Source organism: Pinus tabuliformis, chromosome 2_2 (assembly GCF_031772625.1).
Source record: "Pinus tabuliformis cultivar Carrire ecotype Pingquan chromosome 2_2, CPIR1, whole genome shotgun sequence".
Classification (NCBI taxonomy): Eukaryota; Viridiplantae; Streptophyta; class Pinopsida; order Pinales; family Pinaceae; genus Pinus; species Pinus tabuliformis.
The window spans coordinates 1,147,107,859-1,147,179,947 of record NC_142300.1 but is presented as its reverse complement, the minus strand read 5'-3'; the positions used below and the strand labels follow the sequence as shown (position 1 = coordinate 1,147,179,947).

The window sequence follows — 72,089 nt, the reverse complement described above, 5'->3', positions numbered from 1 at the left end:
TATGAGGGAGGATTTATGAATATTTATGATCATACCTGTAGCCTTCTGAAAGAGGTCGAATACATACTGCAAGGACGAGGAGTCGGCCAAGCTGCCATTTAAGAAAATGAGCACATCATCTACAAACAGTAGGTGAGTGAGAGAGCAATTTTCCGTGATTTTTATACCAGTAATCCTGCCTCTCCTGTGTTCTGTCCCTATCAATCGGCTTAGTCCTTCCATAATGAGCAGGAAAAGTAAAGGAGATAGGGGGCACCCCTGCCTGAGACCTCTTTCTGCTGTAAAGAAAGGAGTGGGGGATCCATTAAGGAGGATGTTATACGGCACATCAGTTATACAACTCATTATCCTTTTGATGAACAAGTAGGGGAAGCCCAGATGTGTAAGAAGCATTCGAATGTAGAGCAGGCTTGCCCTGTCGAAAGCTTTGGAGAGGTCCACTTTTAAGATAATGCCCTTCAGACTCTTGATGTGCATCGAATGAAGGAGCTCTTGTGCAGTGCCAATAGCTTCGTGGATCTGGCGGTGCTGAAGGAAAGCGAACTGTTCAGGGGAAATATGTGCCGAGAGGATGGGCTTAAGCCTGTTTGCAAGGATTTTGGCCATGATATTACCAAGAGAGCATCATCACCAAAGGTATAAAGTATGGAAGGTTTCGTAGAACAACGAAGACCGACCTGACTCCTTACGACCGAGCACTTTATGATATGGATTGATACCTGTTGGATAAAATTATAGAACCCCACCAAAAGATTAAGTATATGAAAATCTCAAATTCCGAGGGCTTTCGAGGAGTGGAAGATAAGAGATGTCTCCTGTACTTTAACACACTTACAATCCCAAACACAGAATAAACCATGACTTGAAACATGCAAATAAAAGGGAATACCCAAGATCTATAACATTGTAGGAAAGAACAAGGAAAATTAACACCTTAAAAACGAGATGGAAAAAGCACCTGGCTACCAGACCTCACAAACCATACTTGGAAAATTAAAGGAGATGCCTACAGAATCAGAACCCAAGAGCGATGAGGTGGGAAGAATTGCCACCAGCTCAAAGGCTGGACCATTCCTTGTGTTATGAAGAAATAATACAAAAAACATTGACCCCATCTTACAATCCCAAAACTGTAGGGACAAGACCACATGATTGGAATCTTGATAATGGAAAAAGAGCTACCCAAGAACTAATGAAGGTAATGAAAGAAGCCACCCCCAGATCCTGAGTATACTTGATATGGAAAACAAGAGAAACTTGACAAGGACAAACCATCTTCCCCACCCCACGTAATTTTGCAAAGTCACCACCCTGGTAAAATTTCCATCCATTTATAATGGAGGGACAACATCTTAGGACGCAGCGTTGGAGGGCATTTACCACGGTGTGCGAGGTCCAAGTATGGACATGTGTAAGTTCTAGCACATAGTTTAAAACCCACATTCCTCCCATAGTTCATGCGTGACTCGTCAATGAGCTCAAAAAACTGTATTTCAAGGTCTCCTAAGGCAATAGCCAATCTGCCCACCAGAAACTGATCCATATCAACAATTGAATGATAATTGAGGATGCCAAACAAAATGACGTACCTCTCCCCAAATGCTACTGCCTCTAGATGTTTAACATGATGGGACTGGGATAGGTGACCCCAATCCTGGGAACGAGGTTTATGCCACGTGATAACAAGGAGTTGACAGGTGTAGGATGTGGCACTCTTTCCAAAGGCCACCAACCCACACTCCACTTGCACCTGCCGCATGTTAATCAGTTATCATATGCCATTACAGGGCTCATTAATATCACCCCCATCGCGTATATTGTCTTCCCAATTGGATATATCGTACTCCACCCATTATGTTATAAATTCAACATCTTCCCTTGCGGATGAAACTGACCAATCTTCATCCAAGGAAAGGTTTTGATACTGGAACCCCTAATTAGCTAGTGCATCCGCCACCCTATTCCCTTCCCAACGAATGTGTTAAACGACAGTTTTTACTTAAACATGTTTTATTTCAAATTTATAAAAATATTTTGTATATTAATTGGCTCAAAACTATTATATATAGAGTTTTATAAAACCATAAAATAATGTAAAGTTATCTACTCTTATATTATATTGAAGTATTTACTTAAACATGCTTTTTATTATTTCAAAATGACTTGATATATATATTATTTTTTATTATTGATCATTTTCAAAAGATGGATGAAAAGTTTATATAAAATAGAAAATTTAAATATTATGTTTTAGAAAAGTAGATGTTAATTTTAATATAGTTTAAATTAGTAGTACTTCCAATGAAATTAGTTCTACAAAAATACTTTTATGATTTTTAAGTTTGAAATGTGACAAAAAAAGTTAAAAAGTGAAAACTGAATATTTTATGAGATTGTAAATATTTATTTCTATTAATAAAATAAAATTGTTTTACTTATTCTTATTTTTGGAAATCCAAGAGGAGCCACCACGTGAGTGGTTAGACTCATATCTGTTAGAAAACCATTTGAATCAGTTATGGTTCAAGAAAAGACATGAAACACAGAAAAAATAAAAATTCTCCATTTTGAAAAGGGAGATGACCATTTTTGGCTATTTTAACTACGAGAGTTATCATGATTGGAGATAAATGTCATGAGTGGAATATGTTTTAGAAAGATTATTGTAGGAGACAAAGGCCATTTGAATTTAAGAACAAGGTACCAGTGGGAGATAAAGACCGGACTTGTGTCCAAAATGGCGTACTCTAACTTATAGACAAAATAGGTTTTTCCACTAGAATCCGATGATACAATTTCAAGCAAGAATGTGATTTTTTTTGCCTAAAATACATTTTTGAATGCATAAATGGATTCAACGCTCTTAAAAACCCCTAGGGCACTCAAATTCTATAGATTAAAAAAATTAAACTCATGTTTTTAAAAATCTCTATCTAGAATTTGGTTAAAACTAACCAAAATAAATGTTGTCAAAAAGGTCATTTCATCTATAAGTTAGACCATGTAGTGAGTGGTTAGACTCATGATTATCAGAAAACCATTTGAATTGCTTATGGTTCAAGAAAAGGCATGAAACACAGAAAAAATAAAAATGCTCCATTTTGAAAAGGGAGATGACCATTTTTGGCTATTTTAACCACGAGAGTTATCATGATTGGAGATAAATGTCATGGGTGGAATATGTTTTAGAAAGAATATTGTAGGAGATAAAGGCCATTTGAATTTAAGAACAAGGTACTAGTGGGAGATAAAGACTGGACTTGTGTCCAAAATGGCATACTCTAACTTATAGACAAAATAGGTTTTTCCACTAAAATCTGACCATACAATTTCAAGCAAGAATGTGATTTTTTGTTGCCTAAAATACATTTTTCAATGCATAAATGGATTTAACACTCTGAAAAACCCCTAGGGAACTCAAATTCTATGGATTAAAAAAATTAAACTCAAGTTTTTAAAAATCTCTACTGGATTTTGGTTAAAACTAACCAAAATAAATGTTGTCAAAAAAGTCATTTCATCTATAAGTTAGACTACGCAATGTCCAGAACTAGTAGGATGTTGCTTGGGCTTGAGTAGGTGAAAAACTATGGAAAAATGTTAATTGGTTTCCTGGCAGGAAAGGAGCCTAGAGCTTGAGTGGGACTACTGAGACTATCATTCAATAGTTGGGAGGAATGTGGCAACTTCTATTGTATTTCCAGAAATCTTACAAAAATATTTGAGTTGTTTGGATGTTATGCTAAGTACATGAAGTTTTAGGATCAATATATGATTGAAGTAGGTATATGATATGAATTTAAATAGGAATGCAACAAATTACAGATATAACCATAAATACAAAGATGCAACAAAAATGACACTTCATTTCATTAATATCAAATACTGAAATATGCTTACAAACAGAATGGAAATAAGATTAGCTTGTGCGATGTTAGCTTATCTCTGAGAAGAGATGTGGTGGCTACATGCCTCTGAACTGTGTTACAATGAGGCTTGAGGGCATATTTATTATTGAGAAGCAGTGGAAAACCCCAAACATCCAAAAACCTAACCCTAGGAGATGAAATGCCAAACTATGGGCCCCGTTGGGGTAAATTGGTACATCAACTTCCCGAGGTTGTAACTTTGGCATATGATCTCTATTTGATGCGTATAATACCTCATTAGAAAGATCTATCTGAGGACTACAATTATTGATAGTCAATATTGAGTTGTAAACTCATACTCTCCACCGATTATTTTCCCAATAAATGTCGTTTAGGGCTTCAAAATAGCTCTGGAAGTTCACGACCCGAAAAATTGCCAAAAATAGTAAAATGTGATTAAATTAAGGAAACTGGAAGAAATAATGGTGGGGGTACACGTGTAATAGGTGGGTGGCCACCAATATCCACCTGGATCATTCCTCCCCCCTTAGGAAGCAATGGTCCCCATTGCATTGAGTTCCTCCATGAGATGAGGAAACTTTTGTTGAATTTGGTCCTTGGTGAGCCACTTGCCTTAGTGAAGGAGTTGACCTGCTTTGACAACTCGATATAGTTCGATTCTTTGTTGTCGGGTGTTCTTACTCTATGTGTCCATGATCTGATTAGTTGTGTCTTGTTCCATGCAGTCTAGATTTAACTTTGTAGGTGTGAGTTGTTCAACAATGTCTGATGTGTCCAACATTGGTGGGAAGTATGGTTGAAGGCGATCCACATTGAACACTGGGTGCAGGCCAAGGAATGGGGTAATATTTATCTCAAATGCATTGTCTCCCACAATCTTGGTAATGGTGTAAGGACCATATCAGAGTGGTCTGAGTTTCTGATAGGCCCCGGTAAGGCGTTCCTTTTACAAATGTAAACAGACATTATTGCTCACCTGAAACTTGTGTGGCACCCGATGTTGATCATGTCGTTGCTTGTACTTGGCATTTTATTTCTCCATAATGTCTTGGACCTATTGGCAGATGTGCTAAATGTGCTCAATGAATTTGTTTTCCTTGTTGACTTTGGACTGGACATGAGCCGAAGTAGCTGCAAATGGTATGACCACATCAATGGGACATAGTGGATGGAATCCCAAGCCCACCTGAAAAGGGTTGTGGACAGTGGAGTTGTGGAGAGCTCGGTTATAGTTGTGTTGGACATAGGGGAGGCTCTCATCCCATGTGCGTGGATGCTTTGAGTTGTACATGCATAGAATGTATATGATCATCCTGTTGACGACCTCTGTTTGACCATCAGTTTGGGGATGGAAAGCTGTGGACTTAGTGAGCTTGGTGTCCAGCATTGACTAGAGACTGGACCAAAATGTACTGAGGAACCTACTGTCCTGATCTGAGATGATAGATTGTGGGATCCCAAAGTGTACCCACACTCATTCAAAGAAGAGTTTAGCAGTGGCTTATGTTGTGACATTCTTCTTGCAGGACACCATAAATGGCCATCTTTGAGAATCTATTGATGACCACAAAAACACAATCGTTGCCATGCTTAGTAGAAGGAAGGCCTGACATGTAATCCATGGAGATGGATTCCCAAGGTCGACTAGGGGTAGGCAACGGAGTATAGAGGCCTTGTTTCTTGATGGTCGGTTTGGCAATGGTGCAAGCAGTGCAAGATCTGATGTACTTACTGACATCATGTTGAATATTTGGCCAATATAAATACTTTTGCAGTACTTCCACTATTTTCTCGACCCTGAAATGCCTAACGACCCAAATGTAGTGTGCTTCCCAAATCACCTTGGCACGCTCGTTTAAAGGAACAAAAAGGTGTCCCAGGTGGCATAACAATGCATCTTGGAGGTGAAAATATGGAACTTGCTGACCCTCCAAGAGTGTCTGGTATGTGTGGCTGAATTCTAGGTCCCTTTTGTATAGAAGTGTCCAATCAGAAGTCTCATGTCCATAAGACTTGAGTACGGTGGTTAACGCCATAATCGGTGGTTAGCTGAGGCAGTCTGCAACATTATTGGTGCTGCCCTTCTTGTACTTGATATTCAAATGGAATTGTTGCAGGTATGTGGACCACTTTTGATGTCGATCATTTTGCAACTTCCCTTGTGTCTGTATGAACTACAGGAGTCAGTGGTCTGTGTGGATGACTGTTTCCTTCCCCAAAATGTAATGCTTCCATTATCGGCGGGCTTGCACAATGGAATATATCTCTTTGTCATAAGTAGGATACTTCTGGACTGTGTCTGAAAGTGTCTCATTGTGATATGCCACTGGATGCCCCTGTTGAGTAAGGGCTGCCCTAATAGCATAGTCAAAGGCATCTGAATCGATCTCAAATGGTTGTTGCAAGTCTGGTAATGTGAGCATTGGTGTAGAGTAGAGGCGATGTTTCAACTTTGAGAATGCCTTCAATTGAGATTCATACCAAAATATTTTTTCTTTCGCTCCTCCCTTAGTGACTTGACTCAAGGGCCAAGTGATATGAGAGAACCCCAACATGAACCTGTGGTAGAAATTGGCAAAGACCCAGAAAGCTACAGAACTCTATCAAAGTGGTTAGGGCTGGCCAATCCCGAATGACTTGGATCTTGGATGGATCCACATGCACCCCCCGTTCATTAATAATGTATCGCAAATACTGAACCTGGGTCACGCTAAAAGTGCATTTCTCCAAATTGGCACATAACTTGTGTTGCTGTAGTGTTTGGAGAACCTGTCGGATGTGGTGGAGGTGCTCTACCTAACTTTGGCTGAAGATTAGGATGTCATCCAAGTATACCACTACAAATGAATTGGTGAATGGCTGCAAGGTGTCATCCATTAGCCTCATGAATGTTGCAGGAACATTTTTCAACTTGAAAGGCATAAACAACCATTCAAAAATTCCCTCCTTGGCTTTGAAGGCAGTCTTCCACACGTCGGAGGGTTCGATTGGTACTTGTTGATATCCAGAATTCAAGTCGATCTTGCTAAAATATTTGGCCCCCTTTAGTTGGTCCATAAGGTCACCAATCCGTGGGATCGAGTACATATTCCGGACAGTAATCTTGTTCAACACCTGATAGTCGATACTGAGTGTCCAAGTCCCATCCCTCTTTTGTACCAACATGATCAGGCTCCCACAGGGTGATGAATTCGGCCATATGTGACCTTTCTGTAGCAGCGCCTGAACCAACTTCTTGATCTTGTCATTCTCCAGAATAGAGCACCGATAGATTGGTCCATTGGGAAACAACACACCTGGGGTCAAATCGATGGAGTTCTTGACCTGATAGTGCAAAGGCACCCCTGCGAGGGAGGTGAAGATGTCATCGTACTCCTCCACGACCTTGTCCATCTGTTGTTGTCATGCGAAGGGGCCTTGTCTAGAGGTTGTGGCCACCGTCTTCTACTTTCCTTGAGGGTATATCATCAGGAAAACAAATTTCTTGGTTTTGCAAATGATCTTACTATATTGTTTTGCAGTAACCAAAGAGATGGCGGTAAATGGTGCTACCTCTGGTACCTATACAACTTATTTCCCAAGGTAACAATAACAACGCGAGACCTTGAATCATACACAACATGTCGCTTCCACAAGTATGGTTGGCCTAATAATACATCACAAACATCAAGAGGAACAATGTTACATAATACCTCATCTCTGAAGGGCTTGATGATGTATGGAAGATGGCACTGCTGGCTAACGTGAAGATCCCATCCTTGGTGAAGCCACGCGATGGTGTATGGTTGTGGGTGTGTTGTGGTCAGTAAGCCCAGCCGCTTCATGACCTCCGTTGAAATGAGGTTCTTTTGGCTCCCGCTATCGACAATGAACTGTAGCGGGGAACCCTTTACCCACATCTGGGAGTGGAAGAGGCATTCCTCCACCTTTGGATCTTCGAGTTCCTCCTTGTAAATCTTTGTGGTGGCAATAGTGCGTTGGGCTCTGCATCGATAATCTGCTTCCCTTTATCATTCCCCTTGTCAGGTTCTGACTAAGAGTCAGAACCTGCATCTGATTTATAAGCCTTCAACTTGGTCACCAGTCACTTCTTGGCCCGACACTCACTTGTGTTCTGAGTGGAGCTCTTATGGAATTCACACTACTTTCCAGTGTCCTTATTCAGCTTCACGGTGTTGTTCTTTGCTTGTGGATTTGGCGGGTTGTCCTAGGCCGTCCTGCCTTGGCTTTGTCCTTTGTTCAGAAATTTGGGGGCACCTTTCCCTTGCTTTGGATTCATAGATCAAAAGTCTCACTTTTTCTGTTTAAGCTTCTGCAAGATCTTGATAGCATATCAGTACTCTGTGCTGAGTGAGGAGATGTCTAGGAACTCCATCTCATCCTGGATGTACCTATGTAGGAAACTGCGGTACTTGAGTACCAAATGTTTCTTAGAATAGTTTATACCCAACTTCATGCGAAGGGTATAAAAAACATTGGTAAACTTAGGCACGTCTTGGTCCCTTCCCTGCCGCAACGTGGTCCACTTTATGTATTTATCCTCATAGCTCTTGACAGGGTAGTACTGCTCCTTGATGGTGTACTATAATGAATTCCAAGTGGGTGTGGTTGAAAACAATGAGGGCGTACTTTCATCCTTTTGCTCACAGTAGGTTTCCCACCAGTCCTTGACGTGGGGGGGAACTTTAAGAAGAGAAAAAGTAGTATTTTCCTGGATGGAAAAATCATATACAGAAAAATATCCTTCTAGCATATTTAACCATTTATCTACGTCGTCTGCATCTATTTGACCCTCAAATATGGGAATGCCAAAAATTACTTTTACCTTAAAAGGAGTGGTGCCTCTAGAGTGGTTGTTGGATGTGGATGTGCCACCGATGGGCAATCGTTGAAGGATCTAGGCAAAGTTATCCATCATCACATTCCTTTATTTCTTGAGGGCCTCCTCGAGAAATATTTTGATAGGATCTCGTGCTCCCTTGTCTTTCTTTTCTCCCCCCATGGGAGGCTGTTGGAATTTGCGAGGCTGGTCTTGCAAAGGTTCGACCAATTCAAGCCCTAACTCCTTATATCCCGACCTCATTAGGGACATGCAAAGAAAAACAGGGAAAGAGCAGATCGCTCTGATACCACTGATCTGAATTTAAAAAGGAATGCAACAAATTAGATATATAACCATAAATACAAAGATGCAGTAGAAATTTCACTTCATTTCATTATATCAAATACAAAAAATATGCTTACAAACAGATGAAAATAAGACTAGCTCGGGCGATGGTAGCTTATCTCTGAGAAGAGATGTGGCAGCGACATACCTCAGAACTGTGTTACAATGAGGCTTTAGGGCCTATTTATTATTGAGATGCAATGGAAAACCCCAAACACCCAAAAACCTAACCCTAGGAGATGAAACACCAAACTATGGGCCCCATTGGGTAAATTGGTACATCAACTTCCTAGGGTCGTAACTTTGGCATACGATCTCTGTTTGACATGTATGATAACTTGTTAGAAAGATCTATCCAAGGAATACAATTGCTGACAATGAATACTAATTTGTATAATTATATTTTCCACTAGTGGTTTTTCCAAAAAACATCGTTTAAGGCCTCAAAACGCTCCGAAAGTTCAAGACCTGAAAAAACTGCCAAAAATAGTAAATTGTGCTACAATTAAGGAAACTGAAAAACTGAAAGAAACAATGGTGGGGGTCCAAGTGGAATAGTGGCCACCAATATCCACCTGGATCAGTATAAGAAAGAGAATAATCATAGAAATAGTTTATTTATGCTAGAATAAGTATTATTAGAGTTGTAGCATATGGATGAGTTAGATATAGTTTGTTTATGATTAATAGTCTTAGTGGAAAAGATATAAATAATTGTGTGTGTATTGATCTAGCTTAAAATAATGGGGAAGATTTAAAAGAGAACTGTAAGGTTATTTTTTGAAGTTTTCATGCCCTAGATATCTCTCTGTTGAGGAAATACGAATGTGGGAACCCAAAACCAACAACCCAGAATTGATTTCTCTTTAAACAAAGAGAGAGAGTCAATACTTTAACATAAAAAAAGGGTTTAGTTGTATTGTATTTAAACCCATAATACACACACACACATATACATGCATACAAGAGGACACATGCTACTAGAATTCAGAGAACTATATACCAAACTTCATAATTGTTGCAGGAAATAAGTTGTAAATGGAGTAAGTAGCAGGGATTGAGACAAGATTAGCATGCATACAAGCCGATGACAAGAAAATAATTCCTTGTCAACCCCTGAGTGCATGAAATACATGCTCATCTTTAATAGTGGATCTTCGAGAATCATATGTGTTGTAGGGAAAAGTATCCAATACGGAATGACCCTATCCCACTCTAAGGGTGATAGTACCTCAGCAACAACTGAATACAAAGCTATTCAAGGTTACTTCTTTATGAGATGTAAGAGAGAGGAGAAAGGGATCCACTAACCGTTGTCTTCTGCTAATGGTTGATCCAAGCTTCCCTCTTTGCTGCTTGCTCCCAGCTCCTTGCTCTTTCACTGGCCCAGCTACACAAAGATCCTGCAAAAGCACAAGAAAGGGAAACTACAAGAAGCATACATCCATAATTGATTCAAGGATTAGAATAAATCAAATATACAAGCATCAATACACCATTAAGACACATGCATATAGAAGAACCTCAAATGCTTTGTTAATGGAAGAAGTAAAGTTCTGAGAGTGTTACAACCATAAGAGGCCCAATCTAGCAACACCTCCCAGCATAAAGAAATCTCCTCTTCACCTCCTTCAAAGCAATCACCCAATAGTTCTATGCACAAACCAACAACACTTCCTTACATTCACAAAATTCCCGCCCCCTTAGACCTCATGAGAGAGCTCTATATATAGGAGATTTGGAGAAAGGATGAGTCAGCTTGAGGCTGGCATGAAGTTGACTAGTGTCCTCTCCCACTTCAGTTATACTTCAATTCTTGAGTCCACTTGGAGTTTCTTGCTTCCACTTGGAGATCTAGATCCTCTTACTCATCACAAGGTGAATTCCCTGATCCAAGTGTCATTTTGGAAGCTTCCTGGGCATTTGACACCTTGCAGAATGACTGTGCCACTTGGCCAATCTCGCCCAGCGCAGGTAGCCTTCATTGCTTTTGACATTCAGCGCAGGTACAGAGTGGAGCAGTTGACATTCAGCGCAGATGCTCAGTGGAGCAGTTGACATGATCCAGAAATAGCTTGTTTTTGAGTGTTTTCAGGTGGAGAACTGATTTTCAGTGCTGTGGTTTGCTGACCTTGTTCCTCTAGGGGTAGGAACAACATGTTTAGGGACTTTGGATCCCTTAGATTATTGACATTTCATGCTTCATGCTGTAAGGCACAAAAATGTCTATAACAGTTGCCCCCTAAAGTATGAGGTCGTTTATCGGGTGAAATGCTTTATCAGGAGGATCCGAAGTTCATTCAATCGCTGAGAGGTGCCTTGTAATAAAATACAATACAATACATTATTTTTCATTCTGCTTTCATGATCTAGCTGAGGCGGGCATTCCCATGCTCAGCTTTATAAATTCATTTTGGTACATAGAACAGGCGATCGTCTGATGGTAGACTGATAATTCTCTGCTGAAATTATCATCCTTTGAGTAGGATGATCATCTGCTGCAATGATGTACATAACAAATGTCTTTATATCCTGAATATATATCGCAGCCCGGATGGATGAAACTAGATCCGGGGTGTTCAAACTCGTTCGATCTTCACTCTAAGTACAAGTCGATCCATGCGAGAATTGCGCTGAAGTCAAACATGGAAAGACATCGCTTGATTACCGGTCAATAATGTAAACCGTTAACAAGCGCGAGAGGAATCACCAATAATGACAATGACCCTCAAGGTACTGCAGTACAATTTACGTGGTGTGAATAAAGGACTTGGCGTCGAACACCACGCAAAATCTTCTGGTCGAAGGTCATTAATGTATACCTGTCGCCGGAAGTGAGAAACTTGCCATTGAGGCATGCAAGCTTCAAAGTACTGAGGGGTTTGTTCCTAGATCAACTTCTTGGATAATGAGTTGAAGTCGATAAGAAGCGATCCGTCAAAGGAGGGCCTTAATGAATCCCACATCAGTGACACGGAACGGAGCTAATGATTTTAGTGGAGGTGAAAACAATCTGTGAAATATGATTCAGGGTGGCGATCATGGCTGGATGAAGGATAATGTATGGCAGTGGATGGGACACAGTTGACTCTTTCTGAACAACATCTCTTGAACATATAACGACACTGATGTGATGGATCGGTAGCATTACCCCGAATGTGGATGGTTTGGCGAGGACCATGGTGATGAGACCGGTGAATGAAACAACCCAACCCGATGTGATACGGAGGACAAAGTGTCATGTTCAAGAGCGACTTGCTACCATTAAAGCTTTGAGGTTCTCCCAATTTTTCCCCAGTCATTTCTGACCAGTACCTCTTTATTTTTGTCAAGCTTGAGGAGGATAACATATGCTTGTTCTATAACCTGCCCTTCGAGCAATCCCATCGCTATGTTTTAACGAGCTTAGCGATAGGGAAACTCGTTCTTGTCTAAAGACAAGTTTGTCGCTATTTAATCATTTTAACGAGTCTAACGACAAGGAAAACTCGGTCCTTTTCAATTTTAGAGAGTCTGAAAAGGTACAGAAAGTTAACTCCAAAATTCCTTTTTCGTCATCTAATCCCTTAAGTCCGAAAAAGTATAAAACACTACAGAAGGGATGAATTTTCGATAACTTTAACGAGCCGAATAAAACAAGCGCTCGACCTTTTTGTGTAATAATCCCTCAGGTCCAAAAAGATTAAAATCTACGGGAGGGATAGCTCTTCCGGTCACTTTAACGAGCTGGAAGGCCAAAACTCGGCAAACTTTTCATTTTTTACGAGTCAGATGAAAAGAGCTCAAAGAAGACTCGTCTTTCGAGGAACGAGTGATAAACAGGGATAGCAGCAGATTCCAGGTACAGGTTGGAATTTTCCAATCACGGCAGTGTCACAAGGATGGCTAAGTGAAATCACTCTTCGCAGCTTTTCCTCAAAATGGGTAAACAATCATATGGAGGTGAACGATTGGCCAAATGAAATGGAGGTGGCGGGTGCAAACACGACCAAGGCTTTTATGGCTAGTAAATTTACGATCACAATGGTTATTTACCGGTACTGGGTTCATTTTTTAAAGAGCTTGAATGCGCCAAAACACTGCTCAACCTTATGTTTATTTTTTAACGAGCATGAACTATGCACTAAAACTGCTCGGATCTCGCTTTTCTATTTTTTAACGAGCATAAATTCCGCGGTAAAACTGCTCGATATAGCTTTGCATGCCCCCAGCATAATAACGCAAACGAGGCACATGCCCCCTAGTACTATCCTCTTGACTCTTTATTTCATTTTTTAACAAGGTTGACCTGAGATAGGGACTATCCTCGAAGCTTTAGATCCATTAGAAATAGAAGGTTTCATATTCCATTGTGGCCATTTCCGCCAGATCACTCGTGGGCGGTAGGGCCAAAGTGCCCATTAAAGTGGGGTCTTTTAGGAAAATTACTCCGATATTTTGGAGAGAATGATTTCTTTCGTGGATCAACGGAATGCTTCCTGTAATAAATTGTGGCACAACTTCTGCCGAAGTCGTCGTCGAACTGCTTGGTTGACCTTTTCCCTTGCCGTTCGACAACTGTGGATTGCCGTAATCCTTGTTCCTTGTCGACATCAAAGCATCATTCTGTTGCTTGGAGGTCGACAACATCAGCACCTGGCTTGGGGAAGCATTTCCACTATCAACCAGATTTTGACCTGGGTTGGGAAACGGATCAGTCAACACAGCTGGATTTTTCGGACTCTTAAAGAATCTTTTTATTTCAGCTTTGTATGGACAGTCTGCTGTCCAATGATCCTCGTCACATATAAAACATGGACTTTTTGGTTTTCCTTTCCTAGGAGAGTTTGAAGAAGATCTTTTAGGAGATGATTCTCCTTGTTCCTTCTTCTTCCCTTTGTTTTGCTTCTTCTTGCTTCCTGGTTGATTGGTTTCTTTGCCTTTATCTTCCGATACGGCATTTACTTCCGAAGCAAGAATTTCCTCTTTTGCATTTTGATCCGAATTCTTACGGGCTTTCTTTGACGAAGCCTTTATCGATTTCGCGTTTGCCATGCCAATCACACCGTCACCGGCATGAGAGTCACTATTTGATTTAGGAGGGGGAGGAATTGAAAATTCCGGTCTAGGGGCGTCAGGTATTTTGTCATAGAGTGTGCTGGACTGAGTATAAACTAAGTCCAAATACTGTGCACGAGCAATCACTTGCTCCTCTGTTACGACTCCCCCCTTGGCCACATCTTCCGTAATAGCCGGAAGTAATGACTTTATAAACCATTCAGCTAATAGCTGATCGGGAACATATGTTTTCACCATCCTACGACGACGACACCACTCATGTATATGATCAGATATATGGGTAGCAGTTGTCTGTTTGAAGTTGGTTAATATTTCTGTTCCCGTTTCATACCTTATCGGTAGTTGAAAATGGGTTAAGAAAGTCGTGGCCAGGGAACTAAAATTGTCGAAAGAGGCTCTTGGTAATTCAATATACCATTTAGCCGCTGGACCTGTCAATGTCCTCTGAAAAAGGCGAAGCCTTATCGAATCGTCGTTAAGGGTGTTCGACGAACACCACAGATGAAAAGTCATCACGTGATTCGATGGGTCTTCACCTGGATTTCCATTGAATTTAGGAATGTCAGATGGAAGTTTATGAGGAATCGCTGGCCACCAAGGGGCATAAGCAATCGGATCGTTGGTTAACCGGTGTAAATCGGGTAACTCTAAAGTTGCCACGAATGGTAATTGTTCATTCAGGTTAGGCGAAGCGTAACCAGGGTACGATGGAATCGCTTAAGCAGTGGGCCTTTGCATACCAGCATAATGTAATTGATGTTGGTATGACTGATACGGTTGGTGGACTTGACCACTGTAAAGTGGTTGGTTTTGACCGTTTTGGATATACGGTTGTCCACTGTTCGCAAAGATCTGCTGCTCAGAACCTTGGTACACTTGCTGGAACTGCGGTTGTTGGTATTGCACAAGCCATGGTTGTGACGCCATGTTTTGTTGTGCTATGCTAACCGTTGGACCGAGGTGTGGGGTAATGGTACCCGTTTGTACTTATGTCGTCCCTCCAGTGGGCGATTGTGGTTGTGACCCATGGTCAAGCGACTGTTGCATTACAACCTGAGAAATCTGAGGTTGACATGTAACAGGTACCGCTTGAACTTGCGACACGGTTACAATAGCCGGTGTGGTTGGGATGTTCGTCACAGGTACACACTGTTGCATAGAATATACAATCCTCGGTTGTTGAGGTAGCATTGGTACCCAACTACTTGATGCAATTCCAGTATAACCTGAATACTGTTGAGAACTGCCATATGGATATCCTCTCGGAGGAGGTAATGAAAGGGCATACTGCCCCCCATATGGTAGCGATCCGGAACTCAGAGGGATTGTTAGTCCTTGAGGACTAGATGGCCCAAATTGACCTCCATGAGGATCAATCTGTCGAGTTTCAACATAAGAATTACCGGGTATTACTCCGGATGAACAAACTGGAACAGACCATATTGTCGAAATAGTCCCTTGGTGGACTCCTTCTAGCTGTTGAGAGCTAGTTGGGACAGCTGGTATGCCGGCAAACATCGTTGGAGTGACGGCAGGGGCTTCTGCTGTCGCTGTGTCATTTGACACAGTCCTAGATGATGACGGTTGTTCAGACATCTTAAGTCTATCCAATAGATTGCCTAGCGATTCTACAGGGACTTCCACTTGTGGTGGATTAACTTCTGATGAAGGAAATAGAGTGATCCCGACTCCAAAATGGGTTGGAGTACTTGCTTGCGGATCCTCTGCAATCTCCTCTATCGCAATCAAACCCGCTGGAAGAGGAAGACCGTCAGGTCCGTAAAATATTTCTGGTGCCGAAGAAGTGGTTGATTCGACAGCGACAGTTGTTTGAGGAACAAAACTCTCTGGACCGGTTACAGATGGAACTGGTTCAGTTAAACAAGTATCTGCCCCCAGACTAGGATCAGTATTACTGTCCTTCTGTGGCTGTTGAACTTCTCCTATAGAGGCAGGGTTTCCAGAAATGTTAGGAGTAACCGGAACCTCAGATGCAGTTGGAACACTTGTTCTAACTTTCAAAGGAGATTTTGAACCGGTTAAACGAGTTCGCTTTGCCCGTACTGTTTTCGATTCCGGGGACAAAGACGGTTGACTCGTAAGCCTCCGCGAACGACGGGGTTTCAATTGACTTTCTTCCACGATTACGGATTACTCGATCAACCAAAATATTAAAAGGGGAAATTTGTGTTTCCGAATTGAATGAATTTTATTAGACACTTTTAGACACAACTTGCTTTTTCACTTTTTAAGAGTCGAGAAAAAGCTAAAGATGACTCTAGTCTCCTTCGATGTATTAATGAGCCCGAAGTGACAAATGCTCGGATGGACTTTTTCAGTTATAGAGTTTGAAAAAGGCCAAAAGAAACTGCTCTGGAGTTCTAGGCAGAGGGTGTGCCAAACTTTTCGCAAAACCACAGAATACGTTTTACGGTACGAGTGGTCGATCTTCGTGAATGCTGTGTTCACTGCATTGCGATCAGTAGGGCGGCCGACACGGTTTCCTATTGGATAAAGGCTTTGATCCTATAGGGGTCTCCCAATATATACGCGACGGTACGTGGGAGCACAAGTCCGTATTGATACTTATCGCTTCACCGTGGAGGAATCACCCAACCACTCAACGCTAAGATATCACGTTTAATGACGCCGGAACACGTCTCTAGCTTAGACCTCTATGATGTTTGCGTTATGTTTCAAAGCATTGTTAGGTTCATTCAATATATTTTAAGTTGATCTTTTTAAAGTTTGCCTTTCAAGGTTCACCACGAGATGTTTTGATACAAATTCCTAAATGCAGTCTAAGATGAGAAGCAAGCTTTTTCAATCTTTTCGACTTATGAAAATCTTAATTACTGAGGGAAAAGAGAGACAAAAATCTTTCCACACAGATCAAAGAGCACTCACTAATGCACTTTTTCCCTAAATCAACATACAAACTTATATGCAAAATGCAAAAATGCAGGTATTTCTTTTCTCTTTCTTAATGTTGGCGTAATGCAAAAAGAAAGCTGTTGTATAATTTTGAATTCAATTTCAAGTGAAAGCAAACAAGTTTGTCCAAAATCAAAAGACACCTTAAGATTTACTTGTTTCGACACTAGAAATATATAAACTCAAACCAAATGACGAAAGCAAAAGCCCAATCAGCTATGAACAACAAACAAACTAACTCTTAAGATCAATACGACACTTTATCACAGGTCTAGATCTAAGAGGCCACAGCAAGACTAGTTCACTTTCGTTATGGGAAATTGTAAATGTACAAGAAATACACAAAGAACAAACACAGTTTCTTTATACAACCGAGGTGGAATAGTGACAAGGAAAGTTGGTTTCAGATAGGCCCACTGACTGGTAACAAACAGCAAAAACAAGAGTGAAAACAGGGCAAGAAACAGCAGGAAACCCCAGCAGCACAAGGCAGGACTGGTCCAGCGCAGGTGGAACACTGCCTATTTGACCTTCAGCGCAGGTAGCCCCTTCGGGAACTGCGCTGAAATGCAAACAGCCTTTGTACAGCCTGCACTGAAGAACGAAACTTTCGTTTCTCTTGGTTTCCGGGTCACAGATTGCTAAAAAATTCACAGTTTTTGCTCAAATCAGAAGCTATCAGTCAAGGACACACTAAGGGATGACAAGGAGGATGAAAAGCTATCACTAAGAGCTTATTAGAGTCCTTGTGGATCAGCTCTTCAAATCATAAACTTGCCCAGAAACTGAGCTAGAGTAGCTGCCCTCTACTTTGTATTTGAAGGATTCAAACACAGTTCGATTCGGTACTCCCTTTGTTTATGAAATGAATAGCAAAAACAAAAACAACCAACAAGATACGATCCCTAGTGGAGTTGCCAATTTGTTGTAGGGAAAAGTATCCAATACAGAATGACCCTATCCCACTCTAAGGGTGATAGTACCTCAGCAACAACTGAATACAAAGCTATTCAAGATTACTTCTTTATGAGATGTAAGAGAGAGGAGAAAGGGATCCACTAACCGTTGTCTTCCGCTAATGGTTGATCCAATCTTCCCTCTTTGCTGCTTGCTCCCAGCTCCTTGCTCTTTCACTGGCCCAGCTACACAAAGATCCTGCAAAAGCACAAGAAAGGGAAACTACAAGAAGCATACATCCATAATTGATTCAAGGATTAGAATAAATCAAATATACAAGCATCAATACACCATTAAGACACATGCATATAGAAGAACCTCAAATGCTTTGTTAATGGAAGAAGTAAAGTTCTGAGAGTGTTACAACCATAAGAGGCCCAATCCAGCAACACCTCCCAGCAGAAAGAAATCTCCTCTTCACCTCCTTCAAAGCAATCACCCAATAGTTCTATGCACAAACCAACAGCACTTCCTTACATTCACAAAATTCCCACCCCCTTAGACCTCATGAGAGAGCTCTATATATAGGAGATTTGGAGAAAGGATGAGTCAGCTTGAGGCTGGCATGAAGCTGACTAGTGTCCTCTCCCACTTCAGTTATACTTCAGTTCTTGAGTCCACTTGGAGTTTCTTGCTTCCACTTGGAGATCTAGATCCTCTTACTCATCACAAGGCGAATTCCATGATCCAAGTGTCATTTTGGAAGCTTCCTGGGCATTTGACACCTTGCAGAATGACTGTGCCACTTGGCCAATCTCGCCCAGCGCAGGTAGCCTTCATTGCTTTTGACATTCAGCGCAGGTACAGAGTGGAGCAGTTGACATTCAGCGCAGATGCTCAGTGGAGCAGTTGACATGATCCAGAAATAGCTTGTTTTTGAGTGTTTTCAGGTGGAGAACTGATTTTCAGTGCTGTGGTTTGCTGACCTTGTTCCTCTAGGGGTAGGAACAACATGTTTAGGGACTTTGGATCCCTTAGATTATTGACATTTCATGCTTCATGCTGTAAGGCACAAAAATGTCTATAACAATATGCAAAAACCTAATAGCAAGAGTCTACAAGGTTACGTTGGCCTATAGACTTACATGTAGTATTAATTGTACATGTAATATCTATATACATATAAAACTCATCATCAAGAGACTATAAATTAAATAACATTGAGAAGTCAATATCATAATATTATACATATAAAATCCAACTCAGAAGAAATACACGGTGTATGAATATAACCAAAGAAAATATAATTCCCAAGTCTTCATGATGAAAAGATAAACCCTTCAAGGTAAATGCATGTACTAGAGGAAACTAAATATATTATAAACATTTAACAGTTTAGAATGATCAAGTATACATAAATCTTGAGCCAAGTTATCTCATGACTATATCCAAAATAAGTAAACGTTGTGTGTTCGAGCAAAAAGGAGAAACCCGTATTTAGAAATTCCCATAATTGTTATGGCTATAGGAGTTTGGCCCTGTTCCTTGTTTTAGAAAGAAAAGATTCAAGAAAATACATCACATAACATAGTAAGCTGTAACCCTTGGGATATTTAGAAATCTCTCTTAAGGTTAACTGAAAGAGACTATGGCTCGACATAGCTGAGCACTAGCACAACCAGTTGAAGCAACTCCAATAGAAGACCTGTGATAAAAGCATGAAGCCAAATAATAAATACCTGGAGGATGCTATAAGAATAACAAGCAACCCTCAAAATGTTATTTTTCCCTTGAGTTCCCAAAGACTAAGACGAAAATTGACCTGCAAGTTACCTTAGTTAGACACCATAATTTGTGAAGGAAGAGAAAGGAAAACCCCAAATAAAATTCATGACAAAATGAATTGGCAATTACCTCAAAAGGGCAGGTAGAAATCCTCGCCATTGTCAAAGCACAAAAAGGTTTTTGTTGTTAGAAACCTTATTGAAGAAGGAAGGAAATCTCACCCTAATGAAAAGAAACATTCAGACTAAGGATTTAGAAAAATGACACTAAAAATATTGACTATACTTGGGAGGGTGAAGTTGAAATGCTATGAAAACCCTATAATCACATGTCGATATTGTGAAAAGGAAGCCCAAAATTTCCTACAAGAGTAAAGATATTTGAAAAAAAAATTAGTCCAACACTGAATTCATACAAGTAAAAGGAACATAAACTTGAGAAAGGATGCATAAATAATATTTAGGAAGAGACCAAGGTTGTCAATATAACCTAAGCATGAAATCTTGCCTCTATTGGCATCAATATGCACAATAATTCACAAAAAAATTCAATCTGAACAAAGATTCGTTGTGATAACTATTTTGGATGGATGACAAAACCCTAACATCTTGATTTCCTTCATAGTTGTAGAGCTTCACTCTTAGAGCCGAGCATGAAAATGGAAAAGGAGAAGGAGGAGGGAGGGGTGGTTCATTACCCTAACCTTGAGATGATAGATATCCTCTGTTGAAGGCTTAGAATAGATCTTCACCATCCACAGTGCTACTCCACATGATAGGGGAGTGGACTAGCTCATGGCCTCAAACCACATGGCCTCCATCATGTGAAATGGAGCACAGTTGGACCCTCTTCATAGTTATGTCATAGTATCACGAGAAATTTCCTCAACATAGCACCATAACCCTTATACATATAACAATCCTAAGGTATAATGATGAAGTGCATAAAGTTCACCCTTGGCACTAACCAATTTTATATTTGAACGGAGTTAACAATTTAACATGGTCATGACTACCATTATAGTTGAAACAAACATCTTAAGTGATGTGTAAAATATGGGGATACAATTTAAATAATCCAAGTAACATAACCACTCCACATATGAGAGTCAAAATAATATTTCAAGAAAAAAAATAGCGATCAATGCCTTATAATGTAAGGAATAAACTTGAAATGATAAATGAAAATGACCCTGATGTGTTAATAATGTAGTAACCAAAATACGAGTAACGAGGATGATGTAATTAAAAAAAATCTGTTACTGGTAAGTATTGGATGTTACTTGGGTGAATTTTAGAGACATGATACATTATTAATTAATTTTAGTTCTGATGTATGATTTAAATTGTGTTTATTAATTTGATATATACATATGATGTTGATGAGCTTTACATTGAAAGCCCTAACATCTTTAGTCACTACCTAGTTCATGGGAGATTTTTCATTTCAAGACTTTGGATTTTGTCTGAAATCCCCTCGTCTTGGTGTTATTGTTGCATATTTGGTAAATCAGGGGTGTAACAACCCTACTGAAAATTCCAAGTAATAAAAGTTAATAAATTCAAAATAATAACCATGGTTGATGAGACACTTATTTCAAGTTGAATGTTGGTCAATACATCCTAGTGTGGGTGTTCATTTGGTTTATTATGTGTAAGGAAATTGGCAAAGGCAATGAGTAAGTTTTTGGAAAGGCAAAATGACATTTTTGGCACATTTATTTATAAAAATAATGGAAAAGTAGAAAAGGAAGGTGAAAGGTCATAGGTTTTATGTGAGGAGGAAAATGAAGGAAAGTAATGGAAAAATGAAGAAATTAGAGGCCTAATTGATAAAAAGGCTTCTAAGGATAAGTTGGTACCTTTTTCAGTTCAGTTTTGGAACTCTCTTATTATTCTCTCTCTCACTCACTCTTGGACACAGAGTTTTCTTGGAGCACTTTGGCATTGGATCAAGAAAGGAAAAGAAGGCAAGAGGAAGGAAGGATAAAGCAAGGAAGATAAGGATCAAGCAACTACATCGGGATTCTTTGTAGGTATCGATTTTCATGTGTTCTTTCCTTGCTAGATTTTGTATGCATGGTATTGCATGTGGTTCTTTGCTCTTATGGCATGGGTTTTGCTAGGTGTGACAATGTTTTTAGCCTATCCTTGCCATTTCCAGATAGCCATGGTGTGATGGGGTTATCATGTTTTAGCTGAGCTGGATTCTCAGATGGATTCAAAGCTGAGTGAGGTGGATCTCTGAATAATAGAACACATGGCCTAGTAACCGCTGAACCAAATTGTGGGTTACGGTAAATCCAGATTTTGTGTTGCCTTGGTGGGCCTAAGAATCCTCTACCAGTGAATGGCAGGATATATGGTAAAGAATAGAGGTGGGTGCTCTCCATCAAGCCTAGTAATCTCGGGATGGGATATGCGGTAAATCCTAGAGAGTGGGTCTCGGTTTAGGGCCTAGTGATCCGATGTGGATTGTGGTAAAGCATGAGAGACTAGGAGACAGGAAATTCCTCACGGTGTAGGTGGAGAAATCTGGTGGAATCCATGCTTGTTTCAGCCTAGTGATATGGTGGAGATCATGGTAAAGCCTGTTATTACATTTTTATTGTTTGGCTTAGTGATCTGAGATGGATTACAGTAAAGTCTAGTTTTCATTGATGAGGGTGAGGTGGTTTAGCCTCGAGATTACCTTGTTGGTTCTTTTGGTTTGAGTCCCACATTCATGCTTGGAATATGGCACGGGGGTGAATGGCTAGATAGAGAATCAATTTAGCCATTCTATGGTCGGGTGGAATGTGGTAGTCTCATCTCGAGTTGGATTTTGCATCATTAATATGAGGTTATTTCTCCTTGTTAATTCATGAGTATTATATTGGTTCTTATGTGGATTCTATGGCTGATGTGTCCTTGATATTTCTGTTGTTATTATGCTAGTTATAAGCATGTATTATGATAGTGATGATGTATGGCTCTCCTCATGTTTTGATTTGTAAGTGAATGGATAATGTATCTATGACCTAATAGATATAATGCATCTAATGATATAAGGGAGCTATGCTCCTTAGTGATTCTCAGATAAGTATGAGACCCATATGCTTAGATCTATTGTTTAAACCCATAGATTACATATTTGTGACATGTTTGGCGAAATTGGTGTCATGTCTAGTAAGGGTTCAATCTTATCCTTGTTGATATTTTTCAAATGCATCATTATTATGTTGTGTAAATTAATTTATGAAAGTGTCATTGATTTTTGGGAAATGACCTGGGATCTGGGCCTAAAAAAGTAGCACAAATCCCAGAGAGGTTGGCACAACACTAGGTAGAAAATTCCCTAGATGCATGCATACCCATGTTGTGGGAGCGTTCAGAGATTCCTAAGCACATGCATGCCCATATCAAGGGAGCATCCAGGGGTTTAATGGTATAAAACTTCAGTTGGTCTTAGGGGCTGGTTACTTGAGTGGTTAGGATGGCTCTTGGGAGTTTTGTTGTTGATGTGGAAGGTCTTTGTGGTGTGTTTCCCTTGATTCCACTTCCTTAAGGTCACCTATGAGGTCGAGTCCCATTATAGTGGCCTCTCATTGCATATTTACCTCGGTTGGCCAGTTACCTAGGTAAATGTGGGATGAGGGTGTTATAGAGTGGCATCATAGCATGGTTCACGCCTCAGAATGGATGGGTTGTGTGTGTTGGTCATGCATTCATGTCGGTTGCATGTGTGTTAATCATCCTTGTGGTCTATATGGTTGTTGCATATGCATGGTGTCGGTCATGGTTGTAGTGATGTCACCATGTGAAAGACGATGTTGTTGTTGTGAAATGTGTCGTCATGAGTGTATGATTGGTTACATGTTGTTCATGCTTACGTAGTGTCAGTGTACATTTGGTATGGTTGTTGTTGTCACACATGAGGTATGGGTTTGTGTAGTTGATATGGTCATGCATTGATTATTGGACTCTAGCTAGAATGATGGTGATATGGTTATGTGCTTATGTATTATATGTATATATGTTGTCATGATTATGTTTGTACCTGTATTACACTGATTTGGATGATCTTGTAGATGAGATATTTTCCTCAAATTTTGCTAAGGTACATTGGTTATTGTGATTTGGTTTAACTAACATAGTATGCCTTACAGGAAAGAGATCTAAAATGACTAGCAAGATGGTATACTACAAAGATTCTCCCTATGAATCAGATGAGCAATGTGGTGTTGGGAACTCTTCTGATTTATCAGACACATTTAGAAGCTTGAAGGAAAAAATAAGGAGTTGTAAGGTGGACAATGAAAAAATCATGCAGGCACAAGAGAAACAAGTAGAGGTTAATGCAATACTCCTTTAGGGTTTGTCAGAATTACAACGACAAGGGCCACTTCGGATTAGCCATAGTTAGGATGAAAAAACTAATGGGAAATATGGAAGTAGGTCTCATGGTGGTCATAAGTCGAATAGAGATGACATGGTTAGAGATGGAAGATTGTTGGATACTCCAGATAGGAGAGGTGATGGATACAGGTATTACTCTAGTTCTGGTTTTGATAGGCATTATGATCGTCATCATTATCAACCTTACAGGAGGAATGATAAGGGATACTTTCCAGATGAATTTAAGAAAGCAAAGCCACCTACTTTTTAGGGAGATGTGAAGAATTCGGAAGATGCAGAGGCTTGGATACTTGGGATGAAGAAGTTCTTTGAGTTTCATGAGTACACATAAAACATGAAGGCCAAAATTTTTATCTTGAACATGAAAGGTAAAGAAAATATCTGGTGGGAAGATGTGAAGTGGGTTAGAGACATTAGGATGGATAACTTGAGTTTGCATGAGTTCAATAGGATTTTTAGGGAGAAGTACTTGTCAAAAAGATACTACGACAATAAGGCCAAAGAATTTTATGAGCTAAAGATGGGATCAATGAAAGATGAAGAGTACATGACTAAGTTCCTGTAGCTATTGAGGTATGTATCATATCTTAAAGATGAGAAGGCTAAATTTCAACGATTTGTTTGTGGTTTTCCATTAGCATTTAGAGATCAGATTGAGTATGATAAGCCTTGGTCACTTGAGTAAGTTATTGGGAAATTGAAGCATTGCTATGGGAAGTCGAAGCATAAGAATGAATCTCAACAAGGATCGAAAGGGTAAGATAAAGGTAAATGGCAACCAAAAAGAAAAAGGCCTCATAATGCAGAGGAGAAAGAAAATGTGGCAACACAAAAGAATTTCAATGTAGCTAGACATGGACATAGGTCATAACAACATCATAGAGGTGATGGTACTGGATGATTGGAGTGTTGGACATGCGGTAAGGAACACCTTAAGAGAGATTGTCCACATAATCAGGGTGGTATACCTCATATATATAGTCCACAAGAGGCGTAGACTATTTGGGATGTTGGTCAGAGCGTCCCTCATATTTATGCAGCACTGGATAACATACAGGCAGATCATTAGGCATCTATCATTGAGATGGATGGTAAGTTTTATGATCATGTTGTTTCTATTTTGATTGACCCTGGATCTAATTATAGTTATGTTAGTCCTGACTTTGTGGATAATTGTGGTTTGAATAAAGAAGTGCATGCAGAATCTTGCTTAGTGCAGTTGGCTACAGGTACAAAGAAACGAGTTCATCATTGGGTGAGAGCTTGTACATTTTATTTGAATGGTATGCCTACAACAACACATTTGAATGTATTACCGTTGGGATCATACAATATGTTGTTGGGCATGGATTGGTTGTACCTTCATAGGACCAAGGTGGATTGTTATGAAAAATCCATTGAGTGCTTGGATGAAAATGGGGAACCAAGAGTCTTACATGGAAAGAAGAAATCCACATCAATTAGGATGGTGACAAATATGCAGGAAAAGTGCAGTCACAGAAAAGGGTGTGTGTTATTTGCAATGCATATTTCTAGTGACAAAGGTAAGGAAGTTGAGGATGCATATGTTTTGAGAAGGTACCCAGTTCTACAGTAGTTTTAAGATGTATTTCCTACATGTATTTCAGAGTTTCCACCTCACATGGAAGTAGAATTTTCTATTGGACTAGTGCCAGGGGAAGCTCTAGTATCAAAGGCACCTTACATGATGAGCACTCCAAAGTTGGTAGATTTGAAGCTACAATTAAAGGAAATGTTGGACAAGCGATACATTAGGCCAAGTGTATCACCTTGAGGCGCATCGGTATTGTTTGTGAAGAAGAAAGATGGTACTCTCAGATTATGCATTGACTACAGGTAGTTGAACAGAGTGACCATCAAGAATAGGTATCTGTTACCAAGGATTGATGACTTGTTTAATCGGTTGAAGGGAGAATCAGTGTTCTCGAATATTGATATGAGATTCAGATATCATTAGGTACACATTAAAGAGGAGGGCATTTACAAGACAACTTTCTAGACTAGGTGTGGGCATTATGAGTTTGTTGTAGTTCCATTTAGTTTGACTAATGATCCAACTACCTTTATGTGTTTAATGAATAATGTGTTCCATCCTTATTTGGACAAGTTTGTTACTATGTTCCTTGATGACATATTGATATATTCTAAAAATGAGGAAGAACATATCAAGAATTTACTAGAAGTTTTGAGGTTGTTGAGAGAGCATCAGTTGTATGTTAAGCTCAACAAGTGCAGTTTCTTTCAGACTGAGGTACATTACTTGGGACATGTTGTCTCCAAGGAGGGAATAACAGTCGATCTAGAAAAGATAAGGGCCATCATGGAGTGGGAAGCTCCCAGGAATGTGGATGACATGAGACCTTTCATGGGTTTGGCGGGTTATTGCAGGAGATTCATCAAGAACTTCACACAAATTTCTTATCTTATCACATCATTATAGAGGATAGGTAAGAGGTTTGAATGGACAGAGGAGTGTGCGGCCAATTTTGAGTAGCTCAAGCAATCGTTGATACATGCACCCGTGTTAAAGATTGCAAAGTTGGACACAGAGTTTGTAGTATGTACAGATTCTTACAAGAGAGGACTTGGTGGAGTCCTTATGCGGGAAGGATAGGTAGTGTGCTATGAATCACGAAAATTGAATGACCATGAGCAGAACTTTCTCACACATGATATTGAGCTAGAAACGATCATTCATGCATTGAAGATGTGGATGCACTATCTTCTTGGTACGAGGTTTGTACTGATGAGTGATCACAATGTGTTGAGATACTTGTTTGACTAGCTGAATCTGAACGTCGGGCAAGCTAGATGGTTGGCCACAATTAGTGAGTTTGATTTTGAGATAAAATACATCAAAGGAAAGGAGAACAGGGTCGTAGATGCTCTTAGCAAGCGGATATAGGTAAATCACATAGCAACTATGAGCTCCTACGGGATAAATTTACAAGAAAGGATCTTGCAGGCAGGTCAGTAGGATGTTAGGTATATGGAGATTGTGCACAAGTTGCAACAGAGTTCAAGTAGTGGTACAAGTACATGTAGTGGTATAGGTACAAGTACAGGTACAAATATAGGTGCACATGATGTGGACCATCATATCACGACAAATGGATTGGTCAGGTTTAGAGACATTATATATGTGCCAAACAATAGTGAGCTCAAGAAGGTGATCTTGAGGGATTTTCATGCGAAACCATATTCAAGTCATGTTAGGTCCCTATACTACTAATGTAACCCCTTATTGTTATTAGTACAACCCCCTTATTATATTGTTGTGCCCATGTAGTCCCCATATTGTTATTATTGTGCCCCATAGAAGCCCACTATTGTTATTATTATGCCCTTACATTATTATTGTTATGTCAGCTTTGATTATATTATGACCTCTTAGACTCCTATATATAGAAAGGAGGTCTTGTCATTTGTATCATCCAAATTTTTTTCATTTGTGTAATGTAAATGAGGTTTCCCCCTTGAAGAGGCTGGATTCTAAGGCATTTATCTCTCTTTTCTATATTTTGTGAGCTTGTTCCATAACATTTGGTATCAGAGCTTTGGATTCTAGGGTTTCGCTGCTCCAAACAGGTCATCGTGGAATTTTTGCTATACATTTTTCACTACGTAGTTTCAGAAGCTAAAACAAAAACCCATTTGAGTTGAAATCATTCTACACCTCAAGTAAAAATTTCAGATCTTTTCTCGCTATAGTTTCAGAGATATGATCTGAGGAAGTTAGGGTTTTAGAAAACTCCACAATTCCATCTCAAACAGGTCATCATGGAATTTTCTCTATGCTTGTTCTTCTGCGAAGTTTCAGAATCTGAAATTAAAACCCATTTGAGCCGAAATTTTGGTGAAGCTCGGGCCTGAATTTCAGATCATGGTTTTCTATATTTTTGGAGATACGGTCCAAGACATTTAGGGTTTCTGCAGGCTCCCGAATTACATCCTAAATAGGTGACCTTGGGAAAAAAGTCATAGCGTTCTCTTTGAGCATCAAATTGAAATTTCATAAGAAGTTTTAGAAAGAGGACGGACTATAGTTTTATGTGTATCAATTTTATATCCTAAGGTTGAAACTGTGACACGTGGGATGTCGTACAATTTTGCTCTACTGAACTAGTCTATAATCAGGTCATCGTGGGAGATTTGACATAACTCTTCCTTGAAGAATCCAATCTTGATCAGACCTGTGGGGTTAGAAAGAGGACTCAGAGGGCTATTTCAAGATGCAATTTCAGAACATGGAGATATGAAATTATAGAGTTACAGTTGTTTCAAAATTGAGCTCCTAATATCAAGAAAAGGCAATATGAGGAAGTTTGATGGCAAGGATCTGGTAAATTGGATATTATAGATGGAGAAATATTTTGATCTACATGAGGTGAAATTGTTAAAAAAGGTACATATTTCATCTTCATATTTAGAACCTGATCAATTTTTATAGTATAAAGGGCTTTGTTCTCGTAAACAACTTGTTACGTGGTCAATTTTCACAGAGGAAATGATAGCACATTATGAGGATACAAAGAGCAATGCCTTCTTTAGCCAATTGATAAATCTCAAACAAAAGTGTTCAATGGCAGAGAACATTGAGGACTTTCAAAAATTGAATATAAGGGAAAATGATATTCCAAATAAGCAGAGGATTGATGTTTCCATAGGGACTTTAAAGGATAACATTCAACATGAGGTTCATCTTTGGGAACCTGATTCATTGGAGAAGGCATTTAGGTTAGCAAGGAAAGTGGAAAGTAAAATTATGGCAAAAAGGAAGTCTATCCCTCACAACTATGAAGATGGAAGTGTTGCTTCTCCTAGCCTTCCACAACCTACAAGGTTGACACCACAACAATTGGAAGAAAAAAAAGCAAAAGGGCTTTGTTACAATTGTGATAACAAATACATTAAAGGTCATAAGTGTGCTGACAAGAAATTACTTTACATAGATTGTGAAGAGGAGGAAGAAAAGGATCAAGAAACATCAAAAGAAGAGGATATAAACTAGGAACCAACTCGAGAGAAAGAAGAAATGAATCCGACCATATCTTGTAAAGCATTGGAAAGAATTACCACTCCTCAAACTCTTAAGATTGAAGGACATATCAACAATAAAAAGGTTCAAGAAGTGAAAGATCACATCAAGAAAGAGGAAATGAATCTGACCATATCTTGTAATGCATTGGCCGGAATTACCACTCCTCAAACTATCAAGATAGAAGGACATATCAAGAAGAAAAAGGTAATAGTGTTGATTGATTTGGGCAATACCCATAATTTTATTCATTGTAAGATAGCCAAGGAATTGAATTGCTTCCTATATCTAGCACCAGAGTGTCAAGTGATGGTTGCAAGTCGAGGAACCATAAATTGCTCTGGAAAGTTCCATAATATAAGCCATCCATGGGAGAATATGTATTGAACAGCCCAATGCTTTCCATTTCAGTGCGTGGTGCTAATGTTGTACTAGGTGTCTAATGGCTACAATCCTTGGGTACATTAGCTTTTAATTTCAAGAACTTCTCATGAAATTTTCTTCGGAAGGAAAGGATGTTGAATTAAGGGATATCACAGGGAAACCTGGAAAGATAATAAGCTCTAATGGAATGAAAAAGCTTCTAAAGAAAGAAAAACAAGGTGTAATTACACAACTATGTTTGCTAGAGGTTCCCACATCGAAATCATCTATTTCTCCAGATCTCCAAAAAGTCTTGGACAATCATTCCAAGGTATTGGAGACTCCCAAAGGCCTCCCACCTATTCATGATCATGATCATTCTATTCATATGATTCCAGGAAGTGTCTCTCCAAACATCAGGCCTTACAGATATCCCTATGCCCAAAAGAGTGAAATTGAATGTATGGTTGCAGAAATGCTAGAGGCTGGTATAATTCAACCTAGTCAAAGTTCTTTCTCTACTCCAGTAGTATTGATGCAAAAGAAGGATGGGTCATGGCGCATGTGTCTGGATTATAGAGAGCTCAACAAACTCACTATTAAAGATAAATTTCCCATTCCTGTCATTGATGAAGTATTGGATGAATTGCATGGATTAATTTACTTCACCAAGTTGGATCTTTGTTTAGGATATCATCAAATAAGAATGAAGACTGAAGACATTCCAAAAACAACATTATTGAAGAAAGATGCATTTTCATGGACTCCAGAAGCAACAAAGGCCTTTGAATATCTTAAAGACGCAATGTGCCAAGCACCGGTCTTAGCTATGCCAGACTTCACAAAAACCTTTATTGTGGAATATGATGCATCAAGAAATGGAATTGGTGATGTTTTAATGCGAGAAGAAAGACCCATTGCTTTCAAAATTTGTCCAATCAAAGGTATTGTATCGATGGAGTTGCAATGCTCCCATTAGTTGGAGTGACCTGGTTAATAGGGTGTTGATTAGACCAAACATGTTGGCAGAAATGGAACAAGAAATGTCGGTAATGAAGAAGAATTTGAAAGCAACACAGGATAGGCAGGAGGGCTATGCATATTGGAATAGGTTATTCAAGGAGTTCCAGGTTGGGGAGTAGGTGTACTTGTGCGTCAAACCAAGGAAGATATCCTTGCGGATTGAATCATGTGCCAAGCTATCACCCCAATTTTTTTCACCTTTCAAGATTATTGAAAGGATTGGGCTAGTAGCTTATCGACTTGCACTGCCTCCAAAAGTGAAATTCCATAATGTTTTCCATGTGGCATTTCTTAAGAAGTATGTTAAATATGTTGATCATGTGATTCATTGGTCTATATTTCAAGTGGAGCCAGATGGAGAAATCCAATCGGAGCCTCGGTGTATATTGTAGAGAAAGGTGTTCATGCTCTGAAACCGAGCAATCGAGTAGGTTAAAGTGCAGTGGAAGCACTTTGGGCCCGATGAAGCTACATGAGAGATGGTGGATCATATGAGGGCTATGTATCCTTTATTGTTTGCGGTCGAGGCAAAGCCATTTTGATATGATGTTTGGTATATGTTTTGGCATATTATTTGGTGTGATGTTTAGGTATATTTACATATGTATATGGATGTAAATACCGCCATGAGCTATGTTATAAAGCTACAATAAGAGGTATGGGTGTGATGTCAGTATAGTTGTCATGTTGTTGTGCTTCTCAGCAGGGTAATCATTGTAAATACTGCATTGAGCTATGTTATAAATCTCCATGAGCAATATGTTTTCTTTTCAGGGGGAGGGTTCTGTAACAACCCTAGTAAAAATTCCATGTAATAAAACTTAATAAAGGAAAAATGATAACCACGGTTGATGGGACATATATTCCAAGTTGAATTTTGGGAAAGACATCCTAGCGTGGGTGTTTATTTGGTTTATTATGGCTAAGGAAATTGTCTAAGGCAATGGCTAAGGCTTTGGAAAGGAAAAATGACATTTTTGGTACATTTATTTATGAAAATAATGGAGATTAGGAGAAAAGGAAGGTGAAAGGTCCCAGGTTGCATGTGAGGAGGAAATGGAGGAAAATAGTGGAAAAATAAAGAAATTAGAGGCCTAATTGATAAAAAGGCTCTTGAGGACCAGTTGGTACTTTTTTTCAATTCAATTTTGAGCTCTCTCATTATTATCTCTCTCTCTCTCTCTCACTCTTGGACACTTATAATTTTCTTGGAGCACTTTGTAATTGGATAAAGAAAGGCAAAGAAGGCAAGAGAAAGGAAGGAGCAAGCAAGGAAGAGTAGGATCAAGCAACTACAATGAGATTCTTTGCAGGTATTGATTTGCATGTATGTTTTCCTTGCTATATTTGGCATGCATGGAATTGAATGTGGTTCTTTGCTGTTATGGCATGGGTTTTGCTAGGTGTGACAGTGTTTTCAACCTAGCCTTGCCATTTTCGGATAACCATGGTGTGATGGGGTTCTCATGTTTTGGTTGAGCTGGATTCTCGGATGGATTTGAAGCTGAGTGAGGTGGATCTCTGAATAATAGAGCATATGGCATAGTAACCCCTAAACCAGACTGTGGGTTGCGGTAAAGCCGAATTTTGCGTTGCCTCGGTAGGCCTGGGAATCCTTGACTGATGAATGATGGGATATACAGTAAAGCTTAGAGGTGTGTGATCTCCATAAAGACTAATAATCATAGGATGGGATATGCGGTAAATCCTAGAGAGTGGGTCTCGGTTTGTGGCCTAGTGATCCAGTGTGGATTGCGGTAAATATTGAGAGACTAGGAGATAGGAAAATTCCTCACGGTGTAGGTAGAGAAATCTGGTGGCATCCGTTATTGTTTTGGCCTAGTGATATGGTCGATATCATGGTAAAGCCTATTATTACATGTTTATTGTTTGGCCTAGTGATCCAAGATGGATTACGATAAAGCCTGGTTTCTATTGATGAGGGTGAGGGGGTTTAGCCTCGGGATACCTTGGTTGGTTCTTTTGGTTTGAGTCCCACAGTCATGCTTGGAATATGACATGTGGGTGAATGGATGAAGAGAGAATTGGCTAAACCATTCTATGGTCGAATGGAATGTGGTAGTCCCAGCCCAGGTTGGCTTTTGCATCATTAATATGAGGTTATTTCTCCTTGTTAATTCATGAGTATTATACTGGTTTATACGTGGATTCTATGGTTGATGTATCCTTGATATTTTTGTTGTTATTATGTTGGTTATAAGCATGTATTATGACAGTGATGATGTATGACTCTCCTCATGTTTTGATTTGTAAACAAATGGATAATGTATCTATGACCTAATAGATGATAATGCAACTAATAATTTAAGGGAACAATGCTTCTTAGCTATTCTCAGATAAGTATGAGACCCCTATGCTCAGATTTATATTTAAACCTATAGATTACATATTTGTGATATGTTTGACAAAATGCTTATCATGGCTAGTAGGGGTCCAGTCTAATCCTTGTTGATGCTTTTGTAAATGCATTATTGTTATGTTGTGTAATTTCATTTCCAAAAGTGTTATTGAGTTATGGGTAGCGACCTAGGCTTTGGGCCTGAAAAGGTGGCACAAATCGAGGAGATACAAACACAACACTGGGCAGAAAAGTCCCTAGACGCATGCATACCCATGTTGTGGGAGAGCCCAGAGCCTCCTGGATGCCTGCATTCCGATATCAAGGGAGCGTCTGAGGGTTTAATGGTCTAAAACTTCAGTTGGTCTTAGGGGTTGGTTACTTGAGTGGTTGGGATGGCTCCTGGGAGTTCTGTTGTTGATGTGGAAGGTCTTTGTGGTGTGTTTCCATCGATTCCACTTCCTTAAGGTCACCTAAGAGGTTGAATCCCATTATAGTGGCCTCTCGTCGTATATTTACCTCGGTTGGCCAGTTACTTGGGTAGATGTGGGATGAGGTTGTTACAGTGGGAGACTTATTTTGACACGAGATTCTTCATGCATCCAAGTTGAGGCCATCATCTTCCATGTCACTTGAACTTTATGGTTTTTGTGAGGCCAATCTCATGGGGTTCTTTCAACATGTAGGTGAAAGACACAAATATTGTCTCTTCACTCAGTGACATAATTCAAATCATATAGGAATCCCCTTTATCATTATTCAACTCCTACATGGAGTTAGACAACTTCTAGAACAAAAGTTGCTCAACAATTATGGCATAGCCAAGGATGCTTCAATTTATATAGTCTTAAGATTAAATAGTGGAGCTAAAGGCTGGGATGGTCCCTCTTCCTCCTAGTCCAGATCCTTCAAGGTGTAGGTTTTAACCTCGTACAAAAATTACCTACATACGAATTCTAAAAATAGAAAATAAACGATGGTGAGAGCATAAAACATAAAACAGATATACACAGAGATTTTCCCCTGGATCCCAAAATCGAGACTGCCAGATTGATTTTTCATTATGTTCCTTTCATTGTTACAACACATATATATACATGATGAAGCATCCATAAACACCAATCCATTAACCCTAGATTAGAACATAATCATAGTTCCCTTGACCGGATCTACAAAATACCATGGACTGAAAACCATCATGCCCGAAGCCATGTGCGAAATACATGCACAAAACCATAGGTAGGTTCGCCCACCTAATATAGGGTCCAAAAAAATATTTCTCGGGTTGCTGCCTTGGACCCCGTACAGGGGGGTTACCGCCCCCTTGCATACCCCCTGGCAGCGCCCACTGCAACGTACAAGGGGGGATACTGCCCCCTGCATACCCCCTGGCAGCGCCCACCGCAACGTACAAGGGGGGCTCTTGCCCCCTATAACCCCCATGCGCATGGGCTAGTTGTGGAAAGAATATAACACAACCCAACATAAGGGTGCCCAAAAAACCATGGTTTTCTCCTTCGTCTCCCAAAGATCTCTCAAGGCCAACATTTGTTGTGTATCAGGCAACAAACATTCCATCTTTAGAAGTGGATCATTTTATATCTGATTTTTCTTCCGCAAATTATTCACGACACTATTTTTTTTCGTTTGAATGGGTTTTAGAAATTGACATTTTCACTTTGGGAATGGGTGCATCACGCTTGGTCTCAAAATACAAATTTGTTTTTTTGTTCGAAAGGATTTTTTTGGTAAACTTGTGGACCATCAAAAGGTTTTTTGTCAAGGACACTGACTTTGGGGCTAATCTGGTCTCTCCTTTCAACCTTGATTTCATGATTTCAATTCTCTTTCCATGATGACTTTGCCCACTCCGTTTTGGGTAAGGCTCCCTAATCTACCCATTCATATGCTTCCTTCAAACATCTTAGCCCATGTGGGAAACTTACTAGGTTGTTTAATAAAGATAGACATTAATAGGCTTGAGAAGGGTATTGTCACCTTTGCTCGCATATATGCTGAAATAGATCTCAGTGAAGGGCTATCGAATAAAATCCTCCTCAAGTGGAAGGGCAGATTTTATTTACAGTGGGTGCACTATGAGAACACTAATTTTTGTTGTAGGATATGTTAGCAACATGGTCATCTTCATAATGCCCGTCCTTCTTCTCAAGGGCCCTCTCCCATCTTGGATGCTAAGAAAAAAGAGTCGTGGATGGTAATACCCAAAATATGCAAGAGGATTTGAGAATTATTTGGCTCACAAGAAGGGCAACATGTAACAGTAGAAGACCCCTAACACAAAATCGGATCCATCAGACTCAATTCAACCACATGTTGTACCATCTAATCCCTCATATGAGGGGGTCCACCCCTCTACTAGAAATGATAGAGACTCTCCCATAATCTTGGCTTCATAAATGAGTGAGAGTAAACATTTCCATCAATCAAATCACTTGGATAGTGATAAGGAAACAATAAATATTGCCAAACCCCTGGTGATGGAATTATCTCAAACAAATGCAGCCAGTTTGTCTTCTACTTCTATTCTTAATAAATCCTTGGAATGGATTGATGTCCATAAGAGAAAAGGAAAAAAGGAAAAACCTATGATCAACCCTGGGCTCTGAGGCTAGGACCATAGTAAATGTATCGTTTTGAACTATGTTGATATGTGATGAATGGAATGACGTAATTTACTAATTAACTTTAAAAAAAAGTGTTTATTCAGTTAAAAATTTCCCTTCCTTTGAAGTAATAAAATAGGTAAACAATCCAATACCAAGAGGTATCTTGCATGAGTAAAAGCCTATCCCTTTCTTTCAATAAGGTTGTTGAGTAAACAACTAATAATGACTAGCCTCAATTGAGTTATGATAGGTCTTTCCACCATTGGAAAAAAATGATTAATTAATTAGTAATAGTTAATGTCCAATTTTGATTTTAGAGGACATTAATTATCACCATCAATTAAATTATTATATGTTTTACTATCTTTGTAAATGAGTTTCCACCAACTTTATATCATTCAATGATGTTAATGATGAGGATGGCGATTTATTCCACTGAGACCAAAATTAATTTATAGGATCTTAAAAAGGTAAGATATTATTTGGAATTCTTTAGAAGTTTATTTCTATATTCTAAAAGCATTAAGAGAAGTGTTACAAAATCACCTGAGTTTTTTTGAATCAAAAGGTTAAGAAGTTAGGAAGGACGTTGAGCGCCGAGCACTATGAAAAATCTTAGACAACCCTAGGGTTTGAAAACCTGCACAAACCCTGACAATACAAGAGGAGCGGCTAAATGGCAGACAATTGATAAAGATATGCAAGATGCAGATGGGGGGGGGGGGGGGGGGGAGATCCCCTCAAAGCGAGATGGCAGGCAAGAAGCAGAGGGCAATGCCTGCCATGTGCAATAGAGAAACCCAGATTCGTAATACCGATGAACAAACTGGAAAGATACCATAGCTACATGAAGGACCACATGATGATATTCAAATTCATAGGAGTCTGGCCAATGGAGAAGGACTTGAAAAAATGGATCCAGTAGAAATGGCAACCAAAAGGCCATGTAAAAATCAAGTTGGGAGCTAGAGGATTCTTCACAGTAATCTTCTCAAACCTGCAAGACAAGGAAAGAGTTTTTGAAAATAGTCCATATTTTCATTATAATGCAGGATTGCTCGTGAGATATTGGGAAGCATGTTATGACTCGGATAAAGAGAAATTCTTGGCAGCCCCTGTATGGGTACGACTATTCGGTCTCCCAATGGATTTCTAGGATCCAGAAATACTGGAAGGAATTGGGAATTGAATAAGAAGAGTTGTCAAAATAGAAGAAACCACAAAAAGGGGCCACTATACCTCATATGCTAGAATTTGTGTGTATATGAATATATTAGAGCCTATTCTCGAATCAATAGAACTGGAATATCATGAAGAAATCTGGAAACTGACCTTGGACTACGAGCATATCCCATTTTGATTTCGATGGTGCCATGAATATGGACACTTATTTAAAGAATGCATGTTGAACCAAGAAGGGTCGGATCTAAAAGAGAATCAAATGAACCTCATAGGAGGTGAATGAAGGGTTCCAAGAGGTTAAGCATAAGAGGAAGAACCCAAAAGGACACCAAAACCCTGAAAACAACAGATCAGTAAAAATAGATATGAGGTATTGCAAAAAGAAGAAGAAATAGAAAATGAAACAGAAATTATGGATTATCAAGAAAAAGAAAAAGAAATTAGCTCGAGCAAATAAAAAACAACCCCAAAGAGGAAAGCCCAAATAGATATGACAGAAAAAGAAGAGCAGGTAGGAATCGATCTTACCATAATGGAAGTAGACACAAGCAGGGGGGAGGAGTTAAGTATGGAAGAGGAAGTTCTAAAAAAATTGTTAAATGAATGGAGACACTTGGATCAAAGATTCATCCCAGATAATCAAAAGAAATTGTACAAGGAAACCTTTCAGCAATACAAGGCCAACCAAGGATAGAGACAAGTAGAGATAGCAAAGCAACTGGGCATGCAACAAGAAAATTCACAAGAACGTCAAAACAAAAGTAATGCAGGGAAAAAAAGAGGGAGGAGAAATCTATAGGAGTCAATCCAAATAATGGGAGAGATGTTGGTAAACACTAGAAGGGTTGTACCGCTATCAATGGTATTCCAACAAATCAACAAAGTTACCCAATGATAGTACTATCATGGAACATAAGGGGCCTTAACAGTCGGGGAAAACATAGATACCTACAGGATCGATTGAGAAAGGAAAAGCCTCAAATAATTATACTCTAAGAAACAAAGATAACAAGAGAAAAAATAGAAGAGATTCTACAGAAAATGAAACCAAGATATGAAGCAATAGAATTGGATGCGAAAGGAAGTGCAGGGGGCATTGCAACCATCTAGAACCTGGTAGAGGTAAAGGCAGACTACTGGATAGGAATGCAGAGAATCCTTACAGGTCGCTTCTGGAATATAGGGACTAAAGAATGGATCATAATCTCAGTAGTATATGGGCCGCATATTCCTGCAGAGAAGGAAAACTTTATACAAAGTATAAGGACATTAAGCCAAATGCATGACGAAAAACTTTGGTTGATTGCATGGGATTTCAATCTGATAACCTCCCTGGAGGAAAAAAAAGGTGGGATAAGAAGAGAAGAACTTGAAATGGAACAATTTAGGGATCTACAAGAAGAGCTCCATTTGGTAGACATTCTCACAATTACTGGAACTTTCACGTGGAATAATAGAAGAGGTGGAAATCGTTAAATTGCATCTCGGTTAGATAGATTCTTGGCATCTGAAAACTTAATAATCAGAGATGTATATTATGAAGCATCAATCCTGCCCTGCATGGGATCTGACCACTAACCGATTAAATTTGAAGTGGAATTGAAACAAGGGTAGACAAAGAGACCATTCAGGTTTGAAGCATTCTGGCTGCGTGATCTGACCTTTTTAGGAAAATTGAAGGAGTGGTGGAGCTAAAGTAAGGAACAAGGGAGAAACAAAATGCATACATTCCAACTACACCTCAAAGAAATCAAAGGAAAAAATAAAAAATGGAATAAGGAAGAATTTGGCAATATTCAAAAAGACCAGGAATTGTTACAGGCAAAGATGAAAAGGGTGCAACAATAGATAATAACAAATGGCCACACGAAATCCCTCATGGAGGAAGAAGGACAACCGTTGAATAGTTTGGAGAACAGAAGCAATAGGAGGAATCCTATGGAAACAAAAATCAAGAGTTCAGTGGCTAAGGGAGGGAGAAAGGAATACTAGATTCTTCCACAAAGCGATGATTCAACATCGCAAGCATAACATGATATTCTCATTAGTAGACCAAGAAGGAAATCACCTAATACAAAAGGAAGAGATGGAGAACTTATTGGTCCAACATTTCCAAAATTTAATAACATAACCAAATCCAGAAAGAGCAGAGGATATAAACAAGATTACTAGGCATATCCCTGAGCTGATCAGTAGGGACCAAAACCTAGAACTAATGAAGGAAAAAACCATGGGAGAGGTGGAAGAGGTGATCAAAGGATTAGCAAAGAATAAAGCACTGGGACCGGATGACTTCACAGTAGAATTTTTCTAGGCGACATGGCTGATTCTAGGAGAAGATATCCTAGAAGTTGTGGAGGAGTCCAGATGAACTAAAAGGATGCACCCTACCCTGAACTCAACCTTCCTAGCTCTTATACCAAAATATGATCGCTCGAAAGAGCCTCAGGGGGTTTAGACCTATCGCTCTATGTAATGTAATATACAAAATTTTTTCAACAATAATGGTCAATCACCTCAAACCGATCATCCCAGGTCTAATCTCATAGGAGCAGACTGGTTTTGTTAAAGGAAGGAAAATTGTGGATGGGATAATAACGACTCAAGAGGCAATTCACTCCCTTAAGAATCTCAAAGCTAAAGGAATGATGATAAAACTAGATCTATCGAAAGCATACGACCGGTTAAGCTGGACCTATCTCCAAGGAATCCTGAAAGCCTTTGGCTTTGATCCCCGATGGATAAATTGGATCTACTCTATGATATCGACCCCTGTGTTCTCAATTCTCCTGAATGGAGCTCCGACAGAGGCTTTCAATGCAACAAGGGGACTAAGACAAGGAGACCCGATGTCCCCCTTCTTGTTCATATTAGCAGCTGAAGGGCTAGGAAGATATGTAAAAGAAAAGGTGCAAGCAGGACAATTCAAAGGTCTATGAATGTGGGGAAATGACTTTCCATTAACTCATCAATAGTTTGTTGATGACATCATGATGTTCGGGCAAGAAACACTCAAGGAAGCCAGGGCCCTGTTAGACATCTTGCAAGACTTCATGAATGCCTCAGGAACACAGATCAACAAAGAGAAGTCGGATATCTTTTTCTTCAATACAACAACCCAATCCCAAGCATTCCTGGCAAGAACAATGGGCTTTCATATAGGAACCTTCCCATCGAAATACCTGGGGATTCTGCTAAGTCTACACCCGATTAGAGTGGCAAATTGGAAAGCACTTCTGGCAAAGATTCAAGGTCGGCTTCAGAACTAGACATTCAAGACTTTAAACATGGCAAGTAGAGTCATACCATTAAAAGCAATGCTGTAATCAATCCCTATCTACCATTTCTCAAGCCTAGCATTTCCTAAAACAGTATGTAATGGAATGATCAATATCTTTAACAAATTCCTATGGCAAGGGCCACAAACTGTTAAAAATGGGCATTACTATCTTGGAACTGGCTAATTAAACCAAACAAAGTGGGGGGGGGGCTGGGACTTCGAGATCCATATACCCTAAACCAGGTAATGGGGGCTAAGTTATGGTGGAGATGGATATAAGGAGGAACATATCTATGGAAAGAAATATGGGGGAGAAAATATGGGATGCCTAGATCACTAGAAGGAAGATTAAGAATCCAGGAAAACATAAAGGGATCGACTATATCAACCTTACAACAAAAAACAAAGAACTGATAAGAAATCATAGCTTCTGGGAAATCAGGGGAGGAGATAAAACTAGGTTTTGGCAAGAGGCTTGGTAACATAGAGAACAATTATTTAGTAGGACAGATGTAGCGGAAATATTCCTAAATACAAACAACCCAGTAAATCAGACGGTGAAAAACCATTAGGAAACAAATATAGGAGAGCAATGGAGAAAATGGAAGAGAAGACAACATTTGACAGAAGCACCAGACTCTATTTAGTGGGCAACCTATGATAATGAGATGGACTCTAGAAGAATAATGACTGTGGAAGGACCAGACATTATAAGGTGGGGATATAGAATAAAATGGATGTTCACTATCCAAGAAGGATATTATCTGCAAGTAGAACACCAACAACAACAAGGGTTACCCATATGGGAACGTATATGGAAGGACAAACTGTGGCCGAAAATAGCTTTCTTCCTATGGGTGGTCCTCCATGGACGAGCCCTAACATGGGATCAACTACATGTAATGGGGATGCAAGTTCCATCAATTTGCTGCACATGTGAAGGACAAATAGAAACGATGGAACACCTACTAAATGCTTGCAGTTACAACCAATTCCTATGGTAGAATCACGCACAATTATTCAACCACACGGACAGGGATCAATCAAGCACATAAACAACAATGGAAATATGACAAAAGAATCTATACCAAAATCCCATCTTGAATCGAGCCTGGAATATCTCCCTCGGATTCCTGCTATGGCCGGTGTGGAAGGAAAGGAACCGACAAATTTTTAAAGGGGAAAGAAGAACAACAATGGAGTTATGGGAAATGATAGTTCAAAACATTAGAGAGATGATTCTCGTAGAGAAATGGTACCCAAATGATTGGGAAACCATGTCGTAGGAACATCAAATAATGGAAAGGTTAAACCTAAGTCCTCGTATGCTAATGCCCAATTCCTAGAAACAGAAACAGACTCCCCGTGATTCCCCAATACACTTCGTGTTTCCCCTAGCGGATTTCATAAAACAATATTTCAATGGTGCAGCCAAAGGAAATACGGGTGCCACTGGCTCGGGAGGTGTGCTCAGAGATCACTAGGGAAACACCATTTGACTGTTTTCTATGGACTATGGAATAATGAGCAACAATGAAGCAAAACTCTATGCGCTAAAGTAGGGGTTAGAAATAGCTCAAAGAGAAAATTTCCAGAAATTAGAGGTGGAAGGAGACTCGACACTAGTTATAGACATAGTGAAAAAACTTCAACAAGGAACCTAATGGGAGAAGATAAGCCAAATTTTGAGAACGACTTGATTAGTACAGGAAATAGGATACCAAATCCAAGGGATAGACTACATAATACCGACACATGTTTGAAGATCGGGGAACATGGCAACAGATTGCTTAGCAAACTGGGGATGTGGAAAACCTAGAAGCAACCTAGATATACTGGGAAAAGATATAAGTCGAACAGAAGGAATGAATAGCCTCATGGAAATTCTAAGAAAAGACAGGGAAGAAGGACAAAATCCCCGATTGGGGTGTGGAGGGCAGAGGTAAGAAGGACATGACAGATGGCAGGAAGGCAGGCAAGCTGTCGAAGGGAAACGAAAAATATAAGACGACAAGAGTAGCTAGAAATGGAAAGGCGATGATGGAGGACAATAAATGGTAGGTAAGTGGGCACCTAGACCGAGACTTACACACGAAGGAAAGGGAGGTAGACAACAAAGCAAGGCAAGTGGAGGGTACCTCGGTAATGAGGATAGGTAGGTGGGAGAGCAAGTTAAGGAAAAAGGTGGCAAGAGTGAAGGGTAATTGCATGTAGGCAGCGAAGGAGGAATGATCAAATGAAGCTGGTGAACGTCGAGTGCCAGGGCATGACGAATAGAAAATGACCTTTGCAAGAAACACCTGATATGTACTTACAACCCCCCATGTCTTGATAGGGTAACAATGCCATGGAACTTGAGAAGAATTTGGAATTTAAGGGGAAAAGTGATGAATACTCTAGAAAAATGTTGGCTCTGTGTTAGTGGTCTCCCAGTCAAGAGAATGAATGGAATATCTAGAGTATTCAAGGATAATTGTCTGTTAATTCGGAATGGATTCGACCTGACAACTTTCCAAGAAGGGTGGGGAGGAAAATTCGAACCCTGTAAGACGACCGACTGGTCCTAGGGAAGAACAAGACTCTCGAGCCATATAGATGCTGAAAGTAGAGATAGTTTAAGTGTCTCCCTCAGTAATTTCTTCAGGATAATCTCATGGTATAAAGAGATGGTAATCCTGCTGGGGTGGGTGGGGAAAAAGGGCATTGTAAGAGGTCAGGGGAGAATATTGAACCTGGAGAAAACTATAGATTGTCTGCATGTAGGAACTGACACCGAATTGAGAAGACGAAAGGCTGGAAGGCCTCTGCGAGATGTCGAGGGAGATGCTGCCCCTTAGACTAGGGAGGGGAGAAGGATAGATATGGAATTGGAAAAACAACCAAGGGAGGCCCGTCTTGGTGGCGGAAGGGTAGACAAAGTTCAACCACCTTGAAGACGGTAAAATCTCTAGCTCGTTAGACTAGGAGCATGGAAGGGGTTACCTGGGATCCTTATGGGGATTGAGAAACAGAGGGGGCAGAGAGATGAGGATTGAGAATGTAATGGAGTGGTTTCAAACTAGCAGTGATGGGAAGACTACTGAAAAATTGGAAGAGAAAAGGCCAAAACACAGACCATAAAACAAAGTAAGAATACCAAGGACAAAATTATTCCTAATTTTAATGTTTTAATTCTGGTTCAAATTACAGGTAATATAAAACCCAGTGTTCATCAAGTCCCAACACATCGGAACTTGTATCAAGCAAGGGCACAGGAGTGTAGGGACTGGAAGAACAGAGAGCAGACAAGGATGGTAAAGGAAGGCAGACAACAGGGACAAAAGGGAGCAGAAGAACAGGAAAAAAGACTGATCAAAAAATGAAAGGCATGGAGACTTCAACAAGCAAATCACTAAGGAAAAGGGGTAGAAAAACATGACAGGAAAGTATGAAGAATTTAATCAATGCCTACTTTGTAGGAACCCCGATGGAAGTAAAAGTAGTCATAGCCAAATGGGAAAGGGAGTTAAATTCCAATGTAGAAAACGAAGAAATTCATGCAGCAGAATGGGAGCCTATAATTCAAGACCCAGGTCATACCCGAGGTCGCCAAACATTGTTTAGGTAGACCATCCAACAATATTGGGTAATGAAAAACATTTTGGCTAAAGCAATGACAACATCCAAGGATAGAGAAAAGCCCAACGTGGAAAGACAAGTAGAACCAAGCCTAAAAGATATCCAGAAGGAGATCCAATCAGTTCAAATGCAGCAATATCATAACAATCTTTGCCTGAAGAGAATGGAACAACAACTCCAGACACTGCTACAGAATGAAGTAACTAGGTCAAGTGAGAAACACCCGACTCCAGTAGATTCCTTACATAAATGAAGTAGAAGTCTAGCTAGTAAAATTTTGTTATTATGTCAATTAACATTTACTTTTAAAGTATGAATCATATAGTAGATAAAGTAGAAAATTCAGCCTAGATGATAATAATTAAGCTGTTTAAATTTTCGACAACTTTTGATGCGGATAGGTGGCCAACAGACTTGGTTTCTTGCGGGCAGGTTGAGGCCACCAACAGTATTTTGAAAACCATATTTGACTATTTATTTATGAAAAATTAATAGAAAATGGAGTACCACCAAGCTTACACATGCATGAGTTATTTATGAGAGAATATTTAGTTATCTGAAGTGCAGCAGTTACATCCATGCATGCATTAACTAACTGAACTCACAATTATTTCCACAAATTGTTGGAACTAATCTAACTGGACTTAACTTAGATAACTGAGCTAACTAATTACAACTCAAAGTACAACTCATCCTGATCTCCTTAATCAAGGGATAAATTCCTCAATCAAAGGGGAAATTGTAGCATGTCTTCACATAGACTTCATGTTTGATTTTCTACAACTAATTAACTCAAGATGAATTAATTAATTATTTTATAAACAATTGTTAAGATCAAATTCGAATTTTAATTCTCAATTTTAGTTCAGGGACTAACTAAAATTGGAATGTATCCTGAAATGTTATTTATAGCAGTGCTATTTTTACCACTTTTATTTTTAGCATTTCTTGTTGCTATTTTCAACACTCCCTCTCAACAAGAAAGGGATTATTAGTCACCCCAATCCTATCTCTGTGGAACTCGAACTTCCATTTTGACAATGCCTTAGTCAAAATATCTTCATCCTGTTCCTCAGTCGAAACATACATCAACAATGTGATCCTCTTCACCACACAGTCTCGAAGATGATGATACTGGATATCAATGTTCTTGGACCTATCATGAAATACTGGATTCTCAGAGAGTTTGATACAACTCTGATTAACACAGTAGATCACAGTTGCATCCATCCTCTGACCAAACAACCCAACTAGAATCTTCCGCATCCAAATGGTCTCACATGTTGCCTAATTGGCAACCATGTATTCAGCCTCTGCTGAGCTAGGTGAAACTAACCTCTGTTTCCTACTATACCGAGAAACTAAAATTGAACCAAGGTTGATTCCTCCTGAAGTTCTCTTCCGATCTAATGGACTCCCTGCCCAATCTGCATCTGTGAAGCCCTGAAGCTTCACTCCCTCTGTCTGTCTATACCATAATCCATACTGAGATGTGCCTTTGAGGTATCTCAGCACATGCTTCGCTGCCTTCCAAAATAGCTTGGTAGGCTGAACCATAGCTTGACTCAACTGGTTCACCGCAAAGCATAAGTCTAGTCGTGTGTTCACCAAATACATCAGTGAACCCACAAGATGACGATAAATAGTAACAGCTACTACCTCACCTGAAGTAGCATCCTCCTTCCTCTAGTTACCAGCTAGAGGAGTTTGCATGGGCTTGCACTTCTCCATGTGGAACCGCCTGAGTATCTCATTGGCATACTTGCCTTGAGACACAAACACTTCCCCATCCTTCTGCCACACTTCCATGCCTAGAAAGTAGTGCATAAGACCCATGTCTTTCATTTCGAACTCTCTTGCAAGGTTCTCCTAGCAAGACTTGATCAACTGATCATCACCTGTCAAAATCAGATCATCAACATAAAGAACAATGATCAATGGCTTACCTTCTACCATGATGTGGTAAAGGTTCGCATCTGCTTCACTCTTGGTGAAGCCCAACTCGGTGAAATAGCTGTCGCTCCTGGTGTACCACGCACGAGGTGCTTGCTTCAGCCTGTACAAAGCCCTCTTGAGTCGGAACACATGCAACTCACGATCGAAGGTCTCAAAACCTTTCGGCTGGTCAATGTACAACTCTACCTCAATCTTCCCATTAAGGAACGTAGTCTTCACATTCATTTGATGGATCTTCCAACCCATCTGAGCTGATAGTGCCAACATCAATATGATAGATGAGTACCTTGCTACAGGAGCAAAAGTCTCATCATAGTCGATCCCCTCGACCTGTGAGAAACCATGAGCAACAAACCTTGCCTTATGTTTCTCAACACTGCCATAAGCTACCTGCTTTACCTTGTAAAGCCAGCAAGAACTCACCACTGACTTGTCCTAAGGTCTTGGGACAACATCCCAAACACAATTCCGAACAATGGAGTTGTACTCCTCCACCATAGCATCAACCCAGGCTAGTTGCTACACTCCTTCCTCGAATGAAGAAGGTTCAGACTCTACACACACCCCAACCAGGGCCATGTAACCAGTGTACCGCTCAGGTGACCTCCTTTGTCTGTGCTGAGAAGATGGTTGTCCCACATTCTCTCTCGCATCCAACATCAATTTCAGCTTCCCTTGAGAATTTTCGCCCATCTCTGGAAGACTCAGCATGAGTGGATGTCTCCACTCCTGGATCCTCTGCATGCGGCTGCTCTGCATCAGTCAGAGGCTCCTCCTCCTTAGGAACTGAAAGTTCCTCCTCTGCATGTAGCTTGAGCTCCCTCTCAAGTGATACTCGCATGGCTTTTGGCTCATCGAACTTCAGATCTCTACGTACCATTGTCCTCTGACTGGTAGGCAGGAACACCCGATAGTTGTGGGGTGTATCAGTGTACCCCAAAAGTATCCCCAACTCAGCTGTTGGATCTAGCTTCTTCCAGGCATCTTTGGTGACATGGCAATAAACTGATGATCCAAAGATCTTGAAGTGACTCACATCTAGTCTCTTCTCGGAAAAGGTTTCTGTTGGTGTCTTCATTCCCAGTATATAGTGCGGGCTTCTGTTCTGCAAGTATACTGTTGTATTGCATGCCTCAACCCACAAATGAAGTAGTAGGCTTTGGTCATGCAGCATCGCTCGAGCTGCTCCCACAATTGATCTGTTCTTCCTTTCAGCCACCCCATTCTGATGTGGGTTATGGGGTGCCGTCAACTCTCATTTAATTCCTTCTGTTGCACAAAAGTCCTTAAACTCTTGGGAGACATACTCTCCACCATTGTCGCTACGCAAGGCCCTTATTTTCTTTCCAGATTCTTTCTCTGCCAAGGCTTTAAACTCACAAGACCTTGAGAAGGTCTGATCCTTCTTCTTGTTGGAAATAATACTGAGAGGGGGGGTGAATTAGTATTATCAAATTCTTTTCAATTAATTTATTCTTCAGGTATTGATCATTAGTTTGTATGTTAGTACCATATAATAATGAGCAAGAACAAGAAAAATAGATAATCACACCAAGGAACACCAGATATAAGGTGGAAACCCAATGTGGGTGAAAACCACCTGCTGCAATATGTCTCTATCTTCTTTCAATTAGAAACATCTTTTACAAGGATTTTGTACTGATGCAACCCTTTACCAGTACGCAGGCTGCAACCTGCAGAGAGCTACAACTCTCTCTCGTTTTCCAGTCTCTCCTAGAAGGGAGCTACAACCCCCTTAGCTCTTTTACTTCTTTAAGGACCATGTTTCATTAATTTTCAGACTGGATCCAAGAAGATCAAATAATCATCAAGTGCATGTGAATCACCCAATCTCCTTATACAATCAATCAATGAATCACCCAACTTCTCAGAATGCTGTAAATAGAAAAGTAATACCAGAAATCTAAACCCAGAACTCTGCAGCAATAGATAAAAGGAAGTCAATAATTATTTCAAAAGGGATCCGCAACTTCACCAATATCAGCCTGCGGATATCCGCAGTTCTTCTGTGCCTTAACTGCGCAGATCCGCACCTGATCCGTCTTGTGCTCTGTGTACCACTGCACTTTTCCCTTCTGCGGAACTGCGTGCCACTGCTCAGATCCGCACCTGCACTGTCTTCCCGACAGCGTGCCTCCGCACCTGATCCTTCTGCTTCTCTACGTACCCATGCACTGAAGCTTCTGTCGCGCTGCGTACCTCTGCACTTGCGCCTTCTGATGCGTTGCATACCTCCGCACTGTGCCTTCTTCTGTCCTGCGTACCTCCGCACCTGAGCTGTGGATCGCCTGCGGACCTCGAAATAAACCCAAATTAACTGTCCACCAATGTACCACAGATTGTCAGATCCATAGATCTGATCACGCGCCCAAGAGATCACGCCCTATCAACAGATCTGCCTTACACTTTACATATTTCACTTTGATTTAGATCTAGATTTTTAAATCGATTACCCAAAATTTCAGATCTTAAGATATTCAAATTTTTCACAAGTGTCTAGCCAAGAGATCTCCTTTCCTTTTTATAGGCAAGCCCTTATTCAAACCATGGGGCAAAACCATCGTAAACCAATACAAGGGATCCAAACCGGGGTTCAATAATTTAGATCTTATACCACGGACCAAAACCATAGGATCATGAACGACGGGCTAAATACCAAGGGCCAAACATAAGAATTCTCACGTGTGTGCGCTTTTCTACATTGGAGTGAGTGAACTAGGGTCCGCACCTTCTGAACGTAGCACCTGCGGGTATGTCCGCACTTCTTGGTCGGCGTACCTGCGGGTCCGCAACTTCTCTTAGGATCACCTGCAGGTATCTTATTTTCTATGATTTTGAGTGCCTGAACAGAGATCTGCCACTTGAGTGAGTTGCCATCAAGTACAACACCTGTACCATAGTGCCAAACCAGAATCATAATGCCAACAATCTCCCCCTTTGGACTTGATGGCAACCTCAAGATCCTCAACGTCATTCTCCCCCTTTGACATCAAGGGCAAAGGGTTATGCTCCCCTTGAGAACATGCTTAAGTCTTTGCTTTGCTGATCATGCTCCCCCTGACTATAGATCAAATCTGAAAAAAAAAATTTCTTCAAGAAGAACCATAATCCACCATACACCATAAATGACCGTGAAAGAGATAGAGACATATTAGCAGCAATATTCAGATCAACATCCATGTTCTCCTTCTGTACATTCTTCTCCAAGATCTTCTACCATAATGCCAACAATGCATTATATATGCTCCCCCTGAACTTGTGCCATTCGATCTTCGACCAATCCATAAACCAACAAATGTACGCATATACCCCATATGAAACTCGCGTACAACCAACAATCTCTGAAACAGATGAGATTCAACAACAAGATGATGCATCAAATACCCCCAGCTTTTGCCTGAGGTATTCAAAGGTCTCCCTAGGCAATGGTTTAGTAAGTATATCAGCAACTTGTTCCTTAGAAGGAACATACTCCAACTTGACCTTTTTTTCAAGCACTTGTTCCCGAAGAAAATGATATTTGATAGGCATATGCTTGGTCTTTGAATGCATGACTGGGTTCTTTGAAATGATGATAGCACTTGTATTATCACATAGGATAGAGATAGGTGGTGTACATGTGATTTGAAAATCCTGCAAGGTCTGCATCATCCAAAGGAGTTGAGTGCAGCAAGATGCAACAACCACATATTCCGCTTCAGCTGTAGATAAAGCAATCGAACTCTGTTTCTTGCTGAACCAAGATACTAATCTGGAACCCATAAAGAATGCACCACCACTTGTGCTCTTCCTGTCATCCACGCTTCCGGCCCAATCTGCTTCTGTGTAATCATGAAGTGTGAGATCTGTATCTCTAGGATACCATAAGCCATAGTTTTGAGTTCCTTGAAGATACTTGAAAATTCTCTTCATTGCCTGAAGATGAGTTTCCTTTGGATTTGCCTGAAATATTCCAACTATTCCCACTGCATGCGTAATGTCTGGTCAGGTACCTGTCAAGTAAAGTAGACTTCCAATCATAGATCTATAGGTTGGCTGATGCACTGCTGCTGATTCACCATTTGCATTGAGGCTGCATCCTGTAACCATGGGGGTACATACTGGTTTTGCATCTTCCATGCCATATTTCTTCAAGATCTGCTTGAGATACTTGGTTTGAGACAGAAAGATACCCTCTTCATTTTGTTGGATTTGCAAACCAAGAAAATATGTTAGTTCTCAAAGCAAAGACATTTCGAATTCTTTCTGCATCACCAAGGCAAAGCTTTGACTCATAGCTTCTTCATTGCTGCCAAAGATAATATCATCTACATACACAACAAGTATTAGCAATTTGTCATTTTCAATTTTTATATAAAGATTTCTATCTGCTGATCCTTTTGAAAAACCTTATTGATGAAGATATTTGTCCAAATGGTAGTACCAAGCCCTTGGAGCTTGTTTAAGACCATAGAGAGCCTTTTTCAGTCTGCATACAAGATTTGGATCATTCCCAAGGATGAAGCCATCTGGTTGCTCAATGTACACTTCTTCTTCTAAGTCTCCATTCAGAAAGGCTGATTTCACATCCATTTGAAATACTTTGAACTTCTGAAAGCTTGAGAGAGCAAGGAACATTCGGATGGCCTCAAGTCTAGCAACCGGAGCAAAAGTTTCTTCAAAGTCTATACCTTTTTGTTGAGCATACCCTTTATAGACAAGTCTGACCTTGTTTGTAATTACTTCCCCATTTTCATTCAACTTATTTTTGAAGACCCATTTTGTCCCTATGACATTCTTATCTTTTGGTCTAGGAGCCAACTCCCAAGTGTTGTTCTTTTCGATCTGCTCAAGTTCTTCATCCATTGCCTTGACCCAGCATTCATCTTTGCATGCCTCTCTTACATTTTGTGGTTCAGTGGAGGAGAGTAATGCCAAATAGCTTGAAGCTTCTGCAATTGTTCTTCTTGTTTGTACGCCTGCCTCCTTTTGCCCCAAGATTTGAGATTCTGGATGATTCTTTTGAACATACCTGGATGGAGTCTTCTCTTCTATCCTTGTCTGTTCCTCTGGTGCCTCTTGAGGTTCTTCTTCATCTTCAGTCTGATTTGGAGAGTAGTCTTCATCCTCTTCGATATTTTCATAATTTACTTGCCTAGGAATGTTTCCTTTTTCATCAACCACCAGATCAATGCTGTCAACAATTCTTCCAAGTCTTTTATTGTAACACTTATATGCTTTGCTGTGGGGAGAATAACCAAGGAGAATGCCTTCATCTGCTCTAGGTTCAAGTTTTCCAAGCTGTTCATCATTATTCTTAATATAGCATTTGCTCCCAAAAATTTTGAAATGCTTTACCAAAGGAGTCTCACCATACCAGAGCTCATGAGGAGTTTGAGTGCTGTTCACTCGGACATTTGTTTTGTTGAGAATAACAACCGCAGCAAATGCAGCTTCACCCCAGAAGGTTGTGGGAGTTCCAGACTCATCAAGCATAGCACGAGCCATTTGTTGAACCGTTCTGTTCATCCTTTCCACCACTCCATTTTGCTGAGGAGTCCTAGTTGTAGAGAATTCCCTTCTTATTCCATGTTCTTCATAGAAATCGAAAAATTCATTTGAGGTAAACTCCCCACCTCTGTCAGACCCGAGGCACTTAATTTTGTGATCTAATTCGTTTTCAGCCAAGGCTTTGAAAGATTTGAATTTTTCGAATGCTTTGTCCTTGTGTTTCATAAGTCCCAACCAAACCATCCTGGAGAAGTCATCAATGAATAATATAAAGTATTCTTCTCCTCGAGGTGACCTTGTCCTAAATGGACCACATACATCTGTATGGACTAGTTCAAGAGGCTTGCTGGCTGATCCTTCCTTCTTAGGGAAGTTAGTTCTAGTTTGCTTACCAAACTGACATGATTTTCATATGGTGTTGTCTAGAATTTTGATATCTGGAAGACCACGAACTGCCTGGTATTTGCATGCTTTCCTTATTTGTGAAAAGCTTAGATGCCCCAACCTCCGGTGCCATAACCAGTGTTCATCATCCTTGCTCAAATAGCATTGTTGTTGTCCTTCTTCAAATATGTATAGATTATTTGGAGTTCTTCTGCCTTTGATCACTGTTTTTCTTGTATCAAGATCATGAACACTACATCCATTTGATCGAAATATTACCTCGGTTCCTTGATCACACATCTGACTGACACTCAGTAGATTATGCTTCAAGCCATCAACATACAAGACATTTCCAGCTTTGACCTTTTCTTTCAACTGAGCAGTGCCTTTTCCTTTTATGGCTGCAGGGGTATCATTTCCAAAAGAAACTTTCTTTCCCTTTTCTAAAGCAGTATATGATTCAAGTTTTTCTTTATCACCTGTCATATGCTTCGAACATCCGCTGTTGATGTACCATTAATTTTCCTGTCCCTCTGCATAAAGAGCTATCCCACATCTTTCTAGTTGTGGTTCCTTTATTCTCCATGTTCTAGTACTTGAGGCTTGTTCCTTTGTCTGCCAAAACCTGCTCCTGCATTCAGAATCTTCATGACCAAAGTTATTACAAATAGAACATTCAATTTCATTTTCAAGGGCCGAAAAGTTGTTATAAGTCCTTTTCGTGATCCCAGTCATATTTTTTTGTTTTTGAGCTTCTCTAGTCATAATTGTTTTATAGGCAACACATTGAGTTGCTTTGTGGCCAAAGTTATGGCAAGAGAAACATTGGCCATTGAAGAAACTTCCGCGATTATCAAATCTACCTGCCAAATGATTGTAGTTTCTATTGTCATCCATTCTTGAGGCAAATTGAGAAGATTTTACCTGTGGCTGGTTGTAGCTTTTGTTCATCCTTAAGGTGGATTGCCCCTGATTTACCTGGTAGTCTTTGTTTATTCTTGATGTAATTCGTCCCTGTTTTACCTGGTGATCTCCATTGGGATTTTGGTCATTCCTTCTTGCTACATTGAGATAACTCTTTGAGGTGGATGCTTGAGATGTTTCTCCATTATACCCCAGACCTGTCTTGATTAGTGGAGAATGCTGTACATTGATAATCTCATCCAGAGTTTCAGATCCTTTAACAAATTTAAGTTTAAGAGCCTTTGTTTTCTCAATTTCTTTTCTAAGGCCAACAATTTCACATTCTAACTTCTCAAGAAATTTTTCTTTTTCATCAAGTTGAAATTGCAGAGTATCAATGATCACATTCTTTTCTTCTAAACATGTCTTGAGTCTAGAAATATCTTCATAAAAAGCCATCCACATCTATAGCATCCATGTAATCATCATCTTCAAAAGCCATTAAAAGTTTATAGTTATTACCTTGTTCATCTTCATCACTATTTGATAGTCCATCACTGTTTTTCTTATTTGCATTCTGTTTCTTGTTCCATCTAACAGGTTCCTTCCCCTTGTCAATCTTATCCTTATGAGGACATTTGGCAGCATAGTGACCTACTCTTCCACAAGCAAAACATTTGAAAGGTAACTTACCCAGTACCCAGTTGAAGATTTCTGACAAAATTTGATTCTTATTCTTCTTTTGACACGTGTCCTGACTCATAGTACTCTCCTTTGCCTGAAGCCTTGAAGGCAGCTTCTCTCCTGTCTGATGGACCTCCTTTCCTCATTTCATAAGCAGTTAGAATTCAGTGCAGCTGTGAAATTTTAAGGTTTTGTAGATTCTCTTTTTCTTCTATTGCAGAAACTTTAGATTCAAACCTAGGGGACAAAGATCTTAGAACTTTTTCAACCACAACAGCCTCTTTTATTTCTTCACCCAAATTTTTCATACAATTAACAATCTCATTTACACGAAGAAAATAGTTAGCCACACTTTCATCATTGTACATTTTGAGATTTTCATACTGAATTCTGAGGGTTTGAAGTTTTGCTCGTTTTACCTGATCATCTCCTTCATAGCTCAGAACAATCTTGTCCCATATTTCTTTTGCGGATTTATACTGCATAACCTTCACGAATTCTGATTGAGATAGACATCTTAGAAGAGTATTGACCACCTTTGCATTTGTTTCATATTTCTTCTTCTCAGCCAGATCTGTAGGAGTTGCTGCTGGAAAAGCATACCCTGTGTCTATGATATCCCAAACTTCTGTACCAAGAGATTGAATATAGGCAGTAACTCTTACCTTCTAATATACGAAGTTTGTCCCATCAAAAATCGGTGGCTTGATTGATGCTTCCCTCTTGTAGTTGCTCATGATGATAGAAATTCCTTCAAGCGATCAAGCTTCTTCAGAAGGACCTGCTCTGATACCAATTGTTGGAAATAATACTGAGAGGGGGGTGAATCGGTATTATAAAATTCTTTTCAATTAATTTATTCTTCAGATATTTATCATTAGTTTGTATGTCAGTACCATATAATAATGAGCAAGAACAAGAAAAACAGATAATCACACCAAGGAACACCAGATATAAGGTGGAAACCCAATGTGGGTGAAAACCACCTGCTGCAATATGTCTCTATCTTCTTTCAATTAGAAACTTCTTTTACAATGATTTTGTACTGGTGCAGTCCTTTACCAGTACACAGGCTGCAACCTACAGAGAGCTACAACCCTCTCTCAATTTCCAGTCTCTCCTGGAAGGGAGCTATAACCCCCTTAGCTCTTTTACTTCTTTAAGGACCACGTTTCATTAATTTTCAGACTGGATCCAAGAAGATCAAATAATCATCAAGTACATGTGAATCACCAAATCTCCTTATACAATCAACCAATGAATCACCCAACTTCTCAGAATGCTGTAAACAGAAAAGTAATACCAGAAATCTAAACCCATAACTCTGCAGCAATAGATAAAAGGCAGTCAATAATTATTTCAAAAGGGATCCGCAACTTCACCAATATCAGCCTGCGGATATCCGTAGTTCTTCTGTGCCTTGACTGCGCAGATCCGCACCTGATGTGTCTTGTGCTCTGCGTACCACCACACTTTGCCCTTCTGCGGAACTGCGTGCCACTGCTCAGATCCGCACCTGCACTATCTGCCTGACAGCGCGCCTCCGCACCTGATCCTTTCGCTTCTCTACGTACCCACGCACTGAACCTTCTGTCGCGCTGCGTACCTCCGCAACTGCGCCTTCTTATGCGTTGCGTACTTCCGCACTGTGCCTTCTTCTGTCTTGCGTACCTCCGTACTTGAGCTGTGGATAGCCTGTGGGCCTCGAAATAAACCTAAATTAACAGTCCACCAATGTACCATAGATTGTCAGATCCACAGATCTGATCATGTGCCCAAGAGATCACGCCCTATCAACAGATCCGCCTTACACTTTACAGATTTCACTTTGATTTAGATCTAGCTTTTTAAATCGATTACCCAAAATTTCAGATCTTAAGATATTCAAATTTTTCACAAGTGTCTAGCCAAGAGATCTCCTTTCCTTTTTATAGGCAAGCCCTTATTCAAACCATGGGGAAAAACCAACGTAAACCAATACAAGGGATCCAAACCGGGGTTCAATAATTTAGATCTTATACCACGGACCAAAACCATAGGATCATGATCGACGGGCTAAATACCAAGGGCCAAACATAAGAATTACCATGTGTGCGCGCTTTTCTGCATTGGAGTGAGTGAACTAGGGTCCGCACCTTCTGAACGGAGCACCTGCGGGTATGTCCGCGCTTCTTGGTCGGCGTACCTGCGGGTTCGCAGCTTCTCTTAGGATCACCTGCGGGTATCTTATTTTCTATGATTTTGAGTTCCTGAATAGAGATCTGCCACTTGAGTGAGTTGCCATCAAGTACAACACCTGTACCATAGTGCCAAACTAGAATCATAATGCCAACACTTCTGCATAAAGTAGATCCAACATCTACGAGAAAAATCATCAACAAAAATAACACAGTACCTTTGTTTAGTGGTGGAGGCTGTAGAGAATGGTCCACACACATCTTTGTGAAATCTCTCCAGGATTGCTTCAGCTCTACTGTCTCGATCCTAAAAGGAAGATTTTGCATACTTACCCAAGGTACAACCGTTGCATGTATCCATCTGCTCTAGTTTTCCCTTGGGAAGTCCGATAGAAATCTGTTGCATGATCTTCAAGGCCCCATGGTGCAAGTGGCTAAATCTTCTATGCCAGAGCTCACCAACATCTTGGCTTTGCACCAACTCTGCTTTGGAACTCAATGCAACACAGTCGTCTACCTCCAGGTTGTAGAGATTCTTAACTCGAATCCCAATCCTCTTGGTTTGTCCAGTGCCGATATGCCTCAGGAATACCTTTCCTTTACTAAAGACTACATCATAGCCTTTGTCTTCTAGCATAACGATAGACACAAGATTCTTCTTCAGACTTGGTACATACTTTACATCAGTCAGGGTGAGGGGAGCTCCATGCTCCCTCTGAAACACAACTGTACCTTCACTTGAAAAACGGTACTTTCCATCATCGCCCATCTCGATCCGCATCTGGAGATCCTTCTCCTCCAAGGTACTGAAAATATTCACGTCGCCGGTCATGTGGAATGAAGCTCCACTGTCCAGGTACCAAACACATCCCACCATGTATGAAACCATGCATGTGATGAAGGAGAAATCCAATTTGAACTGTGAGGCCAATGCCTCACCATCTGATCCCTTCGAGGATCCCTTCTTGGATTTCTTCTGTGGACAATTCGTAGCATAATGGCCCACATCATGACAATGAAAGCATCTCACTTTTGATTTGTCAATCTTCTCCCCACCATGGGAAGAACTGGATTTGGAATGGGATGCCTTCCCTTTCCCTTTCCTCACCTTACTCACTAAGGCTAGATTTTCTTCATCATCTTGATGAAGATCCAGCTCTGGTGCTTCTTCTTATCTCCTCCTGCATCTAATCCGACCAAAGTCGTTCCCAATCTAGCATTTTCTCTCTTCCATTTACCGAGTCTTGGTAGCTATGCCAGCTCTTAGGAAGACCGAGGAGAGCAAGACTCACCATGTCATCATCGACAGTCATGATCCCTACACTTCCAAGCTCATCCTTGCAGGTGGTGAACTTGTCTAGATATGTAGAGATCGTGTTGCCCTTTTCACACTTGGTTTTCCGAAGCTTGTCTTTTAGTGCCAGCTTCCTCTGATCGCTGTTGTTCTGATATAGACATTGAAACGGCGTCTCCTTCCCATGGAGACTCGAGACTATGTGGTCTCGAACTCCCTCCAGAAGGATTCTTCTCGCTTTAGCCACACATTTCTTCCATTCCGCCAATTCTGTAGCATTAGTTGCTACTGGCTTGGGGACTTCTTGATCAATGAAGTCCTTCAAACCATTGTCCTCTAATACTACTTCCATGCGATCCTTCCAAGCTATATAATTCGAGCTGCCATCAAGGGCATACTCAAGTCTTAAACTATTGAACGCCATTGGTGAAATTTGAGATGTGATAAGAATTCAATTTCTATAATTAGGAACTTCAAACTTCGAACTTCTCCCTTCTTTGTATACTGTTCTTCGCTTTGATCACCTTTGCACTGATACCATGTAGAAATTCTCACTGTAGATCAACAGATTATGTAATATACTAAAGCAAAATACTAGATCTACTTCTACAACAAACTTGCGGAAACTTAATCGATTTTGAGCAAGATAAATTAGAACACATATAACTGAGAATGAGAAAGGAATCACACATGAACATAGAAGAATACTCTAGGGAAAGCCTCAGCTAAAAACCCCGATCTCTGTATTATCATACAAGTGGAAATATGTCTGGATTACACAAAGCTTTAACTCACAAGCTATCCAACTCTCAGTACAATCCTTCAATACAACTCATGGACTGAATAGACACAACATATGCCTTCCCTTAGCCCTCAAGGCCTTCTATTTCCTTGCGCAGTTTCTCTTGGGGTCCAATGCTGCCGTCTGTGTGAATTTTCCTCTCACACAACTCATCAAAGTCAAAAGTAATTGCGCAATCTCCAAGGAATGAATTCCTTTTGCATGCAAGAGATATCCTCAATGGAATATTCCTGCAACTAATAGTACACCGTCCCATCATTTGATCTCAACTGGGTCTCTGACTGAACTGACATGCATGAGTTATTTATGAGAGAATATTAAGTTATCTGAAGTGCAATAGTTACATGCATGCATGCATTAACTAACTGAACTCACAATCAGTTCCACAAACTGTTGGAACTGATCTAACTGGACTTAACTCAGATAACTGAGCTAACTAATTACAACTCAAAGTACAACTCATCATGATCTCCTTAATCAAGGGATAACTTCCTCAATCAAAGGGGAAACTGTTGCATGTCTTCACATAAACTTCATGTTTGATTTTCTACAACTAATTAATTCAAGATGAATTAATTAATTATTTTACAAACAACTGCTAAGATCAAATTCGAATTTTAATTCTCAATTTTAGTTCAGGGACTAACTAAAATTGGAATGTATCCCGAAATGCTATTTATAGCAGTGCTATTTTTAGCATTTCTTGTCGCTATTTTCAACTGTTAATCCTCAGGACAAGGTGAAAAAAATCATACAATCATTAAGAATAAATAGCATGGATGCATCATAGTCCAGGGTCAACAATTGAAAAAACTAGCCATTGAAAACTAGCCGTTGGAAACTAGCCCTTGGAGATTAGTTGAATAGGTAAAAAAAAAATTCAAAAAAGGTCGAATGGAATTATTTAATATTCTAATTTTAGTCATAAATTATTTAATATTATAATTTTAGTTATGAGTTATTAATATTTTAGTTATTGAAAATTAGTAATAATAGTAATAAGTTGTTAAGAAAGTTAAAATAAGTTCTTAATAAAAAGAGGATGGGAGATTATATAATAATAAGATAAAAATAGTTGTTATATATAATTAATAATCAGGTTATAAGGTTAAGAGTAAGATTCAAATATGCTACACAGGATAGGAATTATTTATTATAAATTTTAGTTATAAATTAGTAAATATTTATTATTATAAATTTAGTTATAAATTAGTATTGTTAAGAATACTCCACATTAAGAAGATGGTTAAGAATAACCTATAAATATTACTAACGACATTTATTAGGAAATTATAAGAATATTAAATACTAGTGAGGTTTAGATCTAAATTATTATATACTATAAAGAGAAACGAAAATGGAGAGATATGATAATGAAGCAACGAGGAGTTAAGAGATATAAACAGAATATTATATGCTACAGAAGCAATTAAGAGTTTAATAGTATAGATTAATTATGTTAAAATAGAGTTAGAATATGAATAAAGAAAAGGGATAATATATGGTAACAATATATCTAGAAAAGGAGAGGAGGGAATTAATTTAAAATAGAGAACCTAGAAGCTTGAGAATTATTATAATTATGCTAAATAAGATAAAAAATATCAAGAAAAAGGGGAGGGGGGGGGGGGGACGAAGGAGAGAGACAAGAGGATTATAAGGAGAGAGTTGGAATCCAACTTTTACTTAGTTTTCATCCATCGTAACTTTTACTTAGTTTCCATCCATTGTCTCTGTGAGATTTCTAGCACGCCTTTCAATTTCAAATGGTCAACCCTAACAATGACTCTGGAATCCTCAATACATACATGGTGCTTGGATTTCTCTGCATGCTTGTGTCTAATGTCTGCAGCCTGCTCATGGATCCTGTAGTTAATTGATCGACCAGTTTCTCCAATATAAGGAAGTTTCTCCAATATAAAGAATAAGCAGGAGCAAGGAACTAGGTAAACTCTCCCTTCATGTGATTAATCTGAAAAACATTCGTCTAAAATTATAATTAATCAAAATTTTAAATTTGAGGTAATAATTTTATTAATGTATTTTTATTTTGTAAAATTATTTCTTCCTTGTTTTCCAATGCAATAAATGTCAAAATAAAAATGAAAAGAATAAAATAAACTTATAATTAATCTTTTCTTTTTAATAACAATTCTCTTTAAATTTATTTATATATTTTGACCTTATTGATAAACCTTTTTTATTATTATTAGTACCCTCTTATATATATATTTTTAATTTTTTTTTTAATTAATATTTGGAAATTGAAATAAGATATTAATATTATAATATTTATTAATGTTATAAAGGATTAAACATAATATTAATTATTTTATTTTAACCTCTTATAATATTTTTTTTAATGTGATCTATCATTTTAATGATCCTTTTAATTTAATTTTAATTTGAAATAATATTTTTAAGCTTAAAAAGGGTTAAATATTTTATTATAACATTTTAGAATATATATATATATATATATATATATATATATAATTGATTTAACTTAAACTTTTCTAATTCAAACTTTTCTCTGCCCTCAGTCAAACTAGTTTCTCACTGGGCTAGTCCTTAGTGAAACTAGTCGTTACTCACTAAGGGCTAGTCCTTAGTGAAACTAGTCGTTACTCACTAAGGGCTAGTCCTTAGTGAAACTAGTCGGTACTCACTAACGACTAGTTAGCAACTCTCTACATCTATTTATTTCATTGCCCAGATCTAGTTCCTCATCTTATCCTGAAGATAAACCACACTTAGTAGTTCGAAACGCGTCGATAAAGAATATTTTTTTATGTAATTTTCTCTAGAAGTTGTTATTAATAAAATAAATAACAAATTTAATTCATTATTAAAAAAAAAAAATTATAATACTAGTAAAGAACAAATTTAATTTAATTCATTATTAAAAATAAAAAAAAAGTTATAGCAATAAGTAAATAACAAATTTAACTCATTAGAATTATAAATGGATTACTTTAATTAATAAAAAAAAATATTGAAAATCACAATTCTAATTTGAATTATATTCCATTAAATTATTTATTTATTTATTAATTTTATATATTTTAAGTATTTGAAAAAAGTTGACATTTTCCATGCTTGAGTTTAAATTAATATATATATAGGGTTTGTGTGAAGTTTAGTTTTCTCGAGACTTAAGTTTAAATTTTATGAGAGAGATTTAGAGAGATTTAAGAGGGGAGATATCTTAGAGTATTAAAATATTAAAAAAAACATATGAGTTTCACAATATTGATAATTTTATTGGCGAACGAATAGTTTGTCCCTTCAACAATAAAATTGACCCAAACCTAAGATCAAATTAATTGTAAAAATATACATTTACATTTTATTGTTCCAAACCTAAGATCAAATTAATTGTAAAAATATACATTTACATTAAAATTACATTTAAAATTTATTTATCTAATAATAAGTATTTATTTATCTAATAATAAGTTGGAAGGAATGCGGTCAATTTTTACCGGAGACTGGCTCTCAACAAACACCGGTGACCAGTGAAAAGTTGAAACTTTCGTAATTTTACTCCAACTCAGTTTATTTTTTAAACAAAAGCATGGTTGGCGCAACATAAAGAATGCGAAAAGCAGATACTCCACTTTCTGCAGAGGTCATATTTAGATATGTTATTCTATCTTTTCCGATAACTATAGAATGGTGATTCCAATTTCCAATTACGAATTGCTATCCAGAATAAGTATACAAACCTAAGAAATCTCTGAGTCTAAATATAAACTAATGGGTTTTCTGCCATTATTCATTGGTCCGCCGTAATTAGTTGAGCTTGTTTAGAGAGAGTTGGCTTCGGATGCGTGACAAGTTTGACTGAACCCAAGGGGAGTTATGGCCCAGTCTCCAGTCTGGTGGCCCTAGGAAAGATTATGGAAAAACAAATATTTAGTGTAATGTATGAAGAGGTCATAGACTCGTAAGTATTTATTGGGATGTTTGGGGCTCCTTTATCACAATTTGGATATGAATCCCTCTGCATGTGCGGTTGGATAATCTGTTGGTGGCCTTTTTTGTTGGATGTTGGGGGTCCTCTGAAGCGTAAAATGCGTGAATAGGAGAATTCTGAACATTATGATCAGATGTTCTAAATAATGAGATAATGTCAGATTTCAAAAGTGGGTTTAGGAATTCTGAGCATTATCATTAGATGTTCTGAAAGAATGAGATAAGGTCAGATTTCAGAAGTGGGTTTTCTGGAACTCTATTCAGTTTGCTGTAGCGATTTTATGGGTGGGCCTTCTTCGTGATGCCTTGTACTCCGCTTGAGGGAATTCTGAGTCGGACATTGGCCCTGCAAGGTATTAAAAAATTGGGTGCTGTTGCTTAACAAGTATTGAAGGGTTTTCAGAGGTTTGTCTGGTTCATTTGAAAGTGTTGAAGATATTTCAGAGGGGTATTGTGTATGGAGGGATTTTAGAATTGGGTATTGTCCTTTGGTTTGGCCATTTGCATTTTATCGCGGTTGGGAAGCAAACCAAATTTCATGTTACATAGAATTTGGATTATCGGTTAAGAGCTTAGACTTCACAGACCTTAGTCTTCATCATCCCTTAATCTTTACGTTTCTTAAGAATGGGTGATCATCTGGTCCTGTATGTTGACCGTTTGATAACTGCTTCCACCTTTGAATCTGCAAATACTGCCAATATTACTTCAACACCATCTAACCATGTTAAGCAAGATGGGGTGAACTCTGTAAATACATCATCCCATTTCCAACATGGGTTATCTTCATGCCAAAGCAGTACATCCAAGCAAATTGATAGTTCTGGTGGAGAGAAAGGAGAATTTGTGGAATGTCGTATTTGCCAGGAGGAGGATGAGGACAGAAGGATGGAGATACCTTGCGCCTGTAGCGGCAGTATGAAGGTACGTATATATGCTTGACAATCTCTGTTTTGGTACACTTTTTGTCTGCTCTGGCCACTGGTTCAAATTAATAGGAAGTTTGAACACATCAATTCTATAATTCTTCAATGATTTTCCTGGTCGCGTATTAGGACTTTGTTAACTTCAACAGTTGTTGCAGCTTTTTAGCAAGGTTAGGGAATCTGTCTTCTAATTTTATATAACGAAATATTTGGGATTACGTTCTGCTTAATAGGATCCTAGTGTTTGGTCGATACAGCTGCTTTTGAATCATTTGGCAAAGAATCATCTGTTCCTTTGTTAAGCCGTGTTCTGACCTATTTGGGTGTATCATCTTATATGTATTTGGGTTCTGAATTTTGATAAACTGAGCCTTTTAATGATTGTGAAGTCTTGACCTGCTTATTGATGTAACCTTAGTGCGCCCTGTGTTTTGCATTTTGCAGTATGCTCATCGCAAATGTGTGCAACGATGGTGCAATGAGAAAGGAGACACTACTTGTGAGATCTGCCAACAGGTGAACCCATTTGGTCATATATTTTACATTTTCTGGTGAATGCCTTTGTAACTTGCATAATGCCAATGTGCATGGAAATCTTAAAGAATGGCTGATATTACTTTTAAACTTGATATACTGTTCTTTTAGAACTTGCTCTAGACTTTTGGTTTGCATGTAACAATTTTGCTTCCTCATCTAATTTTGAAGGGGACCCTTAAAATTCACACTGAGAGGACTATGTTGGTATAGCGTTAACTAAGAAATGTACATTTGTTATTCTGAAACTACAGACTTACAAACATGGGTATACAGCACCTCAGCGTCCTCATTCTGGTGGCATTGCCATTGATATCAGGTAACAATTTGGCCTACAAGCTAGGCTTTCTCCTCTGCAAGTGTTTTCAGGTTGCAATTAACTTTTCTGTTTTGACTGATAAATTATTATTGTTTTTTTTTTTTTTCCAATAAAGCATAGATGGATCATTAGAGTTTATATCAATGAAATATCTGCTTTTGATACTGTACTTTCACATGGAATATTTAGAACTATGTCCTTTAAAACTTATGGATTCTTTCCCATTCTAATTTCTCGGTGATCTCCTAAATCAGTGGAAACTGGGGATCTCAGTTGGACCTGGATGATCCTCGTGTGATAGCTATGGCTGCAGCAGAACACCGCCTTTTGGAAGCTGAATATGATGAATACACAGCAGGCAATTCAAGTGGTGCTGCATGTTGCCGGTCTGCAGCTTTAATTGTAAGCCAGTTCGTTTCTAAAATCTTTTGATTCTTGAAAATCAATCATTGTTGCATATCAATTCTACTGATTATGGTTCTAATTATTAGTAATTTTTTAGTTTTGTTAGTATGGTAGCTTTCTAATTTGAAGCGTGTACACATGATAGACTACTTTCTGTAAGTATGTCTTTGATGGAATAACTGTTAAATTCATTATACTTGTTCTGTGGCAGTTCATGGCCCTTTTACTTCTACGTCACGCCCTAGCCATAGCTAGTGCTGGAGGAGATGAGGATGTTTCAACATTCTTCACAGTAATTTTCTTACTTAGAAGCATTGGTTGACATCATTATTTTCAACTGGAAGATGGTCATGATTCTGTTCAATTGTAACGTATGATGTTTTAAACTACCAGTTTGTCAAATGGTTGTCTTTGGTGAAAGACTCAGCCAACCACTTTTTGCAAGTCCACAGACATAATTGGTTTTCTTTGTTTGCTCTTCTGATTTTCAAGTATTTTCCTTTTCAGCTCCTCTTAAGAACTGCTGGATTCCTTTTGCCATGCTACATTATGGCACGGGCAATGAATATTATACAGAATCGAAGACAGAGACAGGTACTCCAAGCATGTACTGAAAATAAATGGCTGCTTTTAAATATTTTTGATGGGAAATCTTGCTTACATGAAGAGGAACTTATTTTGGAGAACTAAAGATGATAATCTGTTTAGTAATTGGTAATCTCTTTTTTTTAGTATTCACTGTGCTAAGATTGATACTTGGCATCTTATTTTACAGCCTGATATATAATATTCACATAACTTTTCTAAGGTTTCTGTTTTATTTAGTTTATAATGCTACATGTGCTGTACTGCAGGAGGCAGTAATGACAGCAGCTGAAGTGGCTTTTCTTATGCAAGCACGTCGGGCTCGAGGCTTGAGATTTGCAGGAGTTGCATCAGCTTCTTGAGCCTCACCTGGTCGTTAATGGCTTAAAGAGTGAAAAACCTGGGGTGGCTATCCTTAAGGAATTTGGTTTCGAATAATGTTTGTCTTTTGCAAGAATAATGTCCAGCTTGGCTCTGATAAGTTTGCGAATTCTGGAGCCATGGATAAAAGATGCAGATCTTTCTTTTGTTAAACCTATCAATACATGTATCATTGGGGATCTAAATTTAAAGGTCCCTATGAATAGGAAGAGAGTTGCCATTGCAGGTCTAGTTGGGAAAGCATAAATGAGTGTTCATTCCCGTTAGTAAAGAGTTGACTCAATGTAAAGGTCACCATGAAAGTAAAAGGAAAAGCTAAGGATGTATTTCTTTGTATATATCAGCTGAGAAGCTATTTTCCCAACTCTTTTGTGAGCAGTTGTTTGTTTTCTGTTATTAATCAATATGCCTAACCGCTTTAAAACTTTCAAGAAATCTTTATTATGAAAGTAGATAATTGTTTTTTTCAAATTGTCAAGATGCATAAATGCTTGAATCCTTTATGAAATTATTATTATGAAGGTACATATGAAACAATTTGTAAGGTAAACTTTGGACTTAAGTATGGAAATGGGTGTATGTTGCAATTGTTTGCATCTTCTTGACTGTAAGTTTATATTTCCTTGCTAGTTTAAAGAAGTCCAGATGCAAAAGACTTTCAGAGGGTATCAGTTTGTGTTTGCCTTGTTTAATACTGCATTTCATTTGTTCAGACAAGAGGCGGCTCTTTCAATTGTAGGGGCAAAAAACTTATAAGTTGGGCTTTTACAGTCAATGTTAATTTGAGCCAAGAAGAGTTTTGTCACCGTACAAGTGTTTTGTGCACCTATATGTAAATGGATCATTCATGCGTCCGAAAGAGTTTTAGTGCCCTCTACATCTGAACAACTGTTTTGTGCACCTATATCTCAGTGAACATTTGTGCCTTTGAAAGTGTTTAAATAACTTATTCATTTACATAGGTTGATATCAAGTTTGTCAATTGGGTTTATCTAGGGTAGTTAAGAAGAACAATTGTTATTCTCCTCGCCTAAGTTCAATTTCTGCAAGTGAGATGATGAGCTTTGCCGTAATGGATTCAAGACCAAGTCAAACAAAGCGTTTAGATTACATGCCAATATTTATTATATAGCTTGAAGTTGAAAAATGGAAATTTATCTCGTTCAATGAAGGTTTTAGACATAGGTTTGGACTTGGCATGAATGGCTAAATATACAAACTGAACACTAAATGTCCTTGATTTTACCATGGATGTAATAGAAATTTTTTGGTTTGTACATGGTTGTTTATACTGGGCATAATGAATAATGCGCTTCACTATTAAAACCAAATACCCTTATAAATACCCTTATAAATGACAAGATTACATGACAATATATATTATATGGCCTGAAGTCGAATGATGGAAATTTATCTGGTTCGATGGAGGTATCTGTAACTTGTAGCAGTCTTGTCATTGGACATAGGTTTTGACTTGGCATCAATGGCTAAATATACAAACTCAACACTAAACGTCCTTGATTTTAACATGGGTGTAATGGCAAAATTTTGGATTATACATGGTTGTTTAGAGTGGGTATAATGTGCTTTATTATTAAAACCAAGTACCTATATAAATGGAATAGTCTAACCAAGACGAAATAATTTTTTAGTTGGAATCTGGTAATACAATTTTCAGTAAGATTGTGGTTTCTTATTGTTTAAATGCAATTTTGAATGTATATATAGATTCAGCATCTTAAAAAAACCCATGAGACACTTGATTTTTGTAGATTAAACAATTTAAACTCATGATTTTTAAAAACCTCTACTAGATTTTGAACAAAATTGCGCAGAAAAATGTTGGAAAAAACATAATTTCATCTATTAATTAGACTATGCGCTTATAAATTATAATGATTACCTCAGTAAACTCAAAAAAGCCCATAAAAATCTCTAAGTAAATGTGGGCAGTGCGGGGCTATGAATGCTTTTTATGTTACATAACAATTGCTTCATAGGTAGGTCTACTGCATCGATATTTTTCCATGAATGTTCATGATGAGATTGAACATATCGCCATGAAAGTTCATAATGAGATTCAGGAAAGTTTAATAAAGAAGAGATTTATAATTTCAGTTAGTCAAGCAACATATGTCTTCATAATAACTTGAGAGAATGAAGGCATCTTCTGAGGACCATATCTCCGTCAAGGTTCATAATGAGATTAAAAAAGTAGAAAATTTTATAAAATTCCAGTTGGCTAAGTATCATGTTTCTCATAATAACTCGAATGAATTCAGCTCGTGAGGGGCTATCAGTATCTGGTTCATAATGAGATTAAAAAAGTAGAAAATTTTATAAAATTCCAGTTGGCTAAGTATCATATGTTTCTCATGATAACTCGAATGAATTCAGCTTGAAAGGGGCCTATCAGTATCTTATTTTCTAATCGCAAGTGCCAAATATACATGTCAACTGTTTAAATTCTAGTATCACTCAGACTTGAGCACCATTGATCTTTCTTCGAGTGAGTGAACACTAGCAGAATCGTTTTCTTTTTAAAGCTTTGAAATTGGGGGAAGACTAGCCTATCGAGCTTATGTATGTTCTGTTTTCCAAATTGCTTCAGTTGGTGCATCTAAAGGTCTGTATCTGAGTGGATCATTCCCCTTTGAGGGACTATGTGTGTATCTTCTTTTCTAATAACAAGGGCCAAATACATAGGTCAACTGCTTAAAATCCAGTACCACTCTCAGACTTGAGTACCATTGATCTTTCTTTGAAGGTGCAGACATAAGTTAATTTTTTAATTAAAGCTTTAAAATTGGGGAAGACTATCCTGTCAAGCATATGGACGTTTTACATTGTAAGTGCAATTGCTTCACAACTATGTGGGTGTATCTAAGGTCTGTATCTGACTGGATGTGAAACGATGGACCTGGGAGGTACATGGTCCAACTTTTTGAGGCAGACCCATGCGACTGCTACCAGTGTCAGGTTTGAGGAATGTTTTCACCTAAAAGTTTTACAAGAAGGTATGTGTTAGGTGGCAGTGTTGAAAGTTCATTCTGAGGGCGTGAACTGGTTTTCTATGTGCTTCTCACAGTATTATGATCATTTTTCATCATAATGATAATGGGATCTCTAAACATAATGGAGTACCAAGCATTGCACTGTATCCCTTGTTCTCTGAGTTTCTAAGTTGAGTATTGTAGGGTTCAAACATAGTTTCTATATTAGCCACTCAATAAATTTTTATTTAATATTAAACACTTATATTAATTGTAGTTTAGCTATGATTGGCTTCATACTAAACATTTATACTATATTAGTGATTCTTTATCCATGATTCAACTTTATATCATGTGTAACTGTAAAAGGTTAAATTTCAAGTGCCTGACCTGGGGACATGTTAGATCTGAAGTACATCCTGAAATCCATTCCAGATTTCCAAATTATATGCTCCTCTAGAGTTGGATATTTTTAATATTTTATCAGTGGAAGCACCATGGCCACTGCCCACTGCCCAATTTTAGGCTTTGTAATTATGTTCTATTAGACCTTTGTTTTTTAATTGAAAAACTTTCATGGATATTGCACACTGGGAAATAACATGATTTTAAAGGCGGCCCCAAAAATCAGAAAATGGGACACGTTATGAGGCGAGCAATGCCAATCATATCCTGCCATAAGTTAGTGCTCACTTTCTGCTCACCACTGCCGCCCACCTTTCCACAGAGCATGTGGGGTACATGTAGGCTACTTATTCTTCAGGTCACTCAATCCGTGTTGCTTTGTCCACGTGTGTTGGAAACTGCGGCATCCATTAAAAGAATCAAATATACAGGATTTGAAAGTCCAGGCAGGCTCAAGCACCAATCTAAGCCTGCACCATACCATGAGCTCACAGGTATTTGAAAGTCAACTTTGTATATTCTGATTACTTTTTTGCTGTTCAGTGCAGTGCTACCCTAGGCCCTTGCAGACTATAAACATTATTATTTTGGATCGTTTTGTTCCCAATTTCCCGGGACGCAAAGTTCCATTTAATCAAAATAAATTATAACTACAAACAAAAATCTGTCAGATTTGAAATGAAATTTTACCAGAAAAATAATGAATTTGTTCACGGACTAAGTTTCTTCCAATAAAATAAGAACATGATGTTTCCACTTGCAAAGTTTAAGAACATGATGTTCCCACTTGCAACACCCGGCATAATTCTACTGAATTTTAAAGTCAAATACACACAAATCACAATAAAATATGGATGGGATGTTCCCACTTGCTGCAGGGGGCCAGAGTTAATCCTGCAACGCTCAAAACTACTAATTTCAGTATGCCCCACCAAGCAACAATGCCAAGCTTCCCTTCCTTGGGAAGACATGTGAGCAATGACTTTAATATTTGCCCACAGGCTTATATGTTGGAAGTCATTGGCCTTTAAATTTCACCAATAGTAAATAAAGGAAACTAATGAATTCTTCTGACCATTAAAACCATGGCAGGTCAATCTGATTTCGATTCTATATCTTTACCTAATCATGTTTGGCTTGAGTAGATTGGAAGCTCTGATTTATCACAATAATCATTTTTAATGTCTAATAATCATTTTTAATGTCTATTCTTCGGATTTGATCTATCATCAAGACATAAAAGTTAGAGAAAAAGAGTATCGAGAAAGTGAGATTGGAAATTCTGATTTACTTACGGTAGTCATTTTTAATGTCTATTACTTCCATCATTTTTAATGTCTATTATTCCTCTCTGAAAGAGGATTTATCATCAAGACTTAAACTTAATGTCTATTCTTCGGATTTGATCTATCATCAAGACATAAAAGTTAGAGAAAAAGAGTATCGAGAAAGTGAGATTGGAAATTCTGATTTACTTACGGTAGTCATTTTTAATGTCTATTACTTCCATCATTTTTAATGTCTATTATTCCTCTCTGAAAGAGGATTTATCATCAAGACTTAAAAGTTTAGAAGAAAAAGAATGTAGAAAAAGCCATATAAGAATCTCTAGTAAACCATATCTATGTGAGGTGTAAGTTAAAAACTAGGATTTTGAGGCTGAGACTCTTTCCTCTGATTATTAAGCTGCACCTCATACATTATGGTTTTCTTAATATTATTTCCCTCAGAGTTTTATTCCACGATGATAAATCCTAAACAATCAATTATAACTTCTGTGGTAACTTTAAATTTCCAATCTACTCATTAATCTACTCGTTATAACTGCAGAAACCTATTAACTTCATTTTAAGTGCAACTAAAAATGCCAAGAGAATATCAGGGTAGAATGCAATTACAATATTTATGATTTTATATTAAATATATATATGAATCTTGATCGTTCTAGTTGAGATATATGAATCTGAAATATTTTAGGTATGAATTTATCTTATTCTTAAATCTCTAATGTATTTTATCCTTAAACAGTGTTACTTGGGAGCGGGAATGAAAGTGGGGAGCAAGAGCGACATTTTCAGGAACTCCCGGTTTGGGATCGAATCCCAAAACGTTTTTTATATAATATATATATTTTTATATTTGATACATATATGTCAACAAAAACATGTAGAGGAATGAATTAGATATAAAAAACATAAAAAACATAGATTGAACCATATAACAACAATCATCTAGAAGTTATAATTTTCATCAACCACGTCCACAAGTTAGTAACATAGTAACATACAACATATTGAGTCTCATGATTCATCAATCTTAAAGTTTCAAGCTTTCAAAATTCAATATATAACATTTATCATCATTGATCACCAAAGTTGTACTTCTAAGCTAAGTGTGACCATTACAACAAATAATGTCTAAAATGAAATGAAAGGTTATAAAATGAAATGAAATGAAACAACTTTCAACTTTCATGAAGCATCATATTCATAATTCATTATTAATGAGTTATAATTGCCAACTTCAAACTTAAATTGTCATATATTGTTTAAAAAAATATCATAATAAATATGAAAGAGTCAATAGCTACTAAAAACTAGCAAAGAGAAGTAAATCTATTATCTATTTCTTATGCTTGGACCTCTTGCCACCACGAGAAATGTCTAATTTTTTAGTCTTGTTGGAAAATCAGGATCTTTGTCATTAATATCACCCTCTAAGCATTAATATCGAGAGGTATCTTTGTCATTACCTGTCTATTTGTTATAGGGATCTTTGTCAATAATATCACCCTCTAAGCATTAACATAAGATAGAAAAAGCATAGCATGTCAAGTCAAGATTTTGTTTGAGTGATGCGTACATTTTTAGGAGAGTCATGATAGAGGAGTTCGACAACCAATGCCACTAACATCAAGGTACATAGAGGGATTGGTGTTCTTGATTAAATACGAGTTCCATACCCTAATACATGACAAAATTCAATGAAAACATTGCAATCCCCCAATCCTGAAATCCTGAAAAAACTGACAAGTCTACTGGATTTCGAATGAAATCTAAAATTCTACTTTCCCCATATGAAATCCAATGAGGTCGGAACCACTCTCAAACATCCTGAGTCATTTCATGGGATTGTTAAAAATTTAAGTAAAAGGATAACTTTTAGTTTAAGAATTTAACATTACCATGAATAACATATGAATACTAGGGCCATAGACTTGATCATTAAGTTGCCTCACTCAAAAATTATTTGTTTCTTTAAAAAAAAATTGCATTTCGAACATTACTACCAAAAAAAAATTGCAAAAAAGGCAAAACGCTCCCGAAAAAACAGGAAGCCAAATTTTTTTTTAGGGAAAGCGCTTCCGAAATCGCTCCCGAATCTCTCTTACCCGGAGCGCGAATTGGGAGCGGGATCGAGGGCACTCCCCCGCAACACTGTCCTTAAAAGTTATCAAAACTTAATTGAAAATACAAAAATTAAAACAATACCCATTGACCTGAAAAATTTAAGTTTCGTCCGCCTGAGTCATATGCATTGCATCCAATTTGAATTCAAACAACTGAGATTTCAAATTGTTGTTATATGTCGTTGTCGTGACCAAGCCTTTACACCAAAAAGGTCTGCACAAATCCAACTTAAGAAGTCAGCCTTCGTTTAAAAGGGTGGGCCTGTACAAGTCAGACTCCGTTTAAAAAAGGTGGGCATGTGAGGAACCCTGGGGGCATGATTTCATTGAAAACCTACCGTTCTGTCCACTTAGGGATGAAATATATCCCCTCCCAACAACCAGGGGGCCCATTTTTGGCACTTGGATATGATAAAAATGTACAGTCACACTATATTTCATTTAAGTACTCGACAATTCCCAAAATAAAAAGGTTTAAAATTTCATCATTGGAACCAAGAATCAGGTAAAGAGATAAACCATGTTACTAATCTTAGTTTAAGCTGATATTTACTCAAGTTAAAATGCTTTTATAAATTTTTATTAATGAAAAATTAGCTAAGTCTGTTTGAGGAAAGAAATGAATTTTAATACAAGTTAATTCTTAAATTAAAAAACATACACATTAACATCTTTAAATTTTAATAAATTGAAAAAGTATATATTTTAAATCTTTAAATTTTAATAAATTGAAAAAATATATATTTTAAATCTTTAAATTTAATAAATTAAAACCATATATATTTTAAAGAGTTAAATTTAGAA

General features: G+C 38.5%; 1 protein-coding gene across 1 annotated transcript; it reads left to right on the top strand.

Moving 5' to 3' along the window:
- Positions 1 to 60,971: 60,971 nt before the first annotated feature.
- LOC149197457 (uncharacterized) lies at positions 60,972 to 64,842 on the top strand. The gene is made up of 7 exons (XM_089405843.1): positions 60,972 to 62,252; positions 62,699 to 62,770; positions 63,043 to 63,107; positions 63,362 to 63,509; positions 63,724 to 63,804; positions 64,020 to 64,106; positions 64,367 to 64,842. Exons 1-7 carry the CDS (start codon positions 61,956 to 61,958, stop codon positions 64,457 to 64,459), a joined length of 843 nt encoding a protein of 280 aa, XP_089261969.1. The 5' UTR covers positions 60,972 to 61,955; the 3' UTR covers positions 64,460 to 64,842.
- Positions 64,843 to 72,089: the final 7,247 nt, after the last annotated feature.

What these genes read in the sequence shown, in the direction of transcription:
- LOC149197457 (XM_089405843.1), top strand. Translation starts at nt 61,956, where the DNA reads ATGGGTGATCATCTGGTCCTGTATGTTGACCGTTTGATAACTGCTTCC. An exon ending in GCCGGTCTGCAGCTTTAATT is followed by an intron (nt 63,510 to 63,723) that starts GTAAGCCAGTTC and finishes GTTCTGTGGCAG; the next exon opens with TTCATGGCCCTTTTACTTCT. An exon ending in AGAATCGAAGACAGAGACAG is followed by an intron (nt 64,107 to 64,366) that starts GTACTCCAAGCA and finishes GCTGTACTGCAG; the next exon opens with GAGGCAGTAATGACAGCAGC.